At 39.2% G+C, this 72,089-nt stretch overlaps 2 protein-coding genes across 2 annotated transcripts in view; one reads left to right on the plus strand and one right to left on the minus strand.

The window, feature by feature from the left end:
- The window catches only part of EIF4G2 (eukaryotic translation initiation factor 4 gamma 2), a gene marked incomplete at its 5' end in the record, with an annotated part of 17,291 nt that extends 8,863 nt beyond the window's left edge, over positions 1 to 8,428 (plus strand). Inside the window, 9 exons of the mRNA XM_083358361.1 lie at positions 1,977 to 2,087; positions 2,580 to 2,705; positions 3,269 to 3,373; positions 3,464 to 3,679; positions 3,779 to 4,037; positions 4,230 to 4,434; positions 4,574 to 4,785; positions 5,082 to 5,203; positions 5,466 to 8,428. Coding sequence (XP_083214487.1) covers positions 1,977 to 2,087; positions 2,580 to 2,705; positions 3,269 to 3,373; positions 3,464 to 3,679; positions 3,779 to 4,037; positions 4,230 to 4,434; positions 4,574 to 4,785; positions 5,082 to 5,203; positions 5,466 to 5,531 — 1,422 coding nt within the window. The 3' untranslated portion in view covers positions 5,532 to 8,428. The remainder of the gene's footprint in view (positions 1 to 1,976; positions 2,088 to 2,579; positions 2,706 to 3,268; positions 3,374 to 3,463; positions 3,680 to 3,778; positions 4,038 to 4,229; positions 4,435 to 4,573; positions 4,786 to 5,081; positions 5,204 to 5,465) is intronic.
- An 8,492-nt stretch (positions 8,429 to 16,920) lies between these two features.
- Positions 16,921 to 44,316, minus strand: CTR9 (CTR9 homolog, Paf1/RNA polymerase II complex component). Its single transcript, XM_083371949.1, has 25 exons — positions 44,139 to 44,316; positions 42,637 to 42,735; positions 41,681 to 41,920; positions 40,516 to 40,633; positions 39,309 to 39,398; positions 37,872 to 38,020; positions 36,772 to 36,879; positions 35,998 to 36,105; positions 35,663 to 35,899; positions 34,843 to 34,932; positions 34,626 to 34,754; positions 34,288 to 34,471; positions 32,887 to 32,975; positions 32,301 to 32,486; positions 31,322 to 31,409; positions 31,083 to 31,231; positions 30,026 to 30,142; positions 29,130 to 29,275; positions 27,000 to 27,071; positions 25,919 to 26,054; positions 25,354 to 25,497; positions 21,913 to 22,067; positions 21,235 to 21,331; positions 19,653 to 19,765; positions 16,921 to 18,046 (listed from the first exon to the last, which is right to left on the minus strand). Exons 1-25 carry the CDS (start codon positions 44,181 to 44,183, stop codon positions 17,638 to 17,640), a joined length of 3,498 nt encoding a protein of 1,165 aa, XP_083228075.1. The 5' UTR covers positions 44,184 to 44,316; the 3' UTR covers positions 16,921 to 17,637.
- Positions 44,317 to 72,089: the final 27,773 nt, after the last annotated feature.

Consider the following 72,089-nt stretch of genomic DNA (forward strand, 5'->3'; position numbering starts at 1 on the left):
TAGGTCATATGGGTTGTCTTCCCACACTTGCCCTAATACTCCTTTGGCATTACAACCATTCTTGATAGCCAAGTTCTTTCAAGGCTCTTGAATGTAATCAGTGTGTTCCTGGACACTAAGTTGTCCATTATGGCTTTCTTGCTCTGACACAACTGGAAAAAAAACTTAGGTTACTTTTAACTTCCCTTGTGAACTTAAGTTTGTTTTGTGGTTCATAGCCTTCAACAGGGAAAGAGGGGTTTTTTTTTAAGAAAAAGAAAACTAACAGTGCAGTCCTTTATAGTTTTGCAATGCTTTCAACACTGGCATTTGTTCCCGCCAGAATCACTAAAAAGGGACTATTCAGTGAGCTTTGCCCTGAGATGTTTTCTGTTACATCCCAAATGTGAACCCATGAAAGGCAGCACCTTTCTCTTGATAAGACTGCTAGCTGATTGCTGCTTTGGTCCCTCAGTAGGAAGTCTCAAATAAGCATCTCCTTTTGCTGTTGCTTCAAGGCAGAGATGGGAATTGTCCCCTTTGCAGAACTTGTGTAGCCATCTTTGGCCCCTGTGGCAGCTGCAGTTCATCCAGAAATCTAGAAAAATATCATCAGCATAGAGTCTTTGGAATCTATTCTGAAGCTCCAAGGAAACAAAGCTCATTTTTACAAGTTTAGTTCTTTTGTGTCATTCTTTCATCTCTCCAATCCCCTCTGGCTGGCTTTTTTTTCTTGGGAGTTGCCACTGTTGTTCCTCCTGGAGCATTTTTTTTTTTGTTGTCCAATACATTTTTCACAGCAGCAGTTTGTCTCTTAACTACCTCTAGCTGCTTCTCCAAAAGGCATTATGTCTGCATCTGCTGCCATGTATAATACTTGCCATCTCCCAGAAGGTAAAAAAAAAACAACAACAAACAAACAGCACTCCCCTTGTAAGTAACAAAAGTAGTTCTTTTTGTCTCCATATTCTTTTGTTTTTTTTAAAAAATGTCTCCTCAGCGTCCAGAGCTTCCAGGAATAAAGAAGTGGAATTGATCAGGGTTTTTTTCTGCCTTCTTCCACAGGCAACTTCACTTGCTACACTTCTGTTTAGAATATTTTCTTCAGTTTCCAAAATTTAGAGTAAAGGAAATATATTTCCATCATTTTCCATTATTTATGTGAAATCCAAAGCATAATTAGTAGCTCCCAAGTATTATACTTGATACATCTTTTTTATGAACACTTCTATAATATAGTGATTCCCAAACGTTTTCCTTCATGACCCAAATCGTTTATAAGTCTTATCAAACTTAAAAGGACCGCTCCCAAGACCCTTCAGTACTGTCATAACATTGAACAGTCACTGGAAGAATAGTCATAACTTGAGGACTACCTGTATTGCAAAAACAATATTAAATTAACTATCATTTCAACAAATTACTGTTGGTGATTTCATCAATTATTGTCTTAATAAGACTGAGATTTTAAAATATATTTTAGTACATGTGACAATCTTTTAAGTCAATTTAAATGTCCCTGTTATGGTGGGTAATGGATTCTTGAGAAAAGAAAAATCACCCAATTTGAGATAATTTATTCAGGTTTGAAAAGCACTGATGTAATTGTTGGAATTGTGTCATAAACTGAGAATTAATACTTTGCCTTTTGATTAGATAAACCCAAATTCAGCTTGTTATAAAATAACCAGTCTATAACAGTTGAGATGTTTAAACTGCTAGCTGATAACTAGTGAGACCTAGATTCACTCTTAGCGAATGAAGATCAGGGGACAACTTGGGGCCAGTTTTTTTAAATCCAATCTACCTCACAGGTAAACTGGAAATTAGAACTCCTGATGGAAAGGTAAGGTAGTAATAGTATTTTCATCATCGTAGAAGTCTTAATGAAGTAAACATGCAGTACACTTAGAATATATGAAAAAATATTTTTATGATAACAAGCAAAGGTATACACTGTTATAGTCTTTATTTTCCTTTCATTGTCTTGAAAACAGGGGCAAAGCCAACTATACCATAATCAAAATCAGGGACTTCTGTCTCAACAAGGACAGTCTAAGGATATGCCTCCACGGTTTTCTAAGAAGGGACAGCTTAATGCAGATGAGGTATGCCCTTGAAAAAGAGTAGATACAGTTTTTAAAAGATGCCCAATGATTATAACAAGACGCGTTATTACGAGGATCAATACTGGAACTCCCCTTCTATCTTCCTGCTTTTCACTTTTTTCTCTCCAGGTTATCTTATCTTTTTACGTTCAATTCCTCTTGCTTTTTCTTCCCTCCACCCTCTTGGAGTTTCACTCCTCTTCCTCTCTTTCCTCCCTTCCCCCTTCTTGGAGTTTCCAGTGTCCTATGAGCAAGATTATGAGATATGAGGGCAATGTCTTAATCATAAACAAGAGCTGTTGAAGTAATTTCAGTTGCTAGATGGAGATATAAAAAGCCATTATAAACTTGTAACGAATTGTTTCCTTAAAAATATTGTTGCTATAGCTTAGCAGTGCTTGTAAATAACATGCAACTCTGCTATGTGTAGTTTTCACTGCTACCATAATAGAACCATACTCCAGATTTCTAACAACCAGCTTCTTTTCGCAGATTAGTCTGAGACCTGCTCAGTGTTTTGTAGTAAACAAAAACCAAGTGCCAAAGCTTCAGCCCCAGATAACTATGATTCCTCCCAGTGCACAGCCACAACGTACTCAGACACCACCTCTGGGACAGGTAAATGTTTCTCTAAAGGTTTAATCAAAGCTTTCTCAATTATGTTCATTATACAGGTTGCATGCTAGAAAGCATATGCATTTCTAAGGAATTAAAATAATGGGGAGGGAACATTTAAGCCTATATCCTAATTTCTATTGCGGTGGCTGCATATATGAGAATATTGTGTCCTACAGAGGCACTTCAGAGCATTGCAGCACATGTCTCCAGTAAGTCATTTTCTTCTATTTAAGAGTTCAGAAGAACAAATGCTTAGCAAGATCCTGGAATTCCACAATATTTGCTTGTTTGGGAGTAAATCCAGGTAAACAGTGAGATTTGATTGGGACAATTAAGTAACAGTTCTTTTCAAAATATATATGCTTAAGGGTGATCATGAAAGTGAAAGCCTTTGTGAGGCTATTCCAAATACGATTATTGTCAATTTGCCAGTGCCGTGGAGCTCTACTAATTAAGGTTTGGTTAAAAAGATGCTTAATATTGCAGTTTTAAAGTAGCAAATATTTAAGATTCATGAATTACTGTGAATAAATAACCTAAATTCTCGTGTTTTGTTTTTTAAGCCACCTCAACTTGGTCTCAAAACAAATCCGCCACTTATTCAGGAGAAGCCTGCAAAGACAAGTAAAAAGCCACCACCTTCTAAGGAAGAGCTGCTCAAGTTAACAGTAAGTTCATTTAGTCTCCTCTCAAACTAGCATGTGATAACTGTAAAGAATTAAGGAAAACAAAAAAAAACCTTTTCCTCCTTTTTTTAGGAAACTGTTGTGACTGAGTATTTGAACAATGGGAATGCCAATGATGCTGTCAACAGTGTGAGAGAAATGAGGGCACCAAAACATTTTATTTCTGAGATGCTGAGCAAAATAATACTTCAATCACTAGATCGATCAGATGAAGATAAAGAAAAAGCAAGTGCATTGATCAATTTACTGAAACAGGAAGGGATAGCTACTAGTGACAACTTCATGCAGGTAATGCATGTATTCTAAGCATACTTTGATGTTTGTATTGTTGGTTGTCAGAACCAGACATGGGAGAATGTAAATAATGCTAGTAAACTTTTTTTCCAGGCATTCCTAAATGTATTGGACCAGTGCCCTAAACTAGAGGTGGACATCCCTCTGGTAAAATCCTATCTAGCACAGTTTGCAGCTCGGGCCATAATTTCAGAACTTGTGAGCATCTCTGAACTAGCACAACCATTGGAAAGTGGCACCCATTTTCCCCTCTTCCTACTTTGCCTTCAGCAGTTAGCCAAGTTGCAGGATCGAGAATGGCTAACCGAGCTTTTCCAACAGAGCAAAGTGAACATGCAAAAGATGCTGCCAGGTAAGACATGAATGAGTACACTAGTACGTGGAGGGAATTGGGAAGTAGAGGGGTAACTATAATAAACAGCTAGTTAGAAAATATGGTTAAATATTACAGTTTTTAAAATGTGAGCTAAAGCATGGATATGTAGTAAATTAAGTTGACAAGCTCAAAGAATATTTGGGACAGTTTTGTATCTATATGTTACAGAGATTGACCAGAATAAGGATCGTATGCTGGAGATATTGGAAGGGAAAGGACTTAGCTTCTTGTTTCCACTTCTGAAACTGGAAAAGGAGCTACTGAAGCAAATTAAGTTGGACCCATCCCCTCAAACAATCTATAAATGGATTAAAGACAACATTTCACCAAAACTACATGTTGATAAGGGATTTGTTAATATTTTGATGACCAGGTGAGAAATGCAACTGAAATCAGTTTGTTGCATGTCATGCATGAGCTAACTATACTATAATATTTGCTGAGCAAAGAAGGATCTTTTCTGTTGCTTTACATAGATAAGTATGTTAAATAATTCCTTCCAATTCTTTTAGTTTCTTGCAGTATATTTCTAGTGAAGTAAATCCACCTAATGATGAACCAGATTCTTCATCTGCTCCTTCTAAAGAACAGTTGGAGCAAGAAAAACAGCTGCTTCTTTCCTTTAAGCCAGTTATGCAGAAATTCCTTCATGACCATGTTGATCTACAAGTGAGTGCCCTGTATGCACTCCAAGTGCACTGCTACAACAACAATTTTCCAAAAGGTAAGAATAAAACCTTTTGCCTCTTCGTGTTTGATGTGCGTTTGATATGACATCAGGATGAGAGGAAATTCTAGCCAGATGTTCCTATGTAGCCAAAGAGTGATATTTTGCATACAGCTAGAGAGATGCTTATATAAGTTGGTATCAAGTTTGTTTACCATTTTTATGGAACTCAGTGAAATGACTGAATAGTAAATTTTAGAGCCACTGATGCTAAAGGAATGGCTACCTTAAAATCATGGTGCTTTAAAAGATCATCTGAGTAAAAAAAAAGCAAAATGTTTTCTTTCTTACAGGCATGTTACTGCGCTTCTTTGTGCATTTCTATGATATGGAAATCATTGAAGAAGAAGCTTTTCTGGCATGGAAAGAAGATATTACTCAAGAGTTTCCAGGGAAAGGCAAAGCTTTGTTCCAGGTGAATTGTCACTGTATTTTCAACCATAGGTTTTAGCAAAATAATTGTACTTGTAGATTCATTAGGGAAAACAGAATATTACTGTAAAAATCGGATTTCTATAAAGTTTAAAACTAGAGCCATGCGAATATGCCTCACGTTTACAATATTTTTTATAATTTTAATAAATTAGTATGTAGTGGTTTAATATGTAATTAATCCCCAGATACATTTGAATTACATTTTTTCTCATTCTAATAATAGTATTTGGGTTTAATTGCAGGTAAACCAGTGGTTGACCTGGCTGGAAACAGCAGAGGAAGAAGAATCTGAAGAAGATGCTGATTAAACCAGCCAAAGCCTTAAATTGTGCAAACATACTGTTGCTATGATGTAACTGCATTTGACCTAACCACTGCGAAAACTCATTCCGCTGTAATGTTTTCACAATATTTAAAGCAGTAAGCGGGTCAGTAGGACTTGTTTCTGCATAAGGGTTTTTGTAGTATGTCTTAATCATAGTCTACCATAAAAATATTTTAGAATATCTTAATGTTTAGATAACAGTGTATTAGCAGCATGCAATAATTACATCATAAGTTCAGAAACAGTCTGTGTAAGGATCTTCTTTGATGCCAGTTACCATAGGCTGTTCGTTAGAAATCTGAATAGCAACACTGAATACTGTAGAAATGCACTTTGCTCAGTGTAATACTTGAGTTGTTGCAATATTTGATTATCCATTTGGTTGTTACAGAGAATCCTTAACTGTAATTGATGGTGGTTGCCGTAATAGTATATTGCCTGTATTTCTACCTCTAGTAATGGGCTTTATGTGCTAGATTTTAATATCCTTGAGCCTGGGCAAGTGCACAAGTCTTTTAAAAAGAAACATGGTTTACTTGCACAAAAATCAGTTTGAAGAGGTGGATCGATGCCCTTGGAAGTGGTCTTTGTGGGTATGAAATAAAATGGTGAGAAACTGAATTGGTCCCTATTATAGTATTGGAATTAAGTCTACTTAATTTATCAAGACATGTTCATGCCCTGATTTTATATACTTGTATCTATCAATAAACATTGTGATACTTGAATGTTTGTTGAAATGGCTGCTCTTTATATTTTCTTGGAAAATAGATTCTGAAGCAGGCATTATGTGACTTTCCCTCAGTCCCATTTATCCTGTATGGTAAAGTTTCTGGAGAGGGCAGCCCTGTTTCATTGTTTCCCAGTTGTGAATTACAATCACTTGTCATTGATTCATATGTCAGAATCATGATACTGTTTGAGATCCATGTAATACTAAGAACTCTTGTGAAAATGCTTGATATTTTTTGAGTTCTTTATGCCGTCTTCTAAACCAGGGAAGACAACTGAAAGAGCCAAGTGTCAAAAAGGTAAATTGGTAAGATTAGTGGTTTCCTGTTCTAAAAATGTACTTTTTAAATATTCCCGGAAATTCTGGTCATTCGAATTCAATACATCTGGAAAAAAAGGCTGCACATTTGGCATTAAATTGTTCAATCATGATTTTATGAACTGTAAGCCTCAGACAGCAATATTAACATTGCACTCTTTCCAAAATTATCAACATAGCATCTGAAGAATTAGGTTGAAATCCTAAATCGCTTGCTATTTTCAGATCTAAATAGTTAAAATTCAGTGCTATATTGTTTTGTTTGCATTTATATTACCTTAAAAGTATTGTGTTCCCTTTACATGTGTTTCAACATTTGAAAGATTAATAGAGAGCATTGGTTACACTGCTGAGAAAAATTACAAAAGAAAGGGGTGCTATGGATGGGGGGGGACAAAGTAAAGTTATATAATCTTCCTAAAATTTAGGAATCTTGCCTCATAGCTCCAGAATTTGACATCACAGGAATCAGCAGTTAGTGCCAAAATGAAGCTACATAAATTATGTACTTAAAATTGTCTTTAAGTATTAGCCTTGGTTGATTTAAATGTATTCTTAGCTATTGTCTCCATTTGACTTTCTATGGACAAATACTGTATAATCCCAGTATATTTTATTGAATATAATTACTTCCAGTGGTGGGATTCAAATATGTGAACAACCGGTTCTCTGTGTAGATGCCGCTTCCAGAAGTCTGTTCTGGGCAACAAAAAATCAGCTACCAGTTCTGCCAAACTGGCTGAATCCCACCACTGATTACTTCCCTGTGCTGCCTGTCATAAGCCACTTTGCCAACTCTTGAATGTTTAATTAGATCTCCCTCCAAAAAAACAAAAACCAGGATATCAACAGGATTTTCCAAAGTCCAAAATACCCACAATATTCCAAATGCCTTTTTTATTAAAGCAATATTTTTCAATCACCCATTTATGTCCAACAGTCTTGCACTTGCAGTATGTAAATTCCAGGCTCATAGGTATCAAGGTGGAAGGGAGAGTTAATGGCAATTTTAGCCTTTATTGCCCTTGGATTCAGTGTTGCTATCATCAAAATACGCTGGAGGAAATAGTAACTCCATCTATAAGCTATATAAATTGGGTGGCAGTTAAAACTCCTCTTTAAATTTTGATAACTAATCAAAAGGAATTTGTGTAGGTATACACTGCTTTTTCCCTTTTTTTGCAGGCATTAAGTTACTACCTTAAATGTTCTATAGTTGGTTATTATGGTTTAGTTTATATACTTAGCCATGGCTCATTCAGCAATCCTAATAAATGGTTTGGATTTACCTGATATGCAAAACCCAAACTAAATGGATTAGCATAATCTACTGTACTTTTGTCTGTAGTTAACGCTTCTCCAAACCTCTACCAGCTCCATTTTACACAATATGGTCTAATATATGGGTGTCAAACTTGTGTCACATGGTGTGTCATGACGTATTGCGACTTCGCATTGCCAGAGCTGGGGTAGACGTGGCCTTTGCATGATGCAACCTATTTGACACCCCTAATCTAATATTTGTAGAAACATTAAAAAAGCAGAATAACCTGTACGTTACGTGGATAATGTAAGGCATTAGTTATGATTTTTTTTACATGAAAGTGTGTTTTTGTCATGTTTTTGCCATCTTTGTCGTTCATATTCTTGTAATTTTTGGCTATGAAATAAACAGTTGTATCAGTGATACAAGTAATTCAGTCAGATCTCAGAGACCTGACGGTTTTTTTTTTTAACTAGGTGTTTTTGCCATCTTTGTCGTTCATATTCTTTTAAATTTTGGCTATGAAATAAACAGTTGTATCAGTGATACAAGTAATTCAGTCAGATCTCAGAGACCTGACGTGTTTTTTTTAACTCTAGGTTTGAGAATAAGAATTGTACCCATGTGGATATTGAATAAACTAGAATAAGGAAGGGTATGTACAAACTTGAAAATGGATTTATTTCCATGCACAAAACATGCATGCTTGGATTTTGGGCAGGATTATTTAGTGAAGATTATGATCCAGCAATTTGGTTCTGGCTTTCACCTGAGAAAAACGCAGAGGAATCTTCAGTGGAACTAGGGGAAGGTTGATGCAGCTCACCTTCCTTGTGGCCTATGTCAGCCAGATTACCTGATCTCCCTGCTGCCACTTCCGAATTAAAGCCCAGAATATGTGACGACCATCCATCCCTGATTCCATCACCTTTATAACCAGTGATACCTGTCACCAGCCTACTTGCTTTCCCACCAGCTGACCAGCCTGTTCCACTTACCTATCCCCCACACTCCCTTTTTGTTTTCTTGCTGTCCCCATCTTGAGTACCTTTAGCCAGAAGTCACCTGATATTTCCTCTTCTATGCACCATTTGATTGATGTCCACTTGTACACAAGTTTAGTATGGCCAATTTGCAATGTGAATGGTAATTTAAAAGTAGGAATAATACTTTTGAAAGTAAATCCTTTCTAAACCTGATCTTTAATTATAATTAAGATGTTTCAACTGAAAATGGTAATCACTACTTGGATCAGGTTGTCAGATCTGGCAGTACTAATTACTAATCTAGCCTTTATTATGGATTGGACTGTGGGCCACTTTTTTAGCTCAGTAAGGTATATCCCAAAGCACATCTGAGTTTCACAAAATGTGTGGATTGTTGAGCAAAACTGGGATGCTATTACCAAGTATCACAAGAAGAAATAGAAATGGAAAGAAAAAACAAGAACAATCTAAAAGATAAGCACAGTGACTTGCAATCTGTAAAAGGATAATAGGATTATATAGATATATTTAGAAGAAATATACTACAGGATGAAGTTTCAAGTAACTGAATTATATTCCCTGTTTGAAATCAGAAGAATGTTAGAACAAACTTCACTAATTTCCCTCCAGTATTTTGAATCACAATTCATATCCATCTTGCAGGTATCTTATAATGGTGGATTAAAGCATACCGTCTGTATCTGTGTTAGACAACTTCCAGCGCTAATGTGCAATGTAAAATTACACTGAAAACACACCCAACTCGGTAAAGGGACACAGGATTCTGAGATTTTTACTGTACTGTATGTATTTGCAGTGTCAAGTATTGTTAAATTAGCAAACCATCAAAAGTCATTTCAAAAGTCTAAGGATTCTCTCACTGCCAAGTTGGAGTGCTATGCACCAGTCTTGGAACTGAGTAAGTATCAGTTGTGCTACCCTCAATGGCACATTTTGCCACAGGAACAAGACCAGTGAGTTGTATTATTCGTCCTTATTCTAGACCAGGGGTTCCCAATCGGGGATGCGAGACAATATTCCAGGGAGTACGAAAACTTGGGTTTTCAAAATTATAGTGTGTATTCATAATTTGTTGCTGTTATTTCAAACGTTTGTATGGGGTGCAAGAATATATCGGAAGCATTCTAGGGGTGCGGAGTATAGAATAGGTTGGGAATCGCTGTTCTAGACCAATCAAGGAAACAGATTAGTGGATAGCCCCAGCTTTGTTTCACTCATGCCAAACATCCCTGCCAGAGAGAAAGGTACCAGCAATCTCTCCTCAACAGAGTAAAATACGGGGTGAATTGGACCAAACCTTAGAAGAGTTGCCCAACAGATGTGTTGTGGGCTCTGTGGGGTACACGAGATGAAGTTGGATGAATCTCAATGATCCTGTTTCACACAGTTCCTCCCCCACCTGTCACTTGGACTATTTCTGAACACAATCACTACACTCTTCTAAACTTTCACTGGACACAAGTTCAAGAATAGCCTTCCTCACTGACAAAATGCCCAAAGAAGTTGTGTGGGGTGAAATGGGTTGATCAATAACAAGCTAACTCCATTGTTTCAAGGGGATAGAAATGCTGGCAGTGAGCAACTGAAATCAGTTCTAACCTTGGCGCCTGCAAAAACCCAGAAATAGCCAGGACATAGCCCTGGAGAACATTGTTTTAGAGCAGACTTTTGGAATTACATCATTGTTATTGACATCTAGTGCTGTCAAAGCAGGCAGGAAAAGGATATACAAAATGGTTTATACACACCTAGAGTGACACAAGTAACCGTGTATTGCACAAAGTAGCACAAGAAGTAGTTGCATGATTCAAGTTCTAGAAGGAATGACTAGTCAAGATGATAACTAACACTATGCAGTTCTTGGAAGCAATAAAAACAGAACTATGGGTAAGTTACAGCAGTGCCTGCATTTTCTGCATTGCAGGAGAAATGTACACCTTCCTTCCCATGTCCTTCCCATTTTCTATAGAGGGATGATTGAGAGCATCCTGTCATATTGCATTACTGTCTGGTTTGGAAGCATTATTGCTTGTGATAGGAAAGCAGTGTAGAGAGTGGTGAGGATGGCAGAAAAGATTATTGGTAGTTCACGTCCTTCCATCCAGGACATAGCATAGAAGCGATGCTTGAGCAGGGTACGCAGTATTTTCTGAGATGCTACACATCCTCTTCATGACCTGTTTTTCTTGTTACCTTCTGGGAGGAGGCTTCATGGTCTTCAAAGCGGAACATCTATATTCAGTCACAATTTTGTTCCATATTGTATCAACCTTGTGAACTCTCAGTTTTCTTCTTTCCTCTATGTATTCAAAATGGACAGTGATTATATCTATAAATCTATATAATTTATATCTATATATCTATATCTCTATATCTATAGATAGATTAGATAGAGAGAGAGAGAGAGAGAGAGAGAGAGATGAGATATAGATATAGATATAGATATAGATATAGATATAGATATAGATATAGATATAATGTGTATATGTATGTTATGTATGTGTATGGGTAGATATATACTTTCTTTTGAGACCAGGCAACAGAATTTCATTTTTGATGGGTGCCAGTGTGCTCACAGTAAAAAAATGACAATAAAGGTTTTAATCTTAATTTTAATTATGAGTTCCATTATCTAGAGAACTACATTTGGTGGGTCTTAAGCTGTGGGCCTTTTTTGCTGTGGCACCCTCATTGTGGATTCTTCTCACCCCAGAGATGAGGTCAGTCTCATTACTCCCAAGCTTTGAGAAGTGCCTTAAGACCTGCCAATGGCTGCAGGCCTGAGAATCCAGGAGGACAGATACACTCATGAGGTGACTCCACTATTATTAATATCTCACTATCTATTATTTTCTTTTCCTGTTTTGCTAGCCATGACCCGTGAGCCTCTTGCCGGCGCTAGCTGAGCTGTGAGCCACATGCTGGCACTAGCCAAGCCGTGAGCTGTGCGCCACTGTTAGTTGAGCTGTGAGGTACACGCTGGTGGTAGCAGCCCCATTTGCAGAGCATGCATGCAGCATGCATGCGCACGCAGTCACGTTTGTGTGCGGGTACAAGCGCACGTAAAGGTGCCTGTCCCTTCCTTTCCCACCAGGCCACCAACCCAGAAAGGTTGGCGATTCATATTGTAGATGACTCCTGTTTTTTTCTTCTGGGGTTGCTGGGTCTTTTGGTTTGCCTAGGATGTTTTTAAGGGTTTTAGTTGGCTTGTGTGCTATGCTGATTCCATGTGGTAGTAACAGTCTATTTGCGGTTTCTGAGATAATTCTTGATGTATGGCAGTGAAATCCTTTTCAAGGTTTGTGTTGGTTTTGCTGTAGTGTATTGGGATGAGTGGTCAAGGACTTTTTGATGAAGTTGCGTTGGTATCCATTTTGTTGGGATGTGTTGTATAGATGCTCCATTTCCTTTTTCTGCTGTTCTGGGTTTGGGCTTGTTTAAATAAAGTCCTTACACAGTTTCTCTTGTGGGAGGTTGGATTGTTGCTTTGGTAGTGGAGCACCTGGTTAATATGGGTGATTTTTCTTTAGACTTGCGTTTTTAGTTTGCCATTGTGGTCTCTGCTGATCAAGATGTCCAGGAAGGGTAGCAAGTTGCTGTTTTCTTCTTCTCTAGTAAACTGGATTCCTTTAAAAATGTTTTTGATGGTTCTATGGGTGTTCTCTATTGGCCCTTTTTTATTATGGTGAGGGTGTCATCTACATATCTGATCCATATTTTTGGTTGTATTTGTGGAAGTGCTATGGCTTCTAGACGTTGCATGACGACCTCCCCTATAAGTCCTGAAAGCGTTGATCCCATAGGTGTCCCTTTAATTCGTTTGTAAATTTGGCCATCAAATTGGAAGTATGTAGTTTAGCAGAAGTTTGTGAGATCCATAATCCTGGGTGTTTTGATCTTTGTGTATCCAATTAAGTCAAGCGTACAGTGAAGCAATGCAGTCATGGATTCTTTGGCTAATTCTGGGTCTCTAGATGTGAACAGGGTTGTGACATCAAATGACGCCATGATATAGAGATTGGGAAATCACAGACCTCAAGCATTATTGTTAATCAAATGTTTGGTGATATGTGCGGGGGGAGGAAGGAAGTAAATTCTATTGTTATCTTCCATCTCTCTGGTCAGCCTGCTGGCTTTGGCTAATTACTTATTATTGATCTGTCTGATAAACAGATAGAAAGACATGGTTGAATCAGGGTTATGGAAACAGTAATAGAGACCTAAACTGGCATCAGCAAATCTGTGGATTTCATAGGTCTGTTATAGCTTCTTGTTAAAGAGACACTAATTTACCCATAATATTTTTGTTGGACAGTGAACAAATGGCATAAGAAATGTCCCCTGTTTTTTGAGAATTAAGAAGTAACTCTGATCTGTGTAAACAAGAAAGAGGAACATTTTCCTATTAAATTTATATCAGCAATAGAATCTTCCTGTATTTGAAGGGTTTGTATTCTGTTCTTTTTCTCTTGCCTGTATACTAATATATGGGCAAAAATGCAATAAGATTAAATGAAAAGTCCATGGAAATAGAGAACACTTGGCCCAGTTGATTGCTAAGTAATTTTTTAAACTGACATTATGTTCTCCCTATATTTTGCTAAGATTTTGCATAACATATTGTACTTCATTTAAATTCTGGTCACTAACTGATATGTGAACGTTGTCTTATTGAATTTCAGAAATAAAATAGACCAAGCAAAAAATGAGGGGTATTTTTAGGTTTCCAGGTGATGGTCAATGAAGAAGGATGGGAAAAGCCATAAAAATAACACACCAAATGAATTTGTGAGGAAAAAAAATATGACACTTTAACTATACAACAATAATGAATGATTGGACTCGTGTCCTTCTATCTGTCTTAAATAACTTTAGTAATGTTAATGCAATGGCTGCTTTCTGCCCTGGATAGCGGCTTTTTCTTCATTCTGCACATATCAGTATGTCCCATAATACACGCTTAGCTTGCTGATCCCATTATATAGCAATAGCACTTAGACTTATATACCACATCATACCACTTTACAGCCCTCAAGAGTGGTTTACAGAGTCAGCCTATTGCTCCCCAACAATCCGGGCCCTCATTTTACCGACCTTGGAAGGATGGGTCAATTTTGAGTTGGTGAGAATCGAACTCCTGGCAGTCAGCAGAGTTAGCCTGCAATACTGCATTCTAATGACTGCATCACCACGGTTCCCTAATCATATATAGGGCCACAATTAGAGCCACAACTATTCTTCTTAAAAAGGTAAAGGTAAAGGTTCCCCCGCACATGCGTGCTAGTCGTTTCCAACTCTAGGGGCCAGTGCTCATCTCCGTTTCAAAGCCAAAGAGCCAGTGCTTGTCCGAGGACATCTCCGTGGTCATGTGGCTGGCATGACTAGACGCCAAAGGCACACGGAACGCTGTTACCTTCCCACCATAGTGGTCCCTATATTTCTACTTGCATTTTTACGTGCTTTTGAACTGCTAGGTTGGCAGAAGCTGGGACGAGTAACAGGCGCTTACTCTGTTACGTGGCACTTGGGATTCGACCCGCCAAACTGCCGACCTTCTGATCGACAAGCTCAGTGTCCTAACCCACTGAGTCAACAAAATGTTCATTTGTCCACTATCCTCAGAAACATACATCCCACACATCCCGAGCAACCCCTTGTCTTAATCTGCCATTTTCAATGGAACCGAGTCTAGAATAGCTGAATTTCATTTGAGAATGAATTGCATTATGGACAGGAAATGCATATGGGCAGCACCATTAATTCATATAGCATCGATTTATATAGCTATTTATTTTAATAGCTAAATTATATTGTGGATTCTCATCTACTTTGCAGCGTGAAATATTGCTGCTTCATGGAAGTTCCTGTTCTATTCAAGAACTAATCCCCAACAGTTGTAATAATCTTAACTTCCATTTCCTTAATTCTGGTTAATTAATGGTTGGACAGGAACTAAGGAAGATGAAGTCCAGTATCTCTGGCAAGAGGTGAAGAAAGTTGATTAATGTAGCCCTTGGCAGCACTCCCTAAGCAAAAATAAACTACTCTCCCCCGAAGAACGAGGACTTTGAACTAGAACCAGGAAAAATAATTACATGAAAGAGCCCAAAGGTGCTTTTCCAAAAGGCAACTGGTCTTTCTTGGGGTTTCTTTCCGTGAAAATATTTTGCTTTTCACCTCCAAGAGGCTTCTTCAGTTTATCCAAGCTTCTCAGCCAGGCTTCTTGGATGAGAAGTGAAAGATTTTCAAGGAAAAAATGAACCAGCAACAATGACAATGCCAGTAAGTTTGACATTCCTTGCAATGCTGAACTTGCCACGGCCTCTCCCTTTCTGTTGGTGGACTTTGGTATAACTTGCTTTGTGGGTACTTTATGGAATGAAAATGAGAAATTTCCAACTCAACAGATTTTGCTGAACCACAATCCCTAGCAGCCAGTTAGCATGGCCAAGCATGACTTAATCTTACAATATACTTATAAATATCAGAGGCAAAACTCACAGCCAGAATATATAGTATTAGATAGTCACCACATTATCACTCTTTAAGGAAAATGTGAATGAAGTACAGTAATACTGTTATGTTTATTTTATACTATTTTATACTATTATGTTTACGTAACGTTTACCTGTTTCTTTATCTCTTAGTTCATTTGATCAGATCATTCCCATATTTCTGGTTTACTATTGCTGGATAACAAGAAATGAAAACTACTTCTTTTAGGACTTTACGAGCTCCTTAAAATTATTCAAGAGTGAAAATATAAGAATGCCACATGCCAGTTTTTTTCTTCTTCATATCAAAAACTGGTCTGTTATCATTTCTACCCTGTTCCCAAATTACAAATCAAAACATACAGCCTACTAAAATAGTCAGACATCAGACTTTATGTCGCTCTCCTGTTTCTGTTAAATATTGTTCTTGGCAACTGGAGTTTGAACAGAAATAATTGCAAACTTCTAAATAGTAAACCCTTGGCTTATAACCAGTTGCTTGGTAACAGTTCTAGAGGGTTACTTATGACTTGGATTTGAAGTTCCGACAGCTCCTCACGGCTATGAGCAAAACCAGCCCATAGCAAACTCTTCGTTTGCTTAATGACCGCTGCAAAAAAAGGTTGTAAGATCAGGTCAGTCACGTGGTGACCCAATTTATGACTGTCGAGACATACAACTATAGTGGGCAGGCCAAATTATGATCATAACTCAAGGACTGCTTGTACTGAACTACAGCTTTCAGCAGTCCTAGCAGACCTGTATATTGTGCAGGTCAGAAGGGCTGAGAAGATAACTGCAGACCTTCACATCCTAGATATTAAAGAGTTTCAACTCCTCCCCTTGGGATGCTGCTATAGGGCACTGCATGCCAAAACAAGTAGACACAAAGTCAGTTTTTCCCCTTGTGCCATCACTAAATGCTTAATACCTGATTCTTACCCAAAGGTGCTTTTCAAAAGGCAAGTAGACTTTTTTTCTTGAAAAATAGCATCTTTGGGACAACCAAGACCTGGATGACAGAATTTCCACAGACGTCTAATCTCTATGTATATTTACCCATGTAGTGTGGTTCTAGGATTATTACTTATCATTTTCACTTCCCCCTTTTATTGGTATTACTATGATTATTATTCTGTTGCTTTGCATGTACACTGAGTGCTTTTGTACCAGAGACTAATTCCTTGTGTGTCGAATCACTCTTTATTTTTTTAATTTATTTAATTGAATTTCTATACTTGGCCAAATAAATTTCAATTCAATTCAATAATTCCCAATAGGAAATGATGGGAGTTGTAGTTGAGTAATATCTGCCCATATACAGTCTTTCCACCTCTGACATAAAGGTATGGATTGGAAATAGGCATTTGAGGAATATTTTAAAAGGTAATTTAGGTAATTTATAATTTGAAATTAAATCTCGCAGATGCCCAAATTAAACTTTTCAGGATTACCAGAATACAATCCTCTACCAACATGCTAATACTGAATGCAAAAGGATTTATTTCAGAAAACAGAATTGTCAAGTCATAATAAAATGGACCACTCTGAATAGATAACGACTACTACATGCCACAAGCAGATCATTTTATTCCAGAAGGGCTCTTGTTCAACATTGCAATTTGGCCACATTACAAAGCTATAATTTATTTATGTACCTGTAGCAATTTTCAAATAAAAAAAACTGTTTTAAAATTTAGAATTTTACTACAAGAGGTATATACATAACAAAAAGAGCTTGCTAGCCAGAATGACAGCTTGTAGACCCATTCTTCACATCACTTCGGAAAGTACTGGAACATCTAGCAAGACCAGGCAAGGCAGGACGAGCTACAGTCTTCCACCCAAATCAGAGGGCTTCAAGCAAACGTAACTGGATATGACGTTACCATTTTCACTATTTGGTTCATCTTCAGATCATATGTACAGTTCAACAAAATAAACTTTTAAACGCCCTATTTTATTTATTAAATTTATATGCCACCCATCTCCCTGAGAGGGTGACCCCGGGCGCCCTACAGAAAGTTAAATATGCAGCTTACTTATTGCCAAATAGGGTACTTGAGTAGCTCATGTACGCTGAAGGAACACTAGGCTCTAATGAATAGGTATTTCAGTAGAAAAACGTCGTAGGAAAAGTTTCATGACTTTGTTCCTAAAGCAGAGCTATGCATGTTTTAAAATCAATTTTGAGATATAAATGAGGGTTGGTCTATCCTTCTCATTAGGCTCAGAGGAACATGGAGTTTATAAAAACGGGCTGCAGCTGACATTTAATCACTATCATCAGATCCACGATATGAGCCTCGTTCAGAAGCCTCGTTGTTGGAAGCCTCTGGCTCAGACTCATTAGCTGAGCCCTCATTGTCGGAGACTCTCTCTGAATCTCTGTCAGAATCGGCACTGCGGGAAGCTGGGCGAGATTCATTCTCAGAGCCAACAGACCGACTTCTTCCTGATGGCACAGACTCATTATCCGACTGCTCCGAATCAGACTGTCTTCTCTTTCTCACTGACCCATCGCTGTCTGAGTCTTCATCTGAAGGGCGGGCGCTGGATCGCCTGGGACTGCCTCCCTCGCTGCCAGACTTGTTACTGTTGTCCAAATCACTGTCAGACACAACATTTTTGCTACGCTGCTGCTCGGCATCATCTGAGTCACTGTTGCTGTTCCTGGCATTGCTGTTCAAGCAAAGAAGAGAAAATAGAATATCTGAAGCAGAACATGAAGCTGTATAAGAAATACAAGTTCTTGAGAGTTATTATGTTCATTTTGTCCAGCATATCTTATGCCAAGAAAGTTAAATGAAACATCATTTGTGAGAATTTGTTCTTGTTTATATACAGTGTGCTGAGGCTGTCCTTAAGCTGTTACCTCTATAGTTTTTGAGATGTCAGCTTACACCTTTTCATATAATTTTGTAGCCAAGAAAGAAAATACTGATTAACCACATTTATACATTTTCAGGAAGTATAATTATGCATAATAGCACTTCAGATGTTACTGAAATAATTTGAATAAAACCATCTCAAATAGGAAAGACCGTTTTTGATCCTGAGACAAAGTTTAACCTCATAACACTTCCCAAATGTTCTAAATGTCTATCTTTGGAGTGCAAGTCAGCTGCTTCCTATTTGAAGCATGGTATTTCTTACTTCACATGACTTGAATCAAAATGTTTGGCAAATCATTAGTGCTTTTAGTGAGTTTTCCACATAGATACAGAATTATCTCTTGCACAGAATCAGGATTAATTACATTGAGAATGAAGGCCAAACAGAAGCTGTATCTCATAGAGTGATCTTAAATTTCTTTCCTTAGCCTAATATTTCTTTAGGTCTAAATTGGGAGTTCACAACAAAGAAGAGTTAAATGTAACCAACCTATTACAGGTCATCCTCACTTAAACGACCACAATTGGGATTGTCAACCCCATTAAGTGACATGAACATTAAGTGAAATATCGTGTGACCACACCCAACTTATGACATCCATTCTGCTGCAGCCATTAAACAAATTTCCTGCAGTCAGTAAGTGCAACAGCACACCGCCATGACTTGCAGCTTCCTCCCAGTTTCCTCATTAACTTAACACTGTTGGAAGCAAAGTTGCTGGAAGGTTGCAGATTGGTCTAGTGGTTAAGGCACCAGGCTAGAAAGTAGGAGATCGTGAGTTCAATTCCCGCCTTAACCATGCTGGGTGACTTTGGGCCAATCACACTCACTCAGTCCAACCCAACTCATAGGGTGAGGAAAATAGGAGGAGGAAGGTATGTTGGATTTGTTTGCTTGAGTTATTTATATAAATAAATAAATAAATCACACGACTATGGGACACTACAACCATTGTAAATGACTGCCAGTTGACGAATGCCTGAATTGTGATCACATGACTATGGAGGAAGCTGAGGACTGGTTATGTGCCTAGTTTTCAGCGTAAGTTTGAATGGTCACTAAACAGGGCAGTTGTTAATGCAGGACCACCTGTATCCATGAAGCCAGAGAAAACACTAAAAGATGTTGTGTTTCTCTTAAGAAATATAAAAGACTGTATCAGGAGGAAACATAATGAAGAGTCACTTGGTTTACCTGGATTTTTAAAAGGTTTCTTAATGTTTCATAATTTAGTTCTATTACCCTTCAGTTAAAAGTTACTTAGCATGGACTAGGGCGTATTCACTCTGTTATTTTTCACAGTTTTGAAATGGAGAAGAAAATACCTGTAACTCCCATTTTTATCAGAATAAATCCATCACTATTACTCCAGAAAGGGGGGGGGAATACAAACCCATCATCAGCAATTTTGAGTTTATCTTCATCAGATGAGTCATCGCTTGATGAAATGATGGCTTTAGATTTGATTTTTCCCTTCATTGAAAGAGGCAAGCGTTCTGGCTTCGACTAGAATTAGGGGGAAAAAAGTGATAGAACTTGTAAAGAAAATTGACTTTGAGCTCTTTTATTTTTTTAAAAAAACACTATTAGATATTCCTATTACAGGCTTATGGTGGAAAAGTAATACAATTTAGCTATAAGGCGGCTACGTATTTCTCTTTCTATCCCTGTCTTATTAAATTAACACCGATCCCATAGGCCTAGGCCTAGGATATACAAGTAATTTCCAATTGCTAAAGACTGAACTAAAAAAAAAACTATGCAGAAACACTATTCAAACTTTCAAAAAACTCTGTCATAATGGAGGAGGTTGTTATATGCTGTAAGCCTGGAAGTGCCAGAATACACACAAATATCTCGCTACCACCTCGACCTTTTGTATTAAAAATGTTTTAAATTTTAAAAAAAAAACATAACAAGAACCAAAAGCTGTCAATTCTGGAAGAAATAAACTCCAAATTTACATATCTTCATTTCTAAATTAATTTAAATTAAATTTAACTAAATTAATTTTAATTAATTAAAAGACGGAGGAAGGAGACCATTGAGCAAGGAATAACATTAAAGGAAGATATGGCTGAAGGATCTGCCCTCCCTTATACCACTTGAAGGACCCTGAAAAGGTTGAGAATTGGAGTCTCTTAATGTAAAAGCTCAAGTGGAGGCTCTTAGTGAATAACAACGTGCTATGTGTGACACAGAGCCTGGCTCATCTGCTGGTACGCTGGCTACTACCAGAAGCATGTACTGATAATGACTTATTTTTGGCCAATGACAAAGCCAAGAAGATGGCTTCATTTTGTCAGTTTAAATTTGATCTAGACATGGAAGAAGAATTTCCTGAACCTTGGTTAGAAACTACAAATGATTGGGGATGCAAGTGCTCTGAGACAACTGTGTCTACCTAGCAGATAAAGGTAAGCAAAGAAACAAAAGAGGCTCAAGGGGGCTGCAGACCTCATTTTAGTAAATCAGGGTTTTAGAGCTGGACTGCATCTCCCACTGAAGCCATTTTGTGAATCAGCCCGTTTATAACATGTTCTCAACAATACACGTATGTTCATTAGCCCAGAAAAGGTGGGGACTCTCTAGCTAAGGTCCATGCTAAGATGCTTCAGAGTCTTCAGTTTAGTTCAAATAGAAATAAGTAACACAATGCTATGTGCAAGCAAGGATGAGTACTTCCAGTGCTTTCTAGGACAGAGGTCCCCAACCTTTTGGGCACCAGGGACCGGTTCCATGGAGAGATGTTTTTCCATGGACCGGAGGGATTGTAGTTTTGTGTGCTGCCTGCATCCCGCGGATGGGTCTTTGCTTGTTTGTGCAAACCGCTTGCTAGCATACCGTGGCCGGGTACCAGTCCATGGACCAGGGGTTGGGGACCCCTGTTCTAGGAGATTCAGCCAGGCAATCTTAAAATAAAGATTTTCAATTAGACCCAAATTAGCACTTAATGAAATAGTTATAAATCGCACCATTCTTCTCTTCTCAGTTTTGGCTGGGCGACGCTTCTTCTGTCTGGGTCCATTCTCATTTTCCTCATCATCAGTATCACCATCTGCTCTTTGAGATCTTGAGAAAAACACACACCCAAACAATCAACAAAATTCTATAAACCAGTGTGGCCTGGTCAGATCTTTAAAAAGAAAAACAACCCTATAGATTCTTTGCTTTTTCTTACATAAACACTTCCATTAATAGTTCCAGAACTTTACATTACAATTACTTAACAATATAGAGAAACATAATGAGACCAATCATCATTGGTCTCATGTTTAAAAAAAAGCTCACTACAGAGCTAATTCTTGAAATGATTTCAAATGATTTTTTTAAAACATAAAACAGCAGTTAAAAAGCTTGTATTTACACATCTACGATAGCAGAAACAAAGATACTTGTAAACACTAGTTCATAATAATGCCAGTAACTGCAGTTCAGATGCCACGGTTGGGCTCTGAATATTTCTATGAGTATACACCAAGACTTCTTTGGTTCCCTGCTATCAAAAGCTGCTCTTTCCTGAGTTTTAAGCAGTGTATAGAATCAGGCAGCAAGGCAGGTTAAATCAGTAATGGAAAAAAGGAATCAAACTTCCCTATGTGTTTATCAAATTCAGTATGTACACCCTCTCATTTCCCTCCAAAGGATTTCACCTTCGTCGCTTCTTCTTTTTCTTCTCTCCGTCCTCTTCTTCGCCATCTTGTTCACTGCCACTGCCCTTCCTCCTCTTTTTCTTTCTGGCTACTGGAAGGTCTTCGTCGCTGTCATCATTGACAAACTCATCAAATTCTCCAGTTTTTTTGGAACGCTGTCAAAAAAATCATAAGCCACAATACATTGTTATTTTTAGATGAAAACCAACCATTTTGGAAGTGACTTAACACTCTAGTTTAAAAGGATACATAATTAGAAAATATCACACTTAATTTATGGAATTTTTATCCTTACTTTCAGAATTGTTACTTAGGATACACATTACGCAAACACAGATCCACCAGTCCTTTGTAAGTAAGAGCACCCCAAAATTAAAAGTGATGGAAAAACATAATGAAAGACATGAAATACTAGCATGCTAAAATTAAATATAGAGAACTGTGGAATCTAGACTTTAAAAAAGTTGCTGCTTTTATTAGAAATGTTGTAAAGACCAATTTTAAGATTTTCAAAAAAAGGCCAAAAGGCATAGAATACAAGAAATCAGGTAAATTATGTGGTAATCAAATGGAATAAAGCATAGGATAATTAGATGAAGATGCTAATAATTTCATAGAGAGCTATCAGAAAATATAATGTGAGCATCTGAACATGTAGAGACTATGGGAGATCAAATAAGAGATCACACAACACTAAATTATACTAATGCAAAATTAAAATGAAGTATGTTTTGAGCAAGTATTATAAAAGTGCAAATTAATACTGCTAGACTTCAGCCTACTTTCTCCTATTCTCTCAGAGATCTGATGTTAATGATCATTTTGATTATCATTTTAATAGCAAAGGAAATGGTGTGAATTGATCTGCATGGAAAAGAACTGGTAAACATTCACATAGACTCAGGAATTCTGGGAGTTGAAGTCCATGAGTCATAAAAGAGCCGAGGTTGCCTACCTGTGACATAGACAGAGTTAAGGAGTTAGGCTTTCTAAACATGTTTTTCAAGGAGCCAAGGAACGTGATGTATCGTTTTGAGGGAGCAGAAAAGACACATTGTATTATTTGGATGCAGTAGATCAGGGGTGTCGAACTGCCAGCCCCCGGGCCGGACCCATCACATGGAAGCCGCACCCACCCCATGGCTGGCAATGGCAAAACAGTCCCAATACGTTGCACGATGTCGCAAGTTTGACATGTCTGCAGTAGATGCCTGGAGCGGTAGTTGACCAAACTAATAAATCAAAGACAAAAGCCTGAAGAGGAGTCTAGATTTGATAATGTGTCTGATTATTGTCAAAGGGACACATGAGGGAGATAATTAGCATGAGAGATAGGCTAAAGATTTAGGATCAGACAAGACCCAGAAATGTTGGATGACTCAGAAGAAGAGATGCTGGCAGTCTGAAAATTCTGAGTATAAAAATATTTCATTTTAGGGTAAGAAATCAGAAGACTTCAACCATCAATCAGCTATATCACAAGTCCATCTTCTCATAGCTCTCTGTAACACTTTGTGTTTGTTGGGTTTTCTAATTGGATCAGCCATCTTATTAGAGTTTCACCCTTTGGTAAAGATCTAACATAATTATGAAAAGTTAAGAGAGGATTCAGACATGGACTATATTAGACAACTTTACTTCATAGAACTGCTTTTTTGCTTGACGCCAAGATAAAATAGAAAGGGTTTAAATTATCTCACCACATAAACCATAAAACTGAACTCAGCCAGGGTTTCCTAATGTTCAAGGGCCTAAGGGTGAAAATGAGGGGGGTATGTTTGCAACTGATAACAGATTTCTCACAAAATTGATTAGATTATCATTAAAATGGGTAAGAGGGACTAAAGGAGGACTCAGTTGGATACTACAAATAACTGCAGGATAAAAATATTCTAAAGTAGAGAAAAGGCCAAGAGGGGGGGAAATTGTAAAACAAAATAAGAAGTTGAAAAATTTATACAGGCAAACAATAACAATATTACAGGGAAAGAGAAAATCTAGTTTTTAAGTAAGTAGAAACAGAATTTGCTAATACCATGATAATGAACCAACCATAAAAGTTAATAGAGAACAACAAAAAGTTTGCTGAATGACAGACAGAATACTTGAAGAAGACCTTTCAAATGATGCAATGGAAATAAAAATAAAATAATCAATGACAAACAGCAACAACTTTGTAGGGCATTAAACAGAGGTGTAGAAGTACCAAAGAGCCAAAATAGACAAGATTGTTACTATTTTTTGTTGTTGGGTTTTTTTTAAAAAAAAACTGCCTCTTTTTATACTTAACAAAATAAGGCTTGAAAGAAATGTCTACAAGTATGTATCAAAATCAGTACAAAACTGGTCTAAATGTCTCTTATGTGAATACGGTGTCAGTCTTATTAAATTCAGCATTTGCTATCTGTAGCTTTTTTAAGCTACTCTATTCATGATCCATTGGCTGATTTTTCTTTCAATATATAATACAGGCTGGCACTGTTTCCTCTTTCCTCATAACCCTCAGCAGAGCCCTGGTGAAGCCTACTTCTCCTTGGCTGACCTGTGGAACTGCTGGGAGCAAAGGGAAAAAAGGGAACTATGGACAAGGAAAACTGCACCTCTACTCCCTTTCCTGGTGCGTCTCCCAAAGCCTCCCTTGAGGAAAAGAGCTTACCCATTGACCATCAGCATCCTCATAGTCAGCCCTACTTGGCAGCAGGCATCCAAATTACTCTTGGAGCATGGTGGCTCACATAAGGATGCTGGGTTTGGAAGTTAGCAAGTCCACGTCTGAGACCTGCTGCGTGGGGTGTGGGGTGTGTGTGAGCTCTCATCACTTGCTCCAGCTCCTTGATGGGGACATGAAAGCCCCCATGGGTGTCCCCCAGGCAATGGTGATGTCACTGGCTAATCCTTTCAAGCCAGAAGTGCCTTAAACTGTGCCTCCAACATGAACAGGACAGGACAGGATCTGAATTACTCTCTTGTCCTTCCCTCACTACTCACCACTCTTAAGAGATTTCAGCTTTTGCCTTTGGTTCAAAGCAGCCAATTTCCAGTCAGCAGTCAGGCCTTGCCACCAGCCAACTGGGTGTAGAGACCAGACACAGGAAAGACATGGGAATATGCCCTTCCCATCTTCCTTTGTACACACAACCTACAGGTTTCAGGAAAGACTAGTTGGAAATCACAGTCATGTGACCTTGGCTAACTGTGGTGATACTTAAACAGCCACAACTTTGTGAATAAAACTGGTGTGCATATCTTTGAAATTTCCATTACACAGTGGCAATAGGTCCTGTATTGAGTGCATTCTTTAAGTTTGTCCTGCTGAGGTACCATAATTGAAAAACTGTTGCCCTGTAATGAACCATTTCACTCAATTAATATTATAAACAGACAAGAGAGTTTTAGCAAAACATCGCCATTTAACAATAATTTATAAAACTCTTTATTTACCCGGCCAGCTCCACTACGCTTTTTCTCTTTCGAGCCTTCAACTTCTCCTGTGAACATGAGAATATTCTTGGTCTTCTCCACATATTGCGCTCTTTGTTCCAAAAGTTTCTTCTGTTCTTCTATTTCCCTGAGACGCTTTTCTTCCTGCAAAAGTGTCAGCAAGGAAACCAGTTATATTGTAGTTTTATGTGAAGCTCCATTCCAATATTTTGGGTTTTTTTTTTTTAAAAAAAAAAAAAAGTATCGAAGACCACAATGACAAGGTGTCTGCCTTTAAACGGTATGCTCTGAAACAATAATATGAGGAGAACTCAATGCGTGTAGCAATACTGTAAATATACAAGTGGAAATAAGCGAGATGTTTCTAGGTTACAGAGTGGATGAGGCATCTAAACTTTCATTCTCTTCATTCTTATCATTTGCACCTTCCAAATTTATTTTACCCATTTACATTTTACCTTTGTTCATCGTGCATCTACAATGCCCTTTGTCGTAGCATCATAGCCCACAGCTCAGCAGACAAAGTGATCCCAGCTCTGTTTTAGCGGTATAAGGAATAAAGTACCTGTTCTTTGAGTAACTTCTGACGCAGCAGTTCTTTTTCTTGCTCTTGTTTTGCTCGCAGCTCCCGTTCTTCTTCATCCTGCTTGCGAGCCCGAGCGACGTGATATTGAGCTTGGCTCAGCAGATCTGAACACTGCCTACAAGTTGGGGTTAAATTTGCAGACAAAAGCAGAAATAACGATGGAAAACACATTACATGTCACTGGCCAAATCAAAACCTTTCAAGAACAACAGACTCGTAAATGCTAGTAGTTAGCAACCAGACTGTAGTAAACATGTCTGTTGTAAAGAAAACCAGATCAATACCCACAAGCTGGGAATTTACTGCTAAATTTCCTAGAGGATTTTTTTATTTCTAACAATCAAATCGCTTTTGAAAGCAGTAGCCTGGCACTTCAAATTGCTCTGCCCTAGAAAAGATCAATTATTCATCCAACTAATTGGATTACATTGAGCCCCAATACATAACAAATACCTGATTTTCATTGCTTTGGGTATTTAGCTTCATCATACGAACCTTTTATATTTTAGATTTAGAATTTCTGACATGCTTTTATTCCAATAGAACTGAGCATCACTTTTAGCTTTCATGGACAACCTGCCTGCCAACACTTGTTTCAAACTACCTTTTGTCTGCCACCTACTTAATTAGGCAGTAAACAAAGCTAAGTCTTTTAAGTCTTTCAATCCAGAAGACAAAGGCAGCTTTTCTTCATTAAAGAAAATCCTCAGAGAAATATAGCTTACAGAACATCTAGGATACACTGTACAATTATTTCAAAAGGGGTATATGACAATATCTGGAAAATACTGTTAGAACTAGTAATAATAATAATAAAACCACTGTGATAATCCACAGAAAACACTACTTCCCCAAGAGTAGGCATCAATACCTGCCACATATGGCTAGTCAATATTATCTCTTATTGTAAGTTGAATCTCCTTTTCTTTTTGGTTTAAGCTACAGATGTGCACAATTAACCTTAAATGTATGTACTAAAGTAAACTGAAATCTGCAGTTCAAATACTTTGCTTATTTCATAAAGAACTGATTCTTGTAAGCACTGATTACATTTTTTTACCTGGCTTCGGTTGCAGCAAGTGCCAAATCAAATCTCATCTTGTCTCCCACTTTACTCAAGTAACTGAAGTATCTGAATGAGAAATAGAAAATTAGGGATATCTTAAAATTCTTCCAAAACAATCTTTTTTTCCCTATGTGTGTTTTTGTTAAAAGTGGTACATATTTGTCATAAACTAGAGGTGTCAAAATTAAGATATTGCTTTTTAATGTCACATCCCACTCTCCCATCTTTATTGAATTGAATTGAATGTATTAAATTTATATGCCGCCCTTCTCCCTAAGGACTCAGGGCGGCTCACAACAATAAAAAGTTAAAAAGACATAAAATACAAAATTTTAAAAAGAATTAAACCATAAATGTAACCCATTAAACCGCTCTTTCAGTTCCTAGAATAGAAAGTACTCTCAAAGTATGTTAATTGCCAATAGCCTCTCATAAATACCAACAAAACAATTTCTATTTCTTCAATGAGTTTGAATTGCATCTTTTGAAAGTGCAACTGAATCATCTTGCAGATGGCTCAAGACAGGACAATCTGTCTCAGAACTTGCTGAACTGGTTATTCTGGGATAAAAGAAAGTTATCTGGCAGAGGTGAACATTCCAAAACATAAGGCATTGTATTATATAAAACTGAGAAAATAATAGCCTGCCTCAATATATTAAGTAAAAAAGATTTGATTTTAAGAACAGGTGTCCAGTTCAAAAAATATCCTTTTGAATGAGACACATTCTGCTTCTGCTTGAATATTCCCACTCTTCCCTGGCCCCATTTTGTGTATTAAAACAGGCGGTAATGCTTGCAGGCTACAGCAGGGGTAGGCAACCTTGGCTTTTATGACCAAGGTTGCCTACCCCTGGGCTAGAGCATCCAATTCTGAAGCTCTCACCTTCTTATTCTCTGGATTTTTAGACTCTGCTGAAAAATTTCACATGTACTTACTCATATGTCCTGAACCTTCATTTCTATCCACCAACTAGCTTTTGAGGATCACAGCAACAGAGTTAGGCCTCAACTTACAACTGTTTGTTTAACAACAGTTTAACAATTCGTTTTAACAATTCTTCATTTAACAACAGTTTGAAGTTACAACAGTCTTCGAAAAAGTGACTTACAATCTATTCTTATTTTTATATTGTAACCCTGGGGTGTCAAACTGCTGGCCCATGGGCTGGTTGCATCATACGGAGGCTGCGCCCAACCCAGCACCAGCAATGCAAAAAAAAAAAAAAAAGTCATGATACGTTGCGAAACATCACATGATGCGGCAAGTTTGACACCTGTCTTCCAGTCATATGATCACAATTTGGATGCTTGGCAACTGGCTCGCATTTACTACGGCATCTTATGGTTATGCAATCGTAGGATGCAAACTTCTTTTGCTTCTGAGAAGCAAAGTCAATTTGGGAAGATGGATTCGCTTAATACCCACATGATCCACTTAATAACAATGGTGACTGTCTTAATGACCATGGTGAAAATGGTAATAAAATTGGGTCCAATCATGCGACGATTCCATTTACAACCATGCTGGCCTGACAACAGAAATTCCAGTTCCAATTACGGTCACCAGTCAAGGATTGCTTGTAGAACAAAGCTACTCAAGCAGCAAGGGTAGCAACCTTCCCTTTCCATTCCTGTAGGTTTTTTATTTAGCCCATTAGCTTTCTAGGTGGATTTGACACATCTATTCCCAGAAACAAAGTCTAAAAGCTATGAGACAAAGCTTATGAAATATATTAGTCTTCTGTAATAAACTTAACAGCTTTAACCTTGCCTCTCGATCAGAGGTCACCAACCTTTCTCGGTTGGCGGACCAGAGGGAAAGGGAGCGGGAAGCATTTTATATGTGCACGTGCACAGAGCCATGAGCACGCGCGCAATTCAAGTGGGGTGCGGCTAGCGCCCATGATACTATCCCTGCCCTATTCTTTCTGCGGCGCAGCACCGTTTTCACATCCTGCGTTGCGGCGGCCTCCCGTTTTTGCGCCCTAAGGCGTGGCAGCGTCCTGTTTCCACGCCCAGAGGCGCGGTGTTGCTTTCGCGCCCTGCGCTGCAGTGGCAACCCGTTTTCACACCCCGGAGGCATGGCGGCGTCCCGTTTTAATAAAGATTGTATCTCCTTACCTGTGAGCTAGCTCCAGTTCTTTCACAGCATTTAGTACTTCCTTCAGGTTACTTTTCTCATCTTTCAGGACGGAGGTAGCTAGCCTTTGCAGCACAAGAGCAACATTGAACATAAGGACCGTATCGCTGGGTGCTACATGTCTTGCCTGAGAATTCAAATTTAATTTAAAATTAAGCCAATGTGAACCGACCAGAAAGCAGAAGCTGTTGTTACAACATACCTACAAAGCCAGTTCTGGCTCTCTTCAGTAATGGCCTCCCACAAGAGAAGAGAAGAGAAGAGAAGAGAAGAGAAGAGAAGAGAAGAGAAGAGAAGAGAAGAGAAAATCTCCCTCGAGAGCCTATGACGTATGCTTATTATTCATCGGCAGCATTTTATGCCTTTTTATCTTGCACAGTACCTATAATTTGTGTTTTTGGTTTGTGATGACTCTCTATATAGCAGGGGTTCCTAAACTTTTTCCATCACACCTCCCTTTAGCCCTAGCTTAATGTACATGCCTTCCCTGAAACATATCCAAATACAAAATGAACGTAAATGAACAGTTAAAACAATACAACGAAAGTTTGAGAAAGGTAGATTTATTTTTTAAAAAGCAACTAAAAAGGTTCTTCACACCTTCCTGGTCTCTGCACCTTCCTCAGGGAGGCACACCTCATAGTTTTGGAACCCCTGCTCTATATTGGATCAGGGTGATATTCGGGACTAATTATTTTGTTCTTACTATAGAAGTTTTACTCCGCTTAGGTTACTTTTTACCAACATGGCTGCTTTATGGTATTTTATGCTATTGTAATAACTGTGACTGTATATGACCCTAGGATATATAACCTTCATCAATGAGAACAGTTATTATTGATAATCATTTGAGTAAGTATTAGAAACGTTTTCCTACCTTTAGCAATGTTTGTTTGCATTCTTGCAATTTACCACATTTGAAGAGAGCGCGGGCCAAATACAGCAGTACCTCTGTGTTCTGATGTTTATAGAATTTTCTGAGACAATTTTCATACTATGGTGGGGAAAAGAACAAACATTTAAAGAATTACTGTTTAAATTGCCAACTTTTACAGTGTTTCAGACAAAACTGCACTGCAGTCAGAAGGCAATGGTGAACACAGCTTCGTAAATGAGTTTGCAAAGCTCTCTTAGCAACTTCCAAGAACATTCTACAACAGCCTGCATTTCTACACAGGTTGCAGAAGAGAGCAAAGCTCCCTCCGTATAGCCAACACAGCAGCACAACAAATCCAACGTCCTAGCAATACTCTCCGCTAAGACGGCTGGAAAGAAAGCATGAGTTTCCTTTTCCATGCAGTCAGCTTGGAAGCCCAACACATGCATATAAATTTCTATTATACATGATCATACAAACTCTTATCACGAATGGCATATCAAAAGTTTGCCAACACGTTATCTGTAACCTCATGATTTATTTTTCATCAGTTTTCAGATCCATGGGGAAGATTTGTCCTTTTTAATTCTCTCTTTCAATGTGCAATCTTAAAAATAAGATCTGGCTGTTTAATAGTTATGGCTTTTTTCTGGGCATTAACTATTGATTAACAGACCACTCAGTCTGCCAATTATGTATCTCAATTATAGCAATCCATCTCCAATTCTTTATTATAATGGGAACCTAGGCCATTTGCTTTATGCAGTAACCACAGGTGAAAAGATCCCAGGCTAGGATTGCCTATAAAGAGAAAACCAGTACCACCTATTCAGTCCTGTGAATATATCCATTACCCAGCACAATTTAAATGTAATTTTTTTAAAGAAAAGCAAAAGGTACTGAAAACATTCATGGAATGATCCAACTTAGCCCAATATTATATGATCATGCCAACAAAGCTATAAAAATCCTCCTTCCAGAAAAGATTCAGCTTGGAATTCTTACTTCAGTGTTTACAAGAAACATGTCCTAAATCAAGATATTTGTTAAGGATTACCATCTGCACAGCACTGATGTACTGCTTCTGCTCCACATAAATGTGCGCAAGATTAAGCCACACATCACTGATATCTGCGGTTGCCTCTCTCACTTGGGCAAAAACGTCACGAGCCTCACGGAAATATCCTTTGTGTGCCAGCACAGCTCCTAAAAAGGAAAATCCAATTTCCCGATCTGTGCAAAGTCATTGCAAAATGCTAATGCAGAAAGAAAACTTGAGACAAGGAATCTTACTACCTATGCCATTAGCAGCATACAAATTCTTGGGGTCATTCCGGAGGACCTGTTTGTAGATGGCTAGGGCGCGATCTTGGTGACGTTTCTCCTACAAAAGGGAGATGTGAACTCTCAAGAAAATGAACACAGGTAATCCTCGACTTATAACCATTCCTTTAGTGACCTTTCCAAGTTACAGCGGCATTGAAGAGAATGATTTACAAGTGGTCCCAGCCCTTAACGACCGTCGCAGCATCCCCACAGCCACATGATCAAAATTTGGACGCCTGGCCAATTGGCATGTATTTAGAACACCTGCAGCATCCCGGGGTCATGCAATCACCATTTGTGACCTTCCCAGCCGGCTTCTGACAAGGACGGTCAATGGGGGAAGTCGGATTTGCTCAATGACCGCACGATTCACTTAACAACCCCACCGATTTGCTTAACAACTATGGCAGAAAAGGTGGTAAAATCGTGCAGAACTCACTCACTTTAACTGCCTTGCTCAGCAACGGAAATTTCTGGTCCCTGTTGTGGTCATAAGTTGAGGACTAGTTGTATTTACAATATTTATTAAAATGTTTTAATAACTTTTCTGTACCCTCAAGAAATGTTAAAATATATTAAAAGAAATTCATGGATCCCACAATCAATATAAAGCTAATGTAAAAGAGGGAGAAGAACTCTCTATGCTCTCATTTCTTTTAAGACTTCCATTTTAGGCCAGTTTCGTTAAAAGTCTGAACGCCCTGCTGTTGTTTAAGTGTGCCATAAAAATTCATAGTACATATAGAGTAAGGGGTGATTGATACGTTCCACCTGTAATTGTATATTATGTAAGAAAATTTCCATTTCAGCATGGAGACTTCCTCTCTCCTATTTAGGAAGACTGGAAGAAAGGAAAATCCATTCTTCCAGCAGTTTGTAGATTTAAAAATCAGGATTAGACAAAATGCAGTCCTGCAAAAAAGACAGTGTAAACATGCAGAGTATTTACCTTCTCTCTGTCTCTGGTGGGTTGGTGTAGAGTCTGCAACCAGACATTGCCCAAAGCCAACATAGAGTAAGTGTCATTCTGTGTTGATGGTTGTTTCAATATTCGTTCAAATTTCTTCTGTCCTGGTCCCCATTCTTGCTTGGCCAAGTGAAGGTTGCCAATCAGGGACCAAGCATCAGGATGGTCCTGAAATAATATTCCAACACACTGAAACTCAACTTAAGTCTAATAAGAAATACTAGTAGCTCAAAAAGATCCACCTCTCCTCAGCTCCGAGAGGCATCCCATAAAAGCTTTAAGAATTTTAGCGAACTTTGCTCAAATTCAAACTTTGCCAAAGTTTAAGGAGAGAAAATTCCACACTAGATGCTGAGTGTGTTCTGAGAGACGACTGGTACTCATACAAAAATACACTACGAAAATTTCAAAGCCAGCAATGAAGTAATGTATCTTTATTAGGTTATATGATCTTTTGTTTTTTAAAAAAATAGTTAACAATGATTTGTTAACTGGCCACAGAAAACCTTTAGAATGCATGGCCTCAGCTGTAAAACTGCTTTCTAGATGAGGGCAAATTCTTACTGACCTGATTGATTTGAAGTGCTTCTTTAAACCAGTCGGAAGCTTCATAAAAGTTCCCTTTATCTCTAGCCATAGCTCCTAAGCGCAGATAGCCTAAATAAAGGGGGACAAATTTTAATTATCAAAGACTCATTTCCAGAACTCAGTACCTTGTTCAATAAGCGCTCTGAATGATGCATATTTGCTCCATCAAGACTTTTGTGATATTACTACTGCACTAGATTGGGTCAAAAGAACAGATTATAGTGCCATCCATCAGCTATATTAGAGGTTAGAAAGGATCACACAATGATGCTAGTCACTTAGATGTCAAATTAAAAGGAACAACAGAATGCCCATCTGTTACAGCAGCAAGTCTTCCTAATGCTACTCAAGTCCAACACAAGAAGCTTCAGAAGCTCAGGTAAGTGACACTATAAAGATATCAAACAACAATGCGATCTTCACCATTTTTCTATTAGATTTATCTTTTAAAACAACCGCACATGCTTTGCTTATTTAGATTTAAAGAGGGGGAAATTGTGGGACTTTGGCTTATAATGGCAGTGTTTTACTGGCTATGGCAGCATATGTGATCATTTTCCTGATTTTCTAAATTGTATTAATCTATTTTTAAAATCTTGCTAGCATCAAGTCTAAGCCTGCTCCTTTCCATCCAGATCCTGAAGCCTCCAGGCCCTACCACAGAACTTTTCAGCATCACGTGGTCAGCCAAAAGTTGAGCTGTTGGATATTATCAACATATTGATGATACAAGATACTATGCTGCTAAGTAAGCTTATCCAATGGTTTCATGTAGCTGATAAAGAGTGAGACCATAATGCCCCTGCAAGCAGGAATTTTTGGCTTGATACTTTAACCCTTATTAACACCGACTGGAACTGACCATGGAGAAAGGGAAACCTCCACGCCTCATTCCCTACCTCTTGGAGCCATTATAAAAAGGCACCGTGATTGGTGGTATTGAAACTCACAGACCATGCAGGGCCATCATAGCTGTACCATTCCCATTCCAGGGCCACCAGAGGTCATTCAAAAGTGCACGCACTGCCATCTTAGCACTATGCCCAGAACAAAAGCCAGACTGCACATGCTTACTCCAGGAACCCGTGGCACTACACCCCAGCCACCTTCTCTTACAACCATTCTTAAAAGAGACACAGGAGATTGGCCAGAAATTATCCAAGGCTGTTCGGTCCAGCAGTGGCTTTGTAACATACCACCATTTGCTTCAAGTCAGTGGGATCCTACCCTACCCAATGATATGTGAACTAAAGGAAAATTAGTGGATAAATTATGCTGGATAACTCAATGCACAGATCTGTGAGATATTATAATTTATAACAGTCTGAAGATAAACACGTGCAGCTATTTTCAATTTAAAGATTGCAACAAGGTTTCTTACAATCCACATAATTTGGATGCTCCCTGAGGATGTTTTTGTACAGTTTCTCTGCTTCGTGAAATTCACACATTGCTTCATATAATCTGGCTAAGTTGTACGATGTTGTCACTGAAATTGCATTGTAGTAATGTTCATCATGTTCAGCTTCTGCCTTAGCTCTATCCAGAGATGCCAAAAAATATTTCTAAATTCAAGTATAAGAAAAAAAAGTGTGTATTTATACATGTGTGTACATACAATATACATACACATAGGCACACGCATATTTACACCCACAGCCAAGTTATAAACATATTGCATACAAACAACAATAGTGGTTGGAAAGTTGAGATTCATACCTTTGCTTCTCCCAAGTTTCCAAGTCTGAAGTGGAGAGCGCCCACATTATTTAAAATTTCTGGGGGAACATCAGCTTGTACTTTTTCCTGAAGAATTCGTGTTGCTGTGCCATAGGCTGAAAGAGCACCCTATACATTCAGAGACAGTGGAAGGATTCAGTGCAATGTGTAATTGTTCAGCATGGAGCAAGTGTACTTTAACCCACTTTTTATATACCTGTATATCCGTCTGCTCAAGGATTTGGGCTAGCTCAATCCAAGCTTCCACATCATCTGGATACTGTTCTGTCACCTTCTTTAAATGACCCTATAAAAAAAGGCAACTCGTTACTTTATATAATTGATTTAAAATTTCCCTGAAAAGTGCCACATAGTAAAGACTCTTCTGAGGCTGTTGGAACTTTGAACAGTTGTTAAATGAACAGTCCTAAATTAAGAATTGTATACAGTATCTAGGTCGGCAGTTTGGCAGGTCGAATCCCGAGTGCCGCGTAACAGAGTGAGCGCCTGTTACTCGTCCCAGCTTCTGCAAACCTAGCACTTCGAAAGCATGTAAAAATGCAAGTAGAAAAATAGGGACTACTACAGCATTCCACTACGGTGGGAAGGTAACAGCGTTCTGTGCGCCTTTGGCGTCTAGTCATGCCGGCCACATGACCACGGAGACGTCCTCGGACAAGCGCTGGCTCTTCGGCTTTGAAACGGAGATGAGCACCGGCCCCTAGAGTCGGAAACGACTAGCACGCATGTGCGGGGGAACCTTTACCTTTACCTTTTTAATCACTTCTACCCGTAATGTAGCATTTGCTGTTTCTAAGCAAATGTTTCCTTTTAAAAAACAAACTCCAAATACCCCTGAATTTAACCATGACAGGAAAATCCCTCCTAATATATACCAAGTCTACAGGCAATACTAATTAAATATCAATTGTACATGCATTTCTCAAAAATAACTGTCACTGAGTTTGATGGTTTCACCCTAAAGCAAAAGAGTCATGGATTATAATTTTACTCTTATCTCTTGAGGCTTACTGTACCTTTGCAATATCTCGTTTGTCTTGATCTTCTGAAGCAGCATAGAGAGATCCAAGGATTTTCATGGTCTCATAATTGTTAGGGTAGGCTTTCAAAACTTTTTCAAAGCATTGTGATGCATTTTCTTTGTCTCCTCGGTAAATGTACATTTGACCCAGCCCAAAAAACGGCAGTACAAAAGATGAAGACGCAAACTGTGTGGCTTGGTAGTAATATTGGAAAGCCTGATCATAATCTTCCTAATAAAAGGATAAGGAAGAAAATGCATTAACACTTGGAAAACTCTTAGGAAAATAAGACTGCAAAGCAGAAAGAAGGTATGTAAGGCATAATATACCTGAACATGAAAAGATCTGGCCAGCTGGTAGCAACTCTCTGCCTGCATTGCTTCTACTTCTGTATTGTGAAAAGCATGAAGTGCCAAATGTTGGACCTTACCATAATCCTGTATAAAGAAAATAAGACTATCATAATAATGTTCTTATAGTATTGTATAGTATAATATAGTATAGTCGGGTAACACAGATGTCACATGTGGCCCTGGACACCTAGTAATGCCACAGAATATATAATAAAAATATAAAAAATAAAGGAAGTTTGATATTTATATACATCAATTATATATTTTATATGTAGTCTTAAGAAAACTCCTCTTCACTTTATGTGGCCCAGGTAAGCCAAAAGGTTGGGACACCCATGGTTTAAGCTATAGACTGAAATTCAAGCTCTTAAAAATCTTAAGATTGCCCATTTGTTACAAGTGCACTAATTTCTAATTTCCTGAAGATAACGCTGCCTGTACATCCCTAACCCTTAAAGTCTCCCCTCTGCCTCTTTTCTCTCCTCTCTCCTCCCCTCCACCTCTCTGTGCAATTCCATTCCACAACTGGAATGATGAAAAATAAGACTGACTTTAGGCAATCCTGAATGGCTTACTTTATAAACTTAAAATGCAACACTGAAACATAATTATTATCTATTCCTATTTGATTAGAATCAGAATCTTTACTGTGAGACTTACTTTATATTGCCATTTGATGTTTGATGTTATGAAACAGATGGAAGAATTTCAGCTAGCAGCATAACTCAAAACACACCCTTGTTGTCTTACCTTTTTAAAGAAGAAGTGATTTGCCAAGTGATTTAATACCATAGGGTTACTAGGATCAATTGTGTAAGCTCTAGAGAGTAACTGGACCCCATTTTTGATGGAATCCGCCTGAAAGGAATATTGATAGTTGTTATTCATATTGAAATGCATGTTAACTTCCTAGTCACTGCCTTTAAAAATTCAAGGTCTGTGATTTTTAAAATTGGTTTCAGAATCCTGGCTACAAGCTTGACCGCCCATGTGGATGGGTGCCAGTCCCAGCAGAAAAAACAGCTTGTTTCACAAATACACTATGAAGATGTATGAGGTTAGACTGATAATGGTATATCAATTAGAAAAATAACAGCTAAAAAAAAGGAAAACTCTGCCATATGAGAAATACGCCTTCAGAGCCAAGAACAGCAGTATGTGATTCAAATGGAAAAAGTTGATTTTTCACGGCTGTTATATTGAGCACAGGAGTGCACAAGTCCAAGATTAAGTGCAATGCAACTAATCTTTGTCATATGAAACCATGTTGCTAGGTAATGGCTTTTGCTGGTATTGTTTTAAAAATAAATAAGTTAGCATGAACTTGGGAGCCATTTTTTGAGCTTGAGCTGTGCTTTTATTAGTAAATGTTAGCAAGCCTGACCTGATTATTTTATAACCATCAAAATTTATAGGTTAACAGACTTAACTTTGGACAGATTTTAGTTGGTGCTCTATTTCAGGCCTATGTAACAAAATCTGTGTTCCTGTGATGCTGACAGAAAAGCCGATCTAAGTTAAACTGCAACAATATCACAAATCTGCAGATGTTTAAGCATATACTGGCAATCTGTATAAAACCATCAGGCCTTTTCTGGTTCCATTACTTCCATTTTAAATGACTTATTCAGTAATTGTTTCTTCAAAATTAAAGAAGTTATACATTTGTTAAGAAAGAAAGAAAGAAAGAAAGAAAGAAAGAAAGAAAGAAAGAAAGAAAGAAAGAAAGAAAGAATCAGATTTTTATTTCAAATTGTGAAATGTCCAGGGATGCCATCCTGCCACCCAAAAAGCTGACTATAGCATCACAGGGTCTTAAGGTACTACCATTTTACGTTGAACTCACTCACCTCTTTGTTATTTAGTTCCAGAACAGCCAATCCAACTAAAGCCCCCACACATTTGGAATTGAGTTCCAGCGCCCTGCTGAATGCCAGGCGAGCTTTCTCTAGCTTGCTCAGCTTTACAAAGCAATGGCCCATGCCCAGTCGAACCTCAGCTAGGAGACAAAAACATTAAACACTTCCAGTGTTTATTTGCATGAATTATATTTCTTTCAGGAGACATGGTGATTCCCTCATCCAATTTTTCTCTAAAATAACTCTGTGAGCCAGATTGGGATGAAAGAACAAAAGGCCCAAAGTCACTCAATGGGCTTTGATGGGTTGGGGGGAGGGTTTGAAACTTGAGTCTTCCCAAAGACAGCCCAACAACTTGATCATTACATTGTGCTGGCATTGTCATTTATATTCCCTTCTTAACTTCAATTACTTATCTATTATTGACTCTTTGCACACAATAGTAGGCCTATTTCCTCAAGAGTTCCTATGTTCATTTGCTTAAATGGCATTTATGCAAGTGAAGTTCTGTCAAGTGAACTGCAGAGAATGCAAAACTCTTAATTAGATGAGCTACTCCAAAATCCTCATTTAAACTGTAAAGTTTAGTGGTGCAGTACTTCCACTTCAGTTTCCAAAATACGTTTCAAAAACACAGGTCTAAAATACCCACAATTATTTTCCTCTGGATAGTGCATGAATTTAGGAAAGGGCACAGCTGCTTTAAGGTGTTGAAGACATTTATACCCCCATACATTCAGAGGCATCGTTGGTAGATCAAATTTAAAGCACTGTACAGCCCTAACAAAAATCCAAAAATTTCAGCTCTGTAATTTTCATGATGACTAAAATCTGAACCACAAAGCAGCTCCCGGTTCTGGTAATAATCTCTGTTGGATTCACCAAAAGCTGCTATTTTAGGAAGGCTGCAGATTCAGAAATATTTTCTAAAAAAGATAAAAATTCCCTAGGTGGCCAATATGTAGTGGTTGCTGGGCAGGAAGCAGAGAAACACAGATTCTATTCTTAAGTCAAGGACACCAAATCACTGCTACATAAAATGCTGGGTTTTCATTAAGAGTTGCACTTCAAAAGCATGCAAATGCAAGTAGATAAATAGGCACCACTTTGGTGGGAAGGTAACAGCATTCCGTGTACCTCTGTATACAGTCATAACAGCCACATGGCCACAACACTGGGTCCCTTGGCTAACAAATGGAAATGAGCATTGCCCTCCAGAGTAAGACAGAACTGAGCAAGGGAAACCTTAAACAGGGGTCTTCAAAACTGACCCTTTTATGACTTGTGAACTTCAACTCCCAGAATTCCGCAGCCAGCATGCCTGGCTGAGGAATTCTGGGAGTTGAAGTGCACAAGTCATAAAAGGGCCAAGTTTGAAGACCCCTGCCTTAACCATTACCTTTTTATTGTGCATGCTTTGCTTCTCACCTGGGCAGCCAGGATTAGTTCGCAGGGCCTTTTTATAATAGGCAAGGGCACCTCGGTAATCCTTCTTGTTGAACGAAATGCATGCTTTACCTATTAGAAAGATGCAATAAAAGGTGATAAATATCTCTAAAGTTTGTGATAGGCATCAGGAGTTCACAATTTACTGATAGCAAGTATATTAAAAGAATAATACAGTCATTCCCTGAAAAGTGGGTGTAAAAAAACACAAGTGACAAGTATGTCCCCATTTCCCTCTAATCCAACTGGCAGCATCCTGCTTGTACTAGTTGTGCAACAGATACATTTCAAAAAAAACACTAGATGTTCTATTTTTATTAATAGCACAAGGCCAGAAACAACCCCATAATTAGTTACTAAACTTCCCCTACCTTTATCGTCTTAAATGAGTCTCTGAGTCTCACCATTTCTTTTAACAAGAAGGCTGAATCAGGGTTTGCAGCATGTCATGACCGCATTTTGCATGTGGTGATGCCACGCTCTAAGTACTAGAGAGGGAGGTAGTGTAGTTTTTTTAAAAAAAATTATAGGAAAAACCACCCATTTCAACTAAAGATCTAAGCTAAGGTAAAAGGTAAAGGATCTCCCGCACATGTGTGCTAGTCATTTCCAACTCTAGGGGCCGGTGCTCATCTCCGTTTCAAAGCCGAAGAGCCAGCGCTTGTCCGAGGACGTCTCCGTGGTCATGTGGCCGGCATGACTAGACGCCAAAGGCGCACAGAACGCTGTTACCTTCCCACCGTAGTAGTCCCTATTTTTCTACTTGCATTTTTACGTGCTTTCGAACTGCTAGGTTGGCAGAAGCTGGGACGAGTAACAGGTGCTCACTCTGTTAGGCGGCCCTCGGGATTTGACCCGCCAAACTGCCGACCTTCTGATCGACAAGCTCAGTGTCCTAACCCACTGAGCCACTGCGTCCCTGTAAAAAATCTAAGCTAGATAAGTCATTATAGGTCATGGTACCTGGGTCTTTTATTTCCTACTTTACTTTCAAGGTCCAAAATGAGTAATACGCTATAATTTCTAACCAAAAAAAAGAGGACTTATTTTGGACTTCAGCAATCTGCAGCAGGAAAAGCAATATGCCAAGATGAAACAGATTTCCCTTGAATATCCCACAGATCACAATCTCTCAGGACTGCTGGGCTCAACATTGTTATTCTCAGAAGACAAAATACAACTGACTCACCAAGAAGGGCTGGAATATTATTGGGAGACTGATTGAGTACAAAATGAAACTGTGCATCTGCTTGATCCATCTTATCACCCTCCAGAAGGCAGAAACATGCTCTTCCCAATAAGTGATTCTACAAAAGCAGGAAATTATCTTATTTTTTTTTTTATTTCTAGGAGAAATGACTACAAACCATGCTGATGGGAGTTTCAAAATCACACTTTGCTCCTACATTCATTATTTTGAAGTGTTGCCTAATTGCTTCAAATGTTTCCTTGTCCTCCTCTTTTTATATCCACTTCTTTTCTATAGCAAATGATAGACAATACGGTAACCAACAGACAGAAATCCTTTATATAATTCCCGTAGCCTCTTCTACTTTTTCAGCAGCATGCCAAATGTAATTTTTTCAGCTAGTAGAGATTTTAAAACCTCTTGTTTGTAACGGCAACAAATTCTTGATCTAATTTTTTTTTTCTGATGCTTTGTATTTTTACATCACTCATACCTTTTTTTGTTGCTGAAAAATGTTTGAGGAACTCAGAGACTAAATGTTATCCAATTGCTCTATTACTATTTCTCCAATATAGTGTATGAATATACATCTCTGAGTTATTTCTGTTCATCTTTGATTTATACCCTAGGTTTCCTTCACAAGCTAATGCTGGCTCTCTCCTTCAATATTTTGTTGACACAACCCTATAACATTAATGGATTGAGAGTAATTGGCTCAAAATCACCCAGAGACTTCCACAGCTGAAGATACAATTGAAATTGGGACTCGCTAATTCTATGTATTGACCCTGTCTAATGCATTATGGTCCAATGGAGAGACATTGAATTTTTTGGCTAACAGTGGGAAAAGAGATTGCCAGAACTAGGTGCTTTTACTTCAGCAAGAAGTTCTTATAACTAAATACAAAATAGTTATTTCTAGCCTCCTTCTTTCATTCTCTAAATCTTCATCAAGCCTGTGAAAGCTCCAGTTTTGGACACCACAATAAACCAAACAATGTGACCTAGCTTGTTATTTGAATGCAATCATATCCTGCATTAATAATCTTTTTTTAAAAAAATGAAGCATAGTAGAAAACCTCTCATCTTCAAGAGAAATTATTTCAGTATGCTATATCCTAAGACAAACATACCAGTATCTTTGTCATTTGCTGACTGATCTTACCTGATCATACATGATAATTTTATCAGCCATAGTGTACAACAGTGTAGCTTGGGTAATAAGCTCTTTCTTGTTATCTTTGTTCTTTTCTTTCCGAGCCTGCTGTACATAGTAGGCTGCTAAGGTATCTAAGCAAGTCATCTGATCTTTTTCATGGTCCCTATAATCCAGGTTTCCATCTATGCGAGCAGCCTCTAATAGTTTCACAAAGTCTTCCGTTTTGCCTTGTTTGTAATATTCCAGCTAAAAAGTAAATGAAAATATATTTAGCAATCCACTATTAAAACCACATTCATAAAATATGCATGACACATAAAGTTAAGCAAATACATATAAATTATGACAAGAAATCAGAGTTCTGGACTATATTTGTAACATGTCATCCTTTTCATTGTTGATGGAAACCATTGTATGTATGTATGTACGTACGTATGTATGTATGCATATCTGAATAACCTCTCATGCTTACAGGAGGGGGAAATCCATGGGTTGCATACAGACCCAATTCGATTTCTGTGAGCACCAAGAGCTTCATTGAATCATGCCGCTAATTTCAACAGGAAAAGCACCAGTTGTAGTGGCACAATTGTTCATGTGAGGTGGAGGTAAAATAAGGGATAGTGTAAGTACACTATGTTTATTGCTTAATATATCAAGGTTATTTCTTGAACTTCCCTTTCCACTGCAAAACAGACCAAAGACCTTACCACATTCATTTTTTTTAAAAAAAGTGCAAGCCTTGACTGCAAAAAATGTTGCTACTAAAATAAAGAATACAGATATTCCATTCAAATCTTCCACAAATGATTACATTGATGATAGAACAGTAATATATACCTATTCGTTTCTACATTACCTTAAGTCAAAAAAGTTATCAATGAATTCAAAAAATAATCACTTCTTTGCAATGTGAATGAGCTTAGTATAAATAAAATAGAGCAAACTGATAAGCAACTGACCGCTAGGGCAATCCATATGTGCAGCTGAGTATGTTCCTGTTTCAGAATGCTTATAACTTCATCCCCCTCCGGTAACTGATCGAAGTCAAGCTCAATGACCTAAAAATCAAATGACAACATTCATAATTCAATATTTTATTAGTTATTAGAGCACATATAATAAGATCACAAAGCAATTTTTAAAAAGTAATTCCCACTACATATATTTCCTAAAAATATGTTAAGCTCCCTCCTTGACTAAAATTACTCAAAAAGAGATTTCTGGAGTTCTACAGATCAGCAGCATCTCATTCAGAACAACTTTTCTACTTAGAAGCACACAGAAAAATAAGACTTCCATGCATTCATTCTACATAAGGACTCATTCACAGAATTGGATTACTTTCCAATGCAGAAATAATTCCTTCTATGGAAACCAAGTAGAAATATACATTATGGTACATTTGCACAGTAACAGTAATTCTAAGCTAAAAGTGTGACCAAATTTAGTGGAACTCCTGGTAAGCTCATGGTAGTTTTTCTACAATAAGAAATTGGGTTTGAACAATTCTATTAACGAGGCTATTACATGTTGCCTGCAAAAAAAACAGGTAATCAGTAAGACAATGGCAATGAAGATACACTAGAAAACTACTTTTTGCTACCATGCAGTGGTCATCTAGATTTTTATAGCTAGATCTGGTACCCTTATTCTTTTTGTTTTTACATCTCAGTCTTGTCTACAAGTTTCCTGTTCAAGAAGTGAACAGGTGTAACTTTGCTGAGCTCTCAACAATATTGGTCAGGTACTACTGCCTTCAGAGGTGAGATAGATTTTTTTTCAAAAAAAATATATAAGACGCGGGACTGTTCCTAAATAATCTTGTAATCACTCTCCAAATATGCACACCTGCACATGTAGCTAGGATAAATGACAGTAACAGCAGTGACATCTGTGTACCCAAAGAAAGTTAACACAAATAAAAGCACTCAAGATCCATACGGCTTAGTTAGTGCCTTATACAAATATTTATGCCTCCATTCCTCCCCCCCCCCAAAAAAAATAACACACCTTATCAGCTATTAAAGGAAGCAATTGCAAAGTATTGTTGGCAATATTTTGCCTCGGCTTCTGGTCATTGTATGGACAAATCTATGCTGTTTTCTAGACAATATTTTTGGAAGTGGCTGACCATTACTTTCATATCTGGGTTGAGGGGCTCAAAGTGACGCCTAAAACAGTAGAACTCAAGTCTCCCGACTCCTAGTTCAGGACTTTTAACCACGAGATCAAACAGGCTCTGTGCATCCATATACGTATGCATATGCAAGCACGCACACAAAATATTAGTGGTAGCAGATTCACTTGGCATCCCCTCTCCAGCAGCCCAATGGGGACTTGCTTCAAGCTCCTCCAAGGGAAGCGGGTGGAATCTCCCATTACCCTGCCCTTCCCCAAAGCAACTTAAGACAAACACCGACCCCACCGACGGCGAGCCAAGGGACGCCCCGCACCAACTCACCTCGTCGGTATCCCGGAGGGGGATCTCAATCGAGCCCCGAGACATGATGGCGAATGGCAGAGCCGCCGCTCCAGCTACGGGGGAAATCGCTTCAGCCCCCTTAACACCACACGCCGCCAGCCTCCCGCCCGAGCGGCCGTCTGACCAACAGCCCCCACCGCCGTCGCCCTCCGCGCAGGCGCTGTCGAACCTTAACCTCGGAAGCATGCGCGGAAGGCGACGCGGAACAGGGCGACGCGCAGGAGGAGGAGCGGGAGCTGGGGAGAAGCGACGGGCAGGTTCTTATCTTCTCCCATGTCCTCCTTCTCCGCTGGGCAGCAGTCGACGAGCGGGATCCTTGAGGGAATGGCTCTTCTCAGTAGTAGCAACCTTTTAGAAAACGATTCGCATATTATGCAGAAGGGGTGGGGTTTCTCTGTAAATATTTACACCCCCCCTCCTTGTCAAAGAGAGAGAGAGAGAGAGATTGGAGTATTGCGCCTGAATATGTTTAATTAGCTGTTGAAAAAGGAAGAGTCGATATAGCTCAGTCTCTACAGCGCTAGCTGAGTATAGGACGAGGAAGCTTTAAGAATAACTAAAAATAAAAAAATAAAAAACTTAATTACTAGAAATTAGACATTGCTTACGTAGGTATTATTTCCCCTGCAGCACTGTGTCTTGTAATTTGCTGATTGAGTAAATGAAAGGGACCCTAAAATTTAAAAACAAAAAGCTGTGTTTTAGAATAACTTGTAAACTTTGGATTAGTCATCTGTAAATAATATGTTCACGTGTGTAGATGGTGCGCTCTTCCACAAAGTTGCCTGTAAGAAAAATCTACACAATGGTTCAAAAAACATTGAATGGATCAAATGAACCTGAGTACAATAGTGAGACATTGCAAACAACTAGGCAGTAAAGTTAAGCTAGGAGCACAAGTAGTATTCTCATCCATACTCCCAACGAAAGGTCAACAGCCATTGAGGGAAAAAAGAATTCTAGAAATAGACCATTGGATAAAGGGTTGGTGTTGCCAAGAAAACTTTTCTAGATCATGGACTGCATTTCCTACGCAAAGGACTCTTGGCAAGCGATGGGCTGCACCTCACAAAAATAGGGGAAAATGTACTTACAAAAAGGACAAATACAAAAAAATGGAAAGAGGGCACATAACTAAAGCTGATTATCAGTGGACAGCTAAAACATGCAAAGATGGAGTCAGGAAAGCAAAAGCTCAGAATGAACAAAAGACTTGCAACAGAAATCAAGGACAATAAAAAAGTTTCTTCTAACATATTAACAACAAGAAAAAAATCAAGGAAACTAGGCCCACTAAACAGAAGATGGCAAAGAAATTACAGGCAATAGGGAGAAAGAACTGCTTAACTCATACTTTGCATTAGTTTTCACACAAAAAGAAAGCAAAGCCCAACACACCAAAACCACTGCAAAAGACATACTAGAAATAAAAATTAAAATAAGCAAGAAAAAAAAGGGAACACCTATCCAACCTCAACGAATATAAATCACCGGGACCTGACAGATTGCATCCCAGAGTTCTGAAAGAGCTGGCAGATGTTATCTCAGAACTGTTGCACCACATCTTTCATAAATCCTGGAGCACTGGGGAAGTACCTGAGGACTGGAAAAGGGCTGATGTCCTCATCTTCAACAAAGGGGAAAAAAAACAAACCCAGGAAACTACAATCAGTTTAACATCAATACCTGGGAAGATCCCAGAAAAGATGATCAAAAACAGTTCTGTAACCAACTGGAAGCAAACAAAGTCATAACTAGCAGCCAGCACGGGTTTGTTAAAAACAGACACTTAGATTTCAGTAAGGCATTTAACAAGGTAGACCACAACCTACTCCTTGGTAAGCTAGGAAAAGGTGGAATAGACAACATCGCCACCAGACGGATCTGTAGCTGACTAACAAACCGTAGTCAGTGAGTAGTCCTCAATGGCACTACATCCACATGGAGAGAAGTAAGCAATGGGTTCTGGCTTAGGCCTAGTACTCTTCAATATCTTCATCAATGACTTTGATGAGGGAATTGAAGGGGAACTCATCAAATTTGCAGATGACACCAAACTGGCAGGAGTAGCCAACATCCCAGAAGACAAATTCAGATCCAAAAAGATCTTGACAAATTTGAACAATGGGCCCTATCCAGCAAAATGAGTTTCAATGTGGAGAAAAGCAAAGTTTTATATTTAGGCAGGAAAAATCAAAAGTACAAGTACAGATTGGGCGAGACCTGGCTCAAAAACAGTAACTGTGAGAGAGGGACTTTGGAGTCCTAGTGCACGATAATTTGACTACGAGCCAGCAGTGTGCAGCAGTAACCAAAAAAGCTAATACAATCCTGAGTTGTATAAACAGAGACATAGAATCAAGATCACACAAAGTACCGCTTTATAAAACACTAGTAAGACCACATCTGGAATACTGCAACCAATTTTGTTCACCATAATACAAAAAAGATGTTGAGACGAAAAAGTTCAGAGAAGAGCAACTAAGATGATCAAAGGCCTGGAGACTAAAACATATGAAGAACAGGACTTGGGTTTGGCTAGTCTAAAGAAAAGAAGAAATAGGGGAGACATGATAGCAGTATTCCAGTATCTGAGGGCTGCCACAAGGAAGAGGGGGTCACGTGCACCAGAGCACCAGAGGGAAGGACAAGAAACAATGGTTGGAAACTGATCAAAGAGAGAAGCAACCTGGAATTAAAGAGAAACTTCCTGACAGGATAATTAACTAGGGAAATAGCTTGCCCCTAGAAATCATGGGCGCTCCATCACTGGAGATTTTTAAAAAGAGGCTAGACAGTCACCTGTCTGAGATGGTATAGGTTCTCCTGCTTGAGCAGGGGTCTGGACTAGAAGACCTCCAAGGTCCCTTCCAGCTCTATTCTATTCTAAACTCTTTCTATTCTTTGTAAATTCTGCATTTGTTGGGAGTTAAAATAGCAGAATTTGTTGGTGGAGCATTTGATCAATAAAAAGCCTGATCAATGTGCTTCATATATTTCAGGTAAGCAAGTATTTTAATATATTTAGACACTTAAGACTTTTAGGTCAAAAGTAAAACTTTAACTTAGAAGAAAAGTAAAATAGAAATAAATACATAACTGAATATTTACTATCAGCCTTATAATGGAGTCTTTGAACTATGCTATGTTAATTACTGTATATAAGCATCCAGGAAGTCTACATTCTATAGAGAGCATGTGGTCAGTGTCCTACAAATGTGTGAACTGGAATAGATATTTAAAAAACTATAAAATCTCAGGATAATGCTGTATAATGTGATTACATGTTTTCAAGATTCCATTTAATTGTGGAAGGGCTGATGGATAAGCAGAGAGAAAGCTGTTTAATATCTCCTACATTCACACATAATTCCTGCAAGTCAAACTTTTTTTTTCCTCTTGGTGGCTTTGTTTCGTTCATAGAGGTAAGCTTGGCAATTGGGCTAAGAACCATGGAGAGACATTTTACTAATACAGGCTTGGTAACATATTTAAGCACTCTCAACTTTTTCAATTTCAATCTTAAATCAAGGTTAGAAACAAACCTGTTCTTTCTTGTTTTCTCAGAAGTATCTACAAGCTGACTGTTTTCCATTTCCCACCTTCATAGCTTCTGTTTTCAGAAACATCTATTGTAAATTCTAAATCCTGTAAAGTTACACAAAAAGGAATTAAAGACTATTGCGTTTTGAATTTTCTTTCTGTGGTTAACAGATTATACAATTCTTGGCTTGGATAGAATTGTAACTTTAATCCTTTTTTCAAGGAGTGAGCTGGTAGGCATTGTCCCTAGGCATACAATTTCTAATAATCCTAATCTTTTGGTGAAAAATAGATAATTCTTAAAGATAAATTAGGTATAATTTTTGCCATCTTTGCTCTAGGGAATGCCACTTCCACAGTTGATGAATGAACAAGTAACAACATTAGCGGATTTTCAGAAAATTGATCTGTAGTGGTACATGAGCCAAATCCTAATGTAACTGTTTTAGAAGGAAACCAGGCCACCAAAGAACACGGTGGCTGGACACCATCAAACTGACACAAGCAACAGCAAAATGTAAGAACAATCTGGTGACATATAAGTTGAAGATTCACTCTCATAATGAAAGATGCTTGTTAACAGTTGATGTTATATTTAAGTTAGAATTGGATATTATTTTGGACTGTTATATCTACTGTTTTCTGGGAAATTATACTAAAACTGCTTATCATGGTGAACACTATATATACAGTATATGCATACATAATTATACACATTGTACTTTAAATATGTTAATATTTCCTTTTGGTAATTAGAATTAATTTGTCTCTTCACTTAGAATATAAAGGTTCCTGAGGAAAAATATGCTTCTGTATTTGAAGCTTTGTTATTTCGGTCTATGTGGGAATCTTTCAAGAATAACTTTAAAGAAATAGACAAATAAAATCTCAGAAAGGGAATTTATTTCAACTGCTTATGGAAGAAATAGTAAGCATTCCTCTCTAGAGCCAACTGTAGAGCAATTTTACCAATACCAAGTATCTTGGCATTTCCTAATGTGGGGAATATTAAGCATTTAACGTTCATATCCTTTCTCCTCTCTGTCCTTTTTAAACTGCCTAAATAGACTTAAACTAAAATATTTCATGTTTCATTTAAGACTTTTACCTTGAGATTGGTCTGGAATAATAACGCTTAAGTGCATGTCATGAGATATGGCAAAATAATTGAAATAAAGTTTAAAACTATTTGTGCAAAGAAAAAAATCATGCAAGTTGTGTCAGAAGAGGGCAGCAGTTATACTACCAAAATAAAAACAGTTTATTTTTTAAGTGTCCTGTGTCTGGCTATTTAAGCTTTAACCCAAAATAGATTAAATTTAGCAGAAAAAATAATATTTAGTCTAATAACCAATGAATGTAATTAACATTAACTGAGTCAGCTGTATATAAACGGAAAGAGCTTATTTATATAGATTTATAGGCAAATCAAAAACCATTACTGATATAAAACTAAACTTAAAACATGCAATATAAAACTACTTGCAGTGAGTTAGGAAGAAAAATAGGCACAAATATCAATTATACATCATCCACAAGATCAAGATCACAAATCATTTTCTCCTCTGACTTGTTTGAAAAAGTAGGTTTTTATAGCTTTTCTGAAAGAGAGCAGAGTTGGGGCCAGACAAACCTCTGGAGCAGGTGTGTCAAACTGCTGGCCCACAGGCCGGTTGCATCATGCGGAGGCCACGCCCACCCCAGCTCCGGCAATGTGAAAAAAGTCGCCATATGTCACAACACATCTCGTGATGTGGCGAGTTTGACACCCGTGCTCTGGAGGGATGATGTTCCAGAGGGTACAAAATCAACGAAGTCCTGGCTTCAGGATTCCATTCAAAGACATGGCTAATCATTGGACTGCACCTGTTCTCTGTAACACACCATAGAGCAGGGGTGTCAAACTCAATTTCAATGAGGGCCGCATCAGCATTGCGGTTGCCCTCAGGGGGCCGGGTGGGAGTGGCCTGGGTGGGCATGGCCTACTGGGTGGGCGTGGCTAGAGTGCGTATGGCCTACTGGGTGGGCATGGCCAGCTCTACATCGTTCGCATCAAGGGTGCCTATGGGGGGGCCTGGGCAGGAGTGGGACAGATCTGAGGGTCTCTGGCAGAAGGAGGGTCTCTGGGCCAGGGCCAAGGCAGCGGGGGCCGTTCCCTCACTGTTTCCAGGATGGCTTCGTGGGCTGCATGAAACCACTTCGCGGGCCGGATCTGGCCCCCGGGCCTTGTGTTTGACATGTCTGCCATAGAGCCTTGGTGGAGCAGTGGGCTAATGCCTCCTTAAGTAACACCAACTGCCTGCAATTAGTGCAGGTTCGCATCCCACCAGGCTCAAGGTTGACTCAGCCTTCCATCCTTCCGAGGTAGGTAAAATGAGGACCCAGATTGTTGGGGGCAATAAGCTGACTTTGTAATAATGCCGCTTAGGGGGTGTGTGAAAGCCCTAATAAGCAGGCATATACATAGAATGAAGGCTACTGCTAAGCTTGTAAGCCGCCCTGAGTCTTCGGAGAAGGGCGGGATATAAATGGAATTAAAATAAAATAAAAATAAATAATAGTGCCTGAGATTAAATTGGCCTAACTCTGCTCACCTTTTAGGAGTCTGAAGATTTGTTGTTTTCCCAAGCATGGAGGTTGGAAGAATAATAGAGCCCATACTATTGGTGTTTGATGGTTTCAGCAGTCCCTTTGTGTTGCAGCTGGTTGTGGAATGTATTTTTATATTGTAAATGTTTATATTTTTTAATCTTTGTCAATTGCCAGAGTCTCATTTGTGAGATGTGTGGCAACATAAATCAGTACAAATAAACTTGAAAAGAGGTACAGTATTTTTTCTCCAAAATATATATTTTTTTACACAGTACAGGATTTTTTTTCTTCAAAGCACCAGAAGGCAAGACAAGAAGCAATGGATGGAAACTAATCAGGGAGAGAATCAACCTGTGGGCGTGCCGGCCCTATGGAACCAACTTCCCATGGAACTCAGGACTGCCCCCGACCTTCGCTCATTTCACCGGGACTTGAAAACCTGGTTTTTCGAGCTGTTTGGCCCAGACTGAGGGGTTTTAATTTAATTTAATTTAATTTAATTGGGTTTTAGTTTAACTTCAGGGACTGTAATTTAATTCAATAGTTTTAATTGATTTTAATTTTGTATACTATGTATTTTAATTTTCCCTGTAAACCGCCCAGAGTCCTATGGGAATAGGGTGGAATATAAATTTAAATAATAAATAATAAATAAATAAACCTAGAACTAAGGAGAAATTTCCTGACAGAACAGTGGAATGACTTGTTTCCAGAAGTTGTGGGTGCTCCAGCACTGGAGGCTTTTAAGAAGAAATTAGACAACCATTTGTCTGAAATAGTATAAGGTCTCCTGCTTGAGCAGGGGATTAGACTGGAACAGGCATGTCAAACTGCCAGCCCACGTGCCGGAAGCGTCATCCCAAAACCGCGCCCACCCCATTGCCAGCAATGGGGGAAAAGTCGCAATACATCTCACGATGTCACGTGACGAAGCGAGTTTGACATGCCTGGACTAGAAGACCTCCATTCCCTTCTAACTGTTATTCTGTTATTCTATATTTTTATAACATTTTTTTACAGATCACTTGGTTGCATTTGTATTACAGATACTAGCCAACTAATGCCCATTCATCAAGATCTGGAAAAAAAGTCCTACAGAGATTAGAAATCTTTTTGGAAAGTTCACAGCATTTGAAATTATCTTGGCATGCTTTGTTTTATGTTTTATGTTGTAGACATGTGCAATTTTATATAAGTGACTGGAAACAGCAACTTTGACATGGAGAGCCTGATTGTCAATGTTTACATATTGTGCCAAGTCATAATAAAATTATGATGTTGGGTGTTTTGGGATTAACGTGATCATGAATCCAGTCACCGAGACTCATAATCCATAGCTTAATTATGTTTATGGTGCTGGCTAAGCAAAGGAAATAAGGTTTATTATGATGATTATTTTATCATTTATTTGAAAGCATAAGCCACTCATTTCCAATGGTCTAATGCTTATTTAAGAAGTCATGATTTATATCTATCTGAAGCAAAAAGCATAGTATAGAAAACATCTTTATTCTGTTTACTATATTTATTTATTTGCATCCTGCCTTTATTATTTTTACAAGTAACTCAAGGCAGCAAACATATCCAGCACACCTTCCTCCTCCTATTTTCCCCACAATAACAACCCTGTGAGGTGGGTTGGGCTCAGAGAGAGAGAGAGAGAGAGAGAGAGATTGGCTCAAAGTCATTGAGAAGGCTTTCATACCTAAGGTGGGACTTGAACTCATATTCTCTCACTTTCTAGACTGGTGCCTTAATCACTATACCAAACTGACTCTTATGGTATATCTCCATTTATTTATTTATTTTTGCTTAATTTCTTACATCTACAAGTATCTAGTTAGAAGAGAACCAGATAATCTAGCTGGTTGTTTAGAAACACCAACTGGAATTTCTAAGTTTGATGATCACAGCTAAATTGCTTGGTTGTATTACATGGGTACTTTGTATTTTTGGTTCTATACAATGTCCAGGCTGATAATTACACAGTTGTAGGTCACAAAATCAGCCTGACCCTACAGAAAAAAGTAGGGTTTTAAAATCACAAATGAATGATTGAAAAAAAGGTAGATATGTTTGGAGTGGGATATAATGACAGTTATTTTAAATATTTAAAAAGATGGTACAAAGAAGCAGGTCCAGACTTGTTTTTTTTTTGTTATCCCAGATGGCAAGCCAAAAAATAATGGTTAAATTTACTGGATAGGAAGTTTCAATTAAATGTTGGGGAGGAAAAACTCCTGCCAGTCAGAGTGTTTTGAAATAACACTAATCAGATAGCAATAATCAGAAAGGTAATGATTGAATGACTATCTGCTGAGACCCTTTTAATTAGAGTTGGTAATTTCTATTTGGATTAATAATTCCAGATCGCTACTGATTCATCTACATATTACCCTATTGATTGCTATGGATTCATCTATCAACCACCCAGCTTTTGGGGAAAGCACTCTGCATATGAGCAGAAACATCAGGAAACTTAAACTGATTGATTGAAAATGAACTGTTTATATAACAAACTAGAAATAAATGTGCAGGCTGAACTTAAATAAACTTGAGTAGATGCCAGAGATTTTAAAAGAGCAACTGTTATGTTTCAGATTGAGCCAAAATAGTATTTAAACCACTCCAGTTTCTCTGAGTTTTGAATTAAGGGCAGCTATTTATAAAAAAAAATATTCCTTTTAAAACAATTTAAAGGTTACATAGCATATTTTTAGAATATTTACTTTTTTTTAAAAAAAGTAAATTTTTAATCTTTCAGTAGTTAAGTAAAATAGGAAGGGGAAAGAACAAAAAACAATAGCGCAAAGATAAACCCTTCCATCCGGGAACATTTAATCAATATATTTTTCATCTTTCCCAGGTTTGTGTTATCTGTATTATGGGTAGTGTTTTTGAGTTGCATCTTTGGCTAGCTTTGAGCATAATTCATTAAAAAAGTATCTATTTTTAAAATACAAAAAAATGTGCCTGAATGAGAGTGCACTTATTAATTTGAAAGGCCACTTCTTAAAACTAGTCTCTTGAGCTGATTTGTTCTGACATTAATGGCTGCATACCATAGAACAAGATATTATTTATTTATTTATTTATCCCATTTATATCCCACCCTTCTCCAAAGACTCAGGGCGGCTTACAATCTCAGAAGCACAAATCAGTGTGCTTAGCAATAGCCTTCATTCTATGTATATGCCTGCTTATTAGGGCTTTCGGGGGGGCCCCAAGCAGCATTTTTACTGCGATTTTACATGAATGGGATTATCCATATTGTAATGTATTGGGCTTGCTTGTGACACCACATGGTAACGGCTGGTAGGCTGTTTAAGCTGGGAGCTAGCTAACGGCTCCCAGCACCTCAGACAACCAGTCTCCAGCATTGCTATTGGCTGCCCCAGGAAGCAATAGGTTGCTTCAAACCTATTGGCTGCTTCCTAGGGGTCAGGGATATAAATTGCTGCAGCTGCAGCCCAGTTCTCTAGTTCTGATCCTGCAAGAAATAAACCATGCTTTTTGTTGAACTTACTTACCTCGTCTTCATTCCTGCGCAATGAACCCAGTACACAACAGTGGCGATGAAGGTGGTATCCTACTTCTCCATCAGAGCTGAAAGTCACTAGGGGAGAGGCAGCACATGCCTGGCGGGAAAAGTAATTTCCCCCCCTACGGTCGGTTAGCAAGCCACGCTAGTGACCACGTGCTCAGAGGACCAGTCCCTGAGCAATGGAGAGGTAGGATTGGAAGAAGCAGAAGCCAGCTGCGAAGACCAGCAGAATGCCCAAGGTCGGAAGGCTGTGAGAGTTTGACATCAAGAAACCAGAAGGATGGCCCTCGTACCTGTCCCAGGTCGAGAACTACCTTCGGGCGAACCAGTTCGCAGAAGACGGACTAAAGGCCACCATGCTGCTCTGTGTGTGCAGCCCAGCGACGTTCGATCTGGCCGAAAACCTGTTTGTACCCACACCGTTAGAATCCGTCCCCTACGCCGAACTGAAGCAGAACCTCGGAGAACACTTCCAACCGAAGATGTTGGTGATTGCATGGCGTTACGCCTTCGAACAACAAATACAGCATCTGGGAGAAACCGCATCCAAATACATCATGGCCTTGAGGTAGGCCGCACGCCTATGCTGATTCTCAGACATTGAAGAGCGACTTCGAGACCAGCTCATCTGCTGCCTCTGCAATCAAGAGCTGCAGCAAAATCTTTTTGCCAGAGAGGTCCTGTCATTCGCAGATTCCCAGAATGAAGTCATGGCGGACGAATCTGCTGGTGGAGCTGTCCGAACGATCTGGCCCACCAAAATGACGCAATGCGAAGACGCCATCCACCACAAGGACGCCGAACTCACGAAGGAGTCAGAAGAAGACACCAAAGTCGACAAGCTGCACAGACAGCCTGAACTGCAGCACCGCAACAGCAAGCAGCAAGAGACTAATTACAAGGCAGATCCCTTGCTTAGATGTCCAGGTTGTGGCAGACGCCACCAACGCTTGGACTGCAGGTTCCAGACAGCCACGTGCCGGGCCTGTGGGAAAACCGGCCACATCACAGCAGTTTGCAGAGGTTGCCAGTGGGACCGGCCATAGCATCGCCAGTCGGTCAATCTGACCAGGACAGATACCGGGGCCCCAGGGCCATTCAGCATGGGTTTTTACTCAAGCCGCCGAAGTGTATGTCGCACTGGGGCCTGACGCCCCCTTAAACCCAAGTATAGACTCCAGGTGGAGCTGCAAGGGGTCCCCTGTAAGATGGAACTGGACACAGGCTCCGCCGTATTTCTCTGGACACATTTAATTCCATGCACAGTCGCAGTAGGAGATGGGCCAAGCTGAGGCCCTCTGACATACATTTAACAGATTTCCAGAACGCAAAAGTTGTAGTCAAGGGTGAAGCCACCGTGACCATTAAATTTAAAGGGTTTTCAGGGCACCTGGATGTTGTAGTAGGGGTCCAGAGAACGAGCCTAACTGGGCTTGATTGGTTTGATGCACTAAGCATCCAAGTAACCACTATCAACCGGACACAAGTCGCAAGTCTAGCATCAGTTTGCGAGGACTTTGCAGACGTATTTGATTCAGCCCTAGGAACTTACACGGGCCTGCCAATAGCATTTAAATTAGACCCAAACGTGGTTCCTGTCAGGATTAAGCCTTGCAGGGTCCCCTTTGCCCTCAAGCACAAAACTTACACGGAACTAGACAAGCTTGTGGAACAGGGTGTGTTGCAACCAGTAGATGGTGGGGAGTGGGAAACTCCTATTGTAACACCACTCAAAGCCAACGGGGAAGTCAGAATATGCACAGACTACAAATGTACAATTAACCGGGTCCTTAAACAGCACGCATACCCAGTCCCAGTGGTGAGCCACATCCTGGCATCTTTGCAGGGTGACACCACTTTTGCAAAATTAGATTTGGCGCAGGCCTATCAGCAGCTACCTGTTGATGAGGCCATAGCCACAGCACAGACAATTGTGACCCACGAGGGCTTTCAGAGTAAAGCGCTTGCAGTTTGGGGTCAGTGTAGCCCCGGGCATTTTTCAGGGAATCATGGAACACACACTCAAAGGCATCCCAGGGGTTTGCCCCTATTTTGACGACAGAAGTGCTAGCAAGGAGGCTCAGAGCTGTCCTGCAGAGGCTGCGTGAAGCAGGCCTCAAACTAAAAAAGAGCAAATGCAGAATTGGAGTTCCCTCGACTGAATTTTTGGGGTTTTGCATTGATGCCAATGGCATCCACCCAGCTGAGTCCAAAGTAAAGGCCATTCAGATGGCACCTAGCCCTAAAACAAAAGGAGAGCTGCAAGCATTCTTGGGCCTCCTCAACGTCTACCACGCGTTCCTTCATAACAAGGCGCAGTGGCAGAGCCACTTCACAGGCTCTTAGATTAAAAAAAGCTTCTTGGAAGTGGACCAGCAATAATAATAATAATAATAATAATAATAATAATAATAATAATAATAATAATAATAATAATAATAATAATAATAATAATAATAATAATAATTTATTTGTATACCGCCCTTCTCCCGAAGGACTCAGGGCGGTGAACAGGGCAATAAATACTAAAATACAAAGGTACAAAAAATTAAGAGAAGATTAAACAAAGTGCCCAATGCCTTACAACAATAAGTTAAAATACATTAAAAGCAATAATAAAACCCAAACCCATCAGGCCAGGCTGGCTTGTTCAAACAAGTAGGTCTTTAGATCCCGTCGGAAGGAGCGAAGGTCGGGCGCCATCCGGAGCTCAACCGGTAAACGGTTCCACAAATCCGGCGCACCCACAGAGAAGGACCTCCCCCTGAGGGCCACCAGATGGCATTCTCTGACTGGTGGCACCCTGAGGAGGCCCTCTCTGTGGGAGCGCACTGGGCGGAGGGAAGTTGATGCCGGCCGCAGGTGCTCCCTAAGGTACTCCAGACCCATGCCATGTAGGGCTTTAAAGGTCATTACCAGCACCTTGAATCTCACCTGGAACACAACTGGAAGCCAATGCAGCTCACGGAGCAAAGGTGTAACATGGGAGTATCGGGAGACTCCCAACACGACTCTCGCGGCTGCATTCTGCACCAGTTGGAGCCTCCGAGTGGTCCTCAAGGGCAGCCCCATGTAGAGAGCGTTGCAGTAGTCTAATCAAGAGGTCACGAGCACATGAGTGACCGTACGCAAGGCATCCCGGTCTAGATAGGGCCGTAACTGGCGCACCAGGCGAACCTGGGCGAAGGCCCCCCTAGTCACAGTTACTATATGATCTTCTAAAGAAAGCTGTGAATCTAGGAGGACTCCCAAGTTGCGAGCCCTATCTACGGGGGATAATAACTCACCCCCCATAGAAAGAGATGGAATATTCAGAATTTCCTGAGATGCCGGTATGCACAGCCACTCAGTCTTGTCAGGGTTGAGCCGAAGCCTGTTCCTCCCCATCCAGACCCGAACCGCCTCCAGGCAATGGGACATCATGTTGAGGGCATCACTGGGGTGGTTTGGGGTTGAAATAAAAAGCTGGGTATCATCAGCATACTGATGATACCCAACTCCAAAACCACGAATGATCTCACCCAGCAGCTTCATGTAGATGTTGAACAGGAGAGGCGAGAGGACCGACCCCTGAGGAACTCCACAAACGAGAGGCCTCGAGGTTGACCTCTGCCCCCCTGCCAACACTGACTGCGAACGTCCCAGGAGATAGGAGGAGAACCACTGAAGAACCGTGCCTCCCACTCCCAATCCCCTGAGACGCCACAGCAGGATACCATGGTCGATGGTATCGAAAGCCGCTGAGAGGTCTAATAGGACCTGCAGGCACTTCTGTTGGTCAGTTCCACTATCACCCATTTCAGGGAGCCTAAACCAGTCTGTTTAGCATGTGACGCATCCCCATATGGGGTGGGAGCAGTCTTGAGTCACTTAGAGAAAGATGGAACCCAGGTTCCCATTGCATTTTATTCGAGGACACTGTCCTCTGCTGAGCGTAACTACGCTCAAATTGACAAAGAGGCATTGGCCATTGTAGCTGGAGTTAAAAAATTCCATGACTACTTATATGGCAGGGACTTCACGGTCTTCACAGACCACAAACAATTATTGGGGTTATTTACCACAGACAAACAGATACCCCACATATTATCCCCTAGAATGCTCAGATGGTCTATTTTTTTATCAGCTTACATGTTCAAACTGATTCACAAACCCGGCAAAGAAATGAGCCATCCAGACGGCCTGAGTAGGCTCCCACTGCCACAAATCGAACCAGATCCGGCCCCAGCAGCTCGTGTTTTGTCCATTCAGGACTTGCCTGAGTTTCCCCTCCACGCAGGGGACATAGCTGCAGAAACAGCAGCTGATAAAACACTAAGTAGAGTGCTTTCTTGGGTGCACACAGGGTGGCTGGATAAAAGCCCAGGCCCTGAATTTCAGAGTTATTTCACTAGAAGACATGAACTATCAGCTCACAAGGGTTGCATCCTATGGGGGAACAGGGTCATAGTCCCCACTTCACTAAGAGACAGGGTCTTGCAATCACTGCATGAAGGCCATCCAGGTATTGTCTGTATGAAAACTTTAGCTAGAAGCTACTTATGGTGGCCAGGATTAGATAAGGCCATCAAGGCCCAGGTGCATGGCTGTTACACATGCCAACAATCAAGGCCTGAAATGCCGCACGCACCAGTTCACAGGTGGGAGGAGACTCACCCTCCTTGATCTAGAATTCACATAGACTTCGCTGGGCCCTTTCAGGGACAGCTCTTTCTTATAGTGGTCAACAGCCACTCTAAATGGCTTGAAGTAATACCAGTTGCAAACATGACTACTGCTAGGACCATCCAGGTGCTTAGGAAACTCTTTGCCACACATGGGCTGCCAGACGTCATAGTATCTGACAATGGAGCCCCATTTACTGAGGCTGAATTTCAGGCTTTCCTGAGAGCAAATCTCATCAGGCATGCAACGTCGGCCCTGTTTCACCCGTCCACCAATGGTCAAGCTGAACGTATGGTTCAGACCACAAAAGAGTCACTGAAGCATATAGTGACTGGGGACTGGCATCACAGATTGGCAGATGTTTTACTTTGCCAGCATTCCACGCCCTGTATGGCTACAGGGAAAAGCCCAGCAGAGCTGCGCTGGGGGGGGCGATTGATCACGAAAGTGGACAGCTTGCACCCAGACCGGGTGGCAGCAGAAGCTTCGCATCCAAAACCCCCGAGGGGGCTGCAAGTGGGCGATGCAGTGTGGGCCAGGAAGTATGGGCATGGGTATCCTTGGGTACCAGGGAAAATTACTAATAAAACTTCAGGCCCCCTCTCTTATGAAGTGGGGCTGGAGGGCAGGCAAGTTGTCAGGCATCACATTGACCAACTCAGGAAGCATTTTCCAGAACAGCCACTAAGCGAGGACTACGTCATAAGTCCTTACCAAGACCCACAAACCGGCAACCAAGCCAGCCCATGCACTCTGAAGGCTCACACAGCCCAAGCAACGAGGAGTTGGCCATAGAGGAGGGAAGTTCGGAAATGCAACATGGGTCCCCTGACAGAGAAAGCCAACCAGACTTTTATAGCCGCTGTGCTAACTTGGCTGAACAAACTGACTCCTGGGTGGGCCAACCTGGAAAGGCCAGCCAAAGAACACCAAGCCAGCCTGAATCAACTGAACTAAGAGACACTGGCCTACCCAGCCTGGCGGACAAGCTGGTAGGCCAGGAAGTGCCTGGGTCCCCCAGGCGTTCCACAAGGGCATGCAAACCTCCTGCTTATTTGCAAGACTATGTGCTGAAACAATAAAGCTATAATGTTGTATGTACCTTGTGTTAACTGCTGACCTACAAGATTGTAGTGAACAATGGAGCTATAGTGTAAAGTACTATATTGTGCTGCTAAGTGGAACCTATTCAACCAGTGTTAAGTCTTGTAATTGTATCACTGTAAGTAATTCTGTTGTTGCTATAGTGTTGTTAGTCTAAGGGGGGAGGGGCATAATGTATTGGGCTTGCTTGTGACACCACGTGGTAATGGCTGGTAGGCTGTTTAAGCTGGGGTGCTCCCAACCTGTCTCCAGCGTTGCTATTGGCTGCCCCTAGGCGGCAATAGGTTGCTTCAAACCTATTGGCTGCCGCCTAGAGGTCAGGGGTATAAATTGCTGCAGCTGCCGTCCAGTTCTCTAGTTCAGATCCTGCAAGAAATAAACCATGCTCTTTGCTGAACTCACTCGCCTCGTCTTCATTCCTGCGCAACGAACCCACTACACAACACATATTATTAGGACATTTGACTTTATCACAAAATACTTTAACAATGTGAGAAACTGAAGCTCATTCAACACTTGTAACAAATACACATGAAGTAAAATCATTAATGCTAATCTTGATATCACTTCATTTTTTTAGTCTTAATATTGAACACCATGAGGGCAGAACTAGTGGATGAAACAATAAAACACATGGAACAAAATTCACTTGAAGAAAAGATGAAAACTTTCTCCAACTATATGGTAAATTGTTATCCTTGCTGTCTGAGAGGGCAACGTGGGTGTTCCCAAATACCATCTTGAATCTTATCTAAGCAAAACAGCTTTGTAAACAATGCAAATGTTAATTCAACCTAAGAAAAAGACCAAATCTGGAAACATCTGATACATCTGAGAAAACTTAATGAAAAAGGGGAAAGATATTAAGTCGTATCAGAAATTGTTAAGAATCTGGCATGAGACAGAACTGTTATATTAATTAAATATAAAAATAAATCTGAGCTATAAAAGGAAAATCTGGTTGCTGCTATAAAATTTGAAAGAGTCACCTTATATAATTATGAAATACTTCTGTGAGACAATTGGAAATAAAGAAATATTCAAGAGTTTATGAAAACACTTCGATTCAGTTTTCTGAAGGTAAAAGGATACTTTCTGTTTTAAGACAATATTAAATCATATTTCAAAAGAAAAGACACAATATCATGCAATTATCTTTTTCAAATTATTGCTTCAAAGTTGGCAGGAAATAAAAAGTAACTTCTTTTCCTGCTGCTTTTTCAACCATCCATACACTCTTCATAGTGTTTGCCTATGGGCACCTCTCTCCCATGGCAACTGTGGCTAAATTCCATAGCTGATACCCAGAACACCCACCCACACACTTGCAACATCTGTGCACTCAAGCATTAGCCTGCTAACCTGGGACTCCCACCTTTTCCTTCTTAATTTAAATCAAATGGTTCTGAATTAAGCTCCAGACTAGTAAGGTTGGCATTGGTGAAACCCTAGTTAGATAATATTGGACAAAACAAGTGAATTCACTTTCCAGTGAATTGCAGCAAGTAGCAATTTGGCTTATAAAGAGATGGCTGTGCAGTCAACTGAGGTCTTTTAAAGGTTAGCAAAATATGGTATTCCAATGGCTTCACCCTTGAGAGATGCTGGTGTTAATTCTTAAAGGGCTCATGGCTGTTTTATGGCACAGCAATAGGGAAAACTGCAGGGATGAGGGGGCTCATCTATGAAGTTGGAAGTTGATGCTAGGATGGAATGTTTCTAAGGTTAGAAGAGGAGGCTTAGGTTGTCGGTGACCTATTTAAGTCTTAATCCTTTTCAGAGTGGTGCCAGATTCTGGGAGCGTGGGACAGGTCTCTCAATGTTTTCTTGCCTGCTAGATAGATTTCACTTTTTCATGGGAAAACTATTGTCCAACTATCTTCCCCTTCTCATTGAAAAAACCACTGTAGAGATAGAGCCTTCAGATGAAGATGAAAAGCTCTCCACCAACTCAGCTGGCATAGACAGTGATAAAAAATGCTAGCTGTGTTAGTACAGAGAGAGCAAGCCTTCTCCTCTTCCTTTCTGGCTTTTGTATCCAGGATTATTTGCGAATGCTCTGGTTTTACAAGTTACACCAACTAGTTTTGGACAGTGTCTGAAAGCTTAATTAATAAACAGTCCCTTTATGTTTCTGAACTAAAAAAGGGAAGAAGAAAAAAAAACCCACTGTGATGCTGCAGAAAACAGAGCACTTCCTATTTTCTCCATTTGAGTCCAAGCATGGGAAGATTGTGCATGTAAGGTGACAATGTCCAGACCATTCCCCAGTGAGTAAGGCAGGATGATCTTACAATAAAAGCCCTGTATGGAAACGAGGGATATGAAATGTAGCTCACTCTGTATTTATTGAGAAAAAAACAACTTCATGTTTACTGTGGACTGCACATACTTAATCAGGATATCAATAGGTTTATTTAGATGAAATATATTTAGGGATGAGTCTTTTTTTTCCTCCTTTTTTTAATCTGAGCTTTTCTTTTTATGTTTACATTTCCCTGTATTCTAATATTCATGATTAAAACTGTATGTATTTGTTTAGTCTCCGGAACTAAAACATTAAAACAATTCAACATTTATTTATTTATTACCCTTTTCTCCCACCTTTATTATGTTTTTAATAAATAGTTCAAGATGGCAAACCGATATAATACTCCTTCATCCTCCTGTTTTCTCCACAACAACCACTCTGTGAGGCCAGTTAGGCTGAGAGAGAGAGTGACTGGCCCAAAGTCACCCAGCCAGGTTTCATGCCTCAGCCTGGACTAGAATTTAGTCTGCTGGTTTCTAGGTCAGAACCTTATCCACTACACCAAACTTGTTCTCAATGAGTATAAAGTGTGATTACAGTAGAATCGAAAATCTTGTTCATATGGAAATAATCTATTCCACTGGTTTTCAGTGGCTTAAGGGTGTTCAGTATATGAAGATCATGACAAAAACACAGGACAGGTATTTGAAAATGTTTTTCCAAGAAAAGATTCAATATGGCAATATCTGCCTTTCCATATTGGCTTTAGCTTGTTTTAATATTAGAACAATTAATCAGTGGAACAACCTTCCTCCAGAAGCTGCGAATGCTCCAACACTGGAAGTTTTTAAGAAGAGACTGGACAATCATTTGTCTGAAATGGTATAGGGTTTCCTGCCTGAGCAGGGGGTTGGACTAGATGACCTCCAAGGTCCCTTCCAACATCATCATCATCATCATCATCATCATCATCATCATCATCATCATCATCATTACTATTGGTTGGATTTTGCTACAGCTGTATTTGCCCTTGCCATACTGCATTCCAAGACTTTTTTATCTCTGTGTATACATGTGTATGCATGTGCATGCTTTGGTTTAGTTTGGTTTGTTTGTTTTTCCTCTTGTTACACACACACACACACACACACACACACACACACTTTTTCTCTCTCCTACACACATGCACACTTACATACCCTCGCTTCTCTTCATGGGTGTCATCAAGTTGTATACTATTAGTGAACAAGGCATTGAATTTTTGTTCCAGTTTGCGTGCGTGGCGCCAGCGGACATTCAAGAAGAACCCTCTCCCCACCGTCCGATCTATCTTCCTCGGAGGACCCTGAAAAGGATCAAAAGTTGCCCTGGAGAGGCGACCATCGTGAGGAGGCCCTCCTTGCGATTGCAGAAGGGCAACAGCCCTCCGCTTGATCTGGAGCAGCTCCTCTGGCCCGAAGAAGAAGAGATCAGCCATTAATATGGCCGATCATTAAGCCGTTCCCTGCCGAAAGCCAAAAGCACTATCAAGCACAACAAAGCAGTCTGGAGGATCTGGGTGAGATCTTACCTTTCTTACTCCCCTCACTACTTTCCTGTGGGACTTTCTTAAAAATTGCTCCACCCCTTTTCAAAGAGCGGCGACTACTTACTTGGGGAATCAAAATTTTAAAGCCTTAAAAGAAATGGTAATTATTAACTGAATAATTAAGCAATTGTACTTGTACTTTTGGAACTCCTGGGCTATTAAAAAATCCTTATTTTTACGGGAACCTACTATCCTATCTACCTTTTAAGCTGTGAAAGAAGGGCAAAAAGAAAAAAATACAGATTTTTATAAGTTTGGAAAAGATTTTACTGGCTAGTGAGGACATCTTGTGGCAAAACCTGATACAGCAAGCAAACCTCCTCTCTGTTCTGAGATTTGGCTCAATTTCAGATTTGACCTTGACATTATCTTTAAAGATAAGAACTGGCAACACCTGGCAAAACAACTTTTAGGAATAGTGGAGGTGGACATTTATTGGCTTTTATTAAAAACAGCCTCCACAAAACACGTATCTGTAAACACCAGAAAAATGGAAGAATTTTTTCCACCACTTGACTATAAACTCATACTTGAAACAATCCTGGCAGTGGCTGAGCAAATGAAATCAAAATAAATCTGACAGCTTAAATCCACCAAACCAAAATGTGACTTTAACTGATGAATTGACAATTCAAAAATCAAATGAAGAGGAGGAAATTAACACCAAAATAGGGGATGCTAAAGAACAGCAAATACAATCTACTGAGGACCTTGATGCCCAAATCTGATTCCAACTACAAAAACCCAAAAAAACAACAGAAGCTGAAGAAAGCAACACTAAGATAAATGTAACATTAGAAAATTAATAAAATTTGTCTTTAAAAAAAAGACATTGAATTTTTGATCTGCCTGACATTGAGGACTTTGGGATGTCATTGGGACTGGAAAAGTGTGGCCGGATGGTGATGGATAGAGGAAAAGTAGTTAACGCAGATGGGGTGGAACTCCCTGGGGGCCACATAGCAGGCATCAGGTCATTTACAAGTACCTTGATATCCAACAATCACAAGAGAACCATGATGAGGAGGCAAGGAAGACAGCAAAATCCAAGTACAATCAAAGGATAAAACAGATCTTGAAGAGCCAGCTCAATGGGAAGAAGAAGATCCATGCCATCAACATATATTATATGCCCTGTCAGTCATTAGACATCCTGCTACTATAGTGAGCTGGCCAAAGAAGGACATGGAAGTTGTTGATGTGAAGACCTGGAAGCTCCTCACCATGTATGGAGGTTCCCACCCCAAGTCCAACAGCCAGAGACTGTACACCAGCTGGAAAGAGGTGGGCAAAGTCTGGGGTATTTCAAAGCCATTATCCTGGATGAAACCCTGAGTAAGCAGTACCCAAATATGAGCTGCTGAGAGAATGTCTGAAACAGCAGCAAACAGAGGAAGTGCCACATCAAGACCCTGCATGGGATGTACAACTGACAGATAGCTGAGGTGGCAGACATTGGAAAATCCTATCAATGGCTGGAAAGGCTGGATTAAAAGACAGCACTAAGGTACTGTCATAACAGCACAAGAACAGGCACTAAGCACCAGATCCATAGAAACAGGGATCTACCATACTAGAACAGAACCTAAGGTACAGACTATGCAGAGGCCTCAAAGACAGTCCAACACATAGTGGCAGGGTGTAAGATGACTCAGGGACTGCATAAACCAAATAGCACAACCAAGTACCGCCATGGTATTGTATATAAGAACGCCTGTATAGTGTATGGGTTAGATTCTAAAAAGTCCAGATGGGAGATCCCACAGAAAGTTATAGAGCAGTGTTCTCAACCTGTGTTCTGTGGATCCTGAGGGGGTCCTATGCGACTTCTAGGTCCAGCAGACAAGCACAAACCAGCCAATCAACCAGACATTGTGCTAATAGATAGCAGTGGTAATAGATGTAGGGGTGTCAAGTGACAGCAAATCAGGAAGAAGGAATATGAGAAGCTGAAGAAATACCAGGTCCTGAAGGAGGAACTAGAGAGAATATGGAAAGTAAAGGCTGAAGTTGTCCAGCCTTGGTGGTAGAAGCACTCAGGGCTGTGACTCTTAAGGTGGGAGAGTGGCTCCAATAGGTCCCAGGAACAACATTGAAGTTCTCTGTCCAGAACCCTGAAACTCCCAGGCCTCTGATAGAAGATCTGAGGTTGAGGAAGATACACAAAACCCATAGGGGTGAGAAGAGAATTTTTATATATTGTTTTGCTTTGGATTTTTCTTTTCTTTTCCTGCATCCTGTGTGTGTATACTTTTTTCTCATTTTTTAATGTATTTCTGTATTAGGTTTTTGTGTTCAGGCTGCCAAGTGCCCAAATTTTGATAATGTGACACTTGCAGGGCACTTTCAATAGCCTTAACTTTGGGCACAAGTTATAAGTCCCTTCGTTCAGCGCCATTGTAACTTTGAATGGTTGCTGAACAAATGATCATAAGTTGAAGACTACCTGTAGAAATGAATATGACGTGATTCCATAATGTAGTAATATAGAATAATCAATTTCCACTGCACGAACAAGGAATCTTTGCCTCTCTAAATTTTACTGAGTTGTAACCCAGTACTTTTATAATTAGTTTCGATTATCTGAGTAGGAAGATGAGTGAAACTGTTGCTAGGTATAATCAGACTGGATTGTTGGATTTCTTCTGAAGGGCTTTGGTTGCCAGGCTATTGTTTGAACTAGAAGAAGACAAATGCCAAATCAGTATTGTTGTAAAGATGGTACTGGTGCTATTTCTACTATGTTGTTTGGTTTCTTGCATTTATTGTTTTAATAATTTTTCTCTTACGTTTTTGAATTACCTTGATATGAGCAGATGACAGATATTCTTTACAAAAAGAAGTCCTATTGCCTATGAAAACCAAAATATTCAATAAGGTAAGAAAGTAAGACTAAAATAATCTGATGGCATTATATATTAGAATGTATTTATATTAATTTTACTGTAAGGCAGTCTAAATTTTTCTACAGTGGGGTTATCTGCATTTCTAGGGGAATCAGTATTGTGTAAAAGATGACAACTTGGCTACCAAATTATTCTTAAACAATGATTTGTAATGTACCTGAAATGATTTCTTGATGATGACAGTAATACATGTAAGGATTTTTTTAAAAAAAATTAACAGCATTTTATGAAATTCATAGCACAGTCTTAAAGGCAAATAAGGTTAGCAAGCTGGATGACACTACAGAGTAGACAATACCTAATAAGAAACTACTTAAAGATAATAGATGTTCTATTTGTATATTTATTTAATTTTCACATTTATATTGGCTGCCCATCTCATACGAGGTGACTCTGGGCAGTGCACAACACATGTGCAGACTTTTTTCTGCCAGGGGATCCCCAGACCTGATGGAAAAAATAACATATTTTGAGGGCTTTGCAAAAAACATAAAGGTTGGGGCTATTCTCTTCTCAGGGATGATGATGTCCCAGAGGGCTTATATTCTAATACTTGCTGTAATGGGAAATGTTTGAATACACATTTTATAAAGTGGCTGATTATACAAGTGTTATTATCAATAAGAATGTTCAGTGTTTTGCAGAAATTTTTACTGGAAAGGCATAGACTTCATTTGTATTACTACAGTTCCCAGGAATTGTGCAATGCTACTTTTCCCCCTGTAGATTTTAACGATAGGGCAGTAGAAATCACTCATGTATGAGAACCAACAAACTTTTTGTGATGATGATGATTAGAAATAATTAAATATACAGTCACTCAAGGCTCTAGTGTTAGGAGTTGAACCAGGAGACAGAGAAAAAGCCAGAAACCAAGATCCAGGAGATGCCTGGATCAAAGGCCAATTTGGGAGGTGAAATCAGAAATCACCAGAATTTGTGATTAACAAAATGTGAATAATGAATAATCAGGCATAAAAACAAAACAAATATATGTACCACCTGGTGAAAACTTTAGTAGCAAATTTATGCAAGCCAGGGATGGGTTTTGTCTAGTCATCCTTAAGAACTGTGTAGAATAAGATGTCATGAGAATTCAAAATACAGGTTGCCATACTCTAAGAAAAACAAACTTGTAGTTTGTTTATATATGAAACTGGTCAGATCACCTAGAATTCCCAGGGTGTTTCACAGAATCATTTAGCAGATAAAAAGGAAAGGAAGGGAAAAATAATCTTGATTCAATCACATCAAATGTTTAGGTCTATTCCCCATCTTTCATCTAGAGTAACTTCTCATATCACATAACCTTATTTTAGTATATTTAATAGTAAGCTATTTAGCTATAATTTCTACACTGTAGATTAATTTATAAGTGATCAACAAAAGCAAACAAAGAATATCTGAAAGGGATTGTGTCGTACTGAGAGTTTAGCAAAAATAGTCAGATTGTTGGAGGTAAAAAAAAGCCTGAGCAACCAGAAAGTATGAAAGTAATCCTAATAATAGCCCTGCGAGTTAATTCAATTATTACTACCTAGTTTGCAATGTTTGAACCTGTATACTGCAGCTAGGAAACTCTGTTGGTATCCTGTAGTTCATATCTAGAGTTTGTTAGTATGGTTCTGAATTAGGTAAGTTCAGAGAATGTATGTAACTTTGAGACCTATTGAAATTTTTATCCCACCTCGCTAACTCCCACCCCCATCTTTTTAGCACTGACAAAGACTGCCTCTGGCTTATTTTAAAACCAAAATGCAATCTCAGTATATGGTATATAATCTTTTTCATCTAAAACATAACTACAACATTAATAGCCTGTTCATCTGATAACTGATTGTCCATACTTTATTAATGAATAGTAAAATCATCCAAGATTCCTCATATCAAGTTTTTTTTTAAAGTTAGCTGTTTTTAGCTTTATTCAACTGGAGTTCTAGCTTTGGAGTGACATGTGTAATTCAACTGGCATGACTTTTCCCTGGGAATAAATGTTTTTGCTAATGAACGGTGAAGAGTGGTCTTGGCCTCCATGAGTTATACCAAGAATAACATCTTCAAGAAACTCTGTGTAAAATTAGAATTTCTCAGGGCAGATTGAGAACCAGATTTGTTTATGCTTGTGCTTTTAAAATAGGATTTCACTGCAGAGCTTACTTTAGTGTTAGAATGTACTTTCTAGGCATGTATGGAAGATTTTCTACTGAATTTTTCCTGTTTAACAAATTCTATAATGTTAACAATATTTGAACAGGGGAAGCTAGTGCAGGTGGCAAAGCCAAAATGAAAGACAATTGAACAGCTTGAAATCATTCTCAAGAGTGTTTGTCGGTAGTGTGGCAACAAATTGAAGTGAATTGAATTGAATGAGCTTCATAGCTAAGCCTTGTACTCTGCAATAGTTTTCTAAGTAGCTTAGATGGAGAGCTAAATGAACACCCTAGAAAACAACAAAATCAAAACAGTCTGCATTGTTAAGAATAGCTTGAAATTACCGGAGTAATATACAGAATTGGCTCGAGTAGAAGATATGGCAATAAAAAGGCAGAGGATTTACTCTGTTGGCAGTCTTAAATTACAAATTGCATTACAAATAGTCCTGAACATACAACCATTAGTTTAGTGATTGTTTGAAATTAAAATGGAACTGAAAAAAGTGACTTAACAGCCATTCCTCGCACTTACAACCATCACAGCATCCCCATGGTCACATAACCAATATTCAGGAGCTTCAGTATGTGTTTACAATGGTTGCAATGTCCTGGGGTCATGTGATCCCCATTTGCAACCTTCTCAACCAGCTGCCAACAAGCAAAGTCAATAGGACAAGGGTAGGCAACCTCGGCTCTTTTATGACTCATGGACTTCAACTCCCAGAATTCCTGAGTCAGCTATGCTGTTGAAGTCCATGAGTCATAAAAGAGCTGAGGTTGCCTACCCCTGCAATAGGGGAAGTCAGACTTGCTTAACAAATACATGATTCATTTAACAACCACAGTGATTCACTGAAAAACCGTGGCAAAAACATCATAAAATTGGGCACACTTAATAACCACTTTGCTTAGCAATGGAAATTCTGGTCCCACTTGTGAGTCAAGGACTGCTGCAATATAGTAATTTTTAACATAAGGTTGGGACCAGTTCAGTATTAAGGAAGACAGGGGCTAATTGTTGATGTAATATGTGTGAAATGTTTTAAATTAAAATAGAAACATCAATATAAGATTGAGTAGAAAGAACTTTTAACAGAGTTGAATAGAATTAAGCACATGATTTAGGTATTTTAATATCAATGTTTTGCAATGTAATATCTTGAAATGACCTCACGTTCTTTCTGTCCACTACTGTATGTATTTTATAGTGCCATAACTTTTTAAGGATTTGTTGTTCTAGGCATCTTTCCATGTTTTGAATTCTCTGAAAACGTGTCAGATTTGATTCTTCTCCTTTGTAGTAAATTTTCCTCCCTAAGGTAGTTGGTTTATTTCTTCTACGTTTTCAAGGTGATATGTTTTCTTACTCTGTAAATAAGTCCTGAAATATTAGTCCTAGTGATTGCATTCAAGGCTGCTGGATTGGCCAGTACCCTGCATTTCCTTTTGAAATACAATACACCACTGGCAGCCTATCTCCGTTTACAAGGCATAGCAGACAATAAGCCTATGGCGGTTATTGTTTCTTGTTTTTTCTTTTTTCTTTTTTGCCAATATTGAGTTTGAAGCACTATCTTCAATTTGTCACTCTTTGAGGATTTCTGATTTACAGTGAATTACCTTTCCCAAGTGTTTACTTTTATTGGAGCAAATTTGTATGAGTCCTGAGAAAGGCCTTTCTTCCATCTTCTATCCCATAGTAGAAATATAGATAGAGCTGTTTCCTGGAATCTTCTGCACATCAGTGTGTGCTTCATGCTCTGCTGCACTCTTTTCACCCAAATGGACACAGCATTTGTGCAATCCTAGTATATCAGTTGGGGAGTAGCTGACATCAATCTCTCAATTTCAGCTCTCTATACCAGATATGATGAAGAATTGCTTTCAGTGGTGGACTGCCATCCTCTGCCTCAGTAGTCTTGATATATTAGCTTTGCATACCTGTCCACCAAATAGTCCTTTTCGCATAAGCAGCATTATGCTAGCACTGAAATGAAGTAGGAAACAGTATGGTAGTGAAATTAGTGGCATGGTATTAGAAAAAGAAAAGTAAACAATGCTAAGACTAATCTAAACCAATACCCTTCATTGTATTTCTCCAAAAGTTTGCATCCTGCTCAAGCTTCCATCACATGGATGTACCACTTCATACGTTGTTGTGTTTTTTTTGTTCTTTTTTTAGGATCTCATAAAACCATGTAACCATAGCCTTGATTTTCACTTTCCTCTTCATTCATGCATTCCTCCTTCATGTATTTATTTTGCAATTTGATCCTAATGATTTTATTATACAGTATGGCTAAACCATACAAATCAATCACTTTCTGTCATTCGCTCAGCAGTAACCCAATACATACTTAACCCTTCTCATATTTAATTATCACTCATACTTCTTGATGCACCACTGCATTTAACTTTTATGTTTATATAGAGTGTAAGCAAGATGCTAATATTTCCCCTGCTATTATTCAGAAGCTTCTTGTTAATTGTGACTGTGTTGATCAGACAGATGCAAAACAAAGAGGCATCACAATGCAAATGCTCAGTCTTCAACATCTTCCCGAAAATGGTCAAAGAGCATCCATGTTAGGACTGTGGTGGTGATTAAGTATCTTATCCTGTGTGATTATTTTATGGAGAGAGAGAAGCCAATCACACTCATGCTATCATTCTTATTATCACTTTGTGTATTGAATAAAGCCGTCTAAGAAACTTGAATGAAAAAGAAATAATTAGCAAGTGTACTAATATTAATGATGTAGAAAGCAAAGGCAACCATACTGATCACAGAAGTTTCCCTCTAGTTCATTTTGATTACTGGTGATAGTCATGATCGCACAGTTTTCTTGGCAACTGTGTGGTGTCTGCAGGGGGCATCAAAACAGGCAAAATGATAGAGGGGTCATTGCCATGCAAGTTCCAGGTTTTTTGTTGGATGCAGCGGATCTTGTATTGTAACACTGTATCTGACCCTGCTTTTTTTTGACCACCATATATCACAAACACTCTATGGACATTATGATATTGCAACAGTACAGAAATGGTTTGCCAATGCCTACCTCCAGAATGCTTTTTCACCTTCCAAGATGATCCTACAGCTCTGTGTTGGTTCCTGAACCAGTTACTGCAGTTTTCCAAGGCTTTCTGGAAATGGTTTAACATTGCCAGCTTTCTAAGGCTGAGAGGGGATGACTGCTCCAGTGTCACCCAGCTGAGTTTTTACTTCAGACAAGACTAGAACTCACAGGTTTCCAGCCTGATGCCTTAACCATTATAGCAAACTGATTCCAGGAATCCAGAATTTGTATTAAGGCACTATCTTTATCAAATCAACAGATGGTTTACAAAATAGTGCAAAATTTTTCACATTCCCCAGAACCTTTTAATGATATAATGGTTAAGTTCACCAGAAAAAAAGGAGGTGGAAAAAAACAGGTTAAGTGTTTTAACTAATGTCTGCAGAATAGGTCATGAAAGAAACTGAAGAAGCTTCTTGGATGAGAAGTGAAATGTTTTCAAGGAAAAACGAAGTCCAGTTGTCTTTAAAAAGCACCTTTGGGACAATCATGACCTGGAAGACTGAA

This window comes from Vipera ursinii, assembly GCF_947247035.1.
Source record: "Vipera ursinii genome assembly, chromosome: 1".
In the NCBI taxonomy this organism is placed as follows: domain Eukaryota; kingdom Metazoa; phylum Chordata; class Lepidosauria; order Squamata; family Viperidae; genus Vipera; species Vipera ursinii.

Excerpts from the sequence above, each read along its gene's own strand:
- CTR9 (XM_083371949.1), bottom strand. The coding sequence starts at position 44,183 with ATGTCTCGGGGCTCGATTGAGATCCCCCTCCGGGATACCGACGAG. Across the intron at positions 38,021-39,308 it reads AACTAATCCTGGCTGCCCAG|CTGAGGTTCGACTGGGCATG; the intron begins GTGAGAAGCAAA and ends TTTGTCTCCTAG. Across the intron at positions 35,900-35,997 it reads CCAGATCTTTTCATGTTCAG|GAAGATTATGATCAGGCTTT; the intron begins GTATATTATGCC and ends TCCTTTTATTAG.